The sequence below is a fragment of the Lytechinus pictus genome, chromosome 12 (genome assembly GCF_037042905.1).
Source record: "Lytechinus pictus isolate F3 Inbred chromosome 12, Lp3.0, whole genome shotgun sequence".
Lineage (NCBI taxonomy): Eukaryota > Metazoa > Echinodermata > Echinoidea > Temnopleuroida > Toxopneustidae > Lytechinus > Lytechinus pictus.
Window position 1 is genome coordinate 19,130,584 of NC_087256.1, and position 72,089 is coordinate 19,202,672.

The 72,089-nt window shown below is 37.2% G+C and overlaps 3 protein-coding genes and 1 pseudogene across 5 annotated transcripts; 2 read left to right on the plus strand and 2 right to left on the minus strand.

The window, feature by feature from the left end:
* The first annotated feature begins 9,855 nt into the window (after positions 1 to 9,855).
* LOC129273001 (uncharacterized) lies at positions 9,856 to 24,927 on the plus strand. The gene is made up of 9 exons (XM_064107392.1): positions 9,856 to 9,991; positions 12,791 to 12,900; positions 16,056 to 16,283; positions 16,818 to 17,048; positions 17,933 to 18,068; positions 18,255 to 18,454; positions 19,368 to 19,533; positions 20,125 to 20,243; positions 20,967 to 24,927. The coding sequence occupies exons 1-9, from the start codon at positions 9,856 to 9,858 to the stop codon at positions 21,279 to 21,281; spliced, it is 1,641 nt and encodes a 546-aa protein (XP_063963462.1). The 3' UTR covers positions 21,282 to 24,927.
* LOC129272517 (uncharacterized) lies at positions 24,926 to 29,231 on the plus strand (annotated as a pseudogene).
* A 944-nt stretch (positions 29,232 to 30,175) lies between these two features.
* Positions 30,176 to 41,802, minus strand: LOC129273647 (E3 ubiquitin-protein ligase TM129-like). The gene is made up of 4 exons (XM_054910715.2): positions 41,080 to 41,802; positions 34,948 to 35,413; positions 34,019 to 34,181; positions 30,176 to 33,352 (listed from the first exon to the last, which is right to left on the minus strand). The coding sequence occupies exons 1-4, from the start codon at positions 41,288 to 41,290 to the stop codon at positions 33,101 to 33,103; spliced, it is 1,092 nt and encodes a 363-aa protein (XP_054766690.2). The 5' UTR covers positions 41,291 to 41,802; the 3' UTR covers positions 30,176 to 33,100.
* A 7,924-nt stretch (positions 41,803 to 49,726) lies between these two features.
* Positions 49,727 to 71,289, minus strand: LOC129273648 (RING finger protein 44-like). Of its 3 annotated transcripts, none has more exons than XM_054910717.2 (8): positions 71,169 to 71,289; positions 61,270 to 61,499; positions 58,584 to 58,806; positions 57,574 to 57,993; positions 56,536 to 56,694; positions 55,561 to 55,667; positions 54,736 to 54,939; positions 49,727 to 53,633 (listed from the first exon to the last, which is right to left on the minus strand). In XM_054910717.2, exons 2-8 carry the CDS (start codon positions 61,467 to 61,469, stop codon positions 53,471 to 53,473), a joined length of 1,476 nt encoding a protein of 491 aa, XP_054766692.2. In that variant the 5' UTR covers positions 61,470 to 61,499; positions 71,169 to 71,289; the 3' UTR covers positions 49,727 to 53,470. The 3 variants fall into 3 exon arrangements, with proteins under 3 accessions (XP_054766692.2, XP_063963528.1, XP_063963529.1); XM_064107458.1 differs by lacking the exon at positions 71,169 to 71,289 and adding an exon at positions 63,287 to 64,249 and having other exon boundaries at positions 56,536 to 56,697; XM_064107459.1 differs by lacking the exon at positions 71,169 to 71,289 and adding an exon at positions 63,287 to 64,014.
* Positions 71,290 to 72,089: the final 800 nt, after the last annotated feature.

The following is a 72,089-nucleotide window of genomic DNA, read 5'->3' on the forward strand; positions in this document are numbered from 1 at the left end:
CGAGTTTTAACTGAGGAAAGCAAGAAAGAAAAAAAAAGTATCCAAAAGTTTCAATGCAAACAATAGGTAAATTGATTGAAGCATTTGTGCAAGTTTGATCCAAAGTTCACACACATACACACACACATCATTCAGTGTATGTCAGTTGAAATATACATACTGCCACGTACAAGTTTTCTTCTGAGTGGACGAAGACAGTTGGATCTTTTATAGTAAAAGGAGACAACGTTCATTCATTCCGTTGCACGATATGCAATAGGACGATATCATTTGGACATATGGGTTTGGCCGACGTGCAAAGGCCCTCTGTTTACAAGTCGAGAGTAAGAACTGCTTCACCACAACACTTCCACATTAAGGCAAGATTAAGGTAAAGGGATAGTTGCAATTGAAGGTATTTTTACCTTTTGTCTTTCAAAATAAGTAAAAAATAGTGACTTTAAGTATGCACCAGATCGCACCATTAAGAGCTTAAAATTGAAAAAGCTCCCTACCGTGGGAGGGGGTGTCCCCCCTCCCCCTGCTCGGTCCCTTCGCTCCCTCGCCAAGACACAGAGTCATGAAAATCTCACTCATAAATTTTTTTTTAACTTGGTATCTCTGTACTTGGTAGGAACTCAGCAGATTTATGTTGATTCTTGCCTAGTTTTTGGAGAGCTCCGCATACGTACGTCCTCACTGCATGGGTTAAGTGGCTCAGACATAGTTTCACCAAAAAGAGGAAAGCATCTCTTAATTTCAACTCAAAGGAAAAGCTACTTGGTAAATTAATCAGTTTGTGTTTGGATGTGTGTGGGTGGGTGTGAGCATGGGTGGATGGTTATTTGTGTATACAAGTAGGAGTGGGCTATACATGGGTCAAAAATACTTCTTTTGTTATTTCAATATGGCAACAGTTTTTATATATTCCTTTTAATGTATCTCAACATGAAATAACAATAATTTTTGTCTCGGGTCAGAGAAAAAAGTGTGTCGGGCGAAAATCCAAAATGGCCGCCAAACCCCCTAAAATCGCAATTTTGGCCACAACTTCTCTATTTGGTGGTCTTTTTTTTTCTGGTTTTGGTATCTATTCATATGATTTTGGGGGCAGGCAACTTGTTTTTCCGAAAATTAGTACTTTTAAACCATTATTTCTAGAGTTAAAGGGTGATTTTACTATAATTTATCTATTTTTAGACCCCTTTTTCAACCATAAAGTAGGTTTCATCGTCTTGTGGTTCTTGGATAGTAGACGATGCAAGTCCACAAGAGCAAGCAGTTTCATATAGCTATATTGCTTTTATTCCTCTACTTTGGGTTTTACGGATATTTGCAAAATATATCTTCTTTAAAATATTCTCAAACTAGGTAAATTGATACATAGATTTTAATTGCCATATACTTGAAGCTGGATAGTCCAGCAATGAATTGCTGTACATTGTTTTCTTGCGATTAAATCAATGCTATATTCCTATGTAGCTGACTTTGCATCAAAGGACATGTTCCAGTTCTTCCTAAAGTTGTGCGTGACTTTACAAACTGCTTTACGAACCACACATGTAGAGGAGTTGATGAACCACTGCTTTCTCTAATAGTGGCATTCTATAGCATACTAGTCTATGCTTGAGCAGAGCATATCTTATAAGGAATATACTCTACCACAAAAATATAAAAACATATTATTACTTACTGTTGACTTCTGAGGTCGGCAATGTTTCTGTCCAATGATATCTTATCGCTGACATACTGATTAAAACCATACTCCTGGATCAGTTTATCTACCATTGCTTTCTCCGACGGTTGCACTCTACAATGCATGGAGGGGAGGCGAACCGGCCAATTTGCTAGTTCAAAACTGGAAGGATGCCAAAGAGGGAGTCTCGCTCAGAAAAGAACATAAGGACCAACTAAATGCAATTGACAGGACCCTCTCAGCAAATCTCAACATAGCATAGGTTAGTTGAAAGGGTGTGAAAAACGTTGTGCCCGTCCTCTTTCCAAGAGACACATACAGAGGCCTAGATATCCTATGTGTTCCGCAGAGCCAACGGGATGCACACATCAACACCAGAAACAAATTCCTCTTTGCCAACACTTCCTCATTTGACAATCACAGACCTGTGGCACGCAGTACATGCGATTTGAAACAAGCTTCAGTAAGTAGAAGAACATAACAGCAAGAAACACATAACACAAGAAAACTTACTACTTGGGAAGTACAACTTACCAAAGCAGATTACCAACTAGGAGCATGTTGCAAAATGAAATAAAACATTCGGTGATCATTTATGGAGAGAAGTGGACGGTATCGTAACAGAGTAATTCTTATTGAGAAGCTTCATATAAATTGTAGTTAAATTCATGAACACGATCTAAGAAAACATTTGTTAGATCTAAAGGAATATGATAAGTTATTCCGCATGGCAGAGGATAAAATGGTCACATTAGCTGAGGAGAAACATGCCACTAGATTGGAAATTCTTTGGAAAAAACACGAGCTGAAAGTCAGAGAGCATGAACTCAAGATGGAAATTCCGAACATTGAAACAAAAAACGGTTCAAGCGAAACTTCAGCATTAAGAAATTAATACAGATCAACAGACAATTTAACAATTACTAACTGTAGCTAATAAGGGATAGGAGGTGCGATGAGATAAGTTTAAATACAGTTTCTTAAGCTGTCCAAAACAGGGAATTATCTTGATGATGAGAGTGATTATATGGCAGATTTTCTTGAGAAAAAGGAGCAATTCCTGTTGATAAACAGCAGCCTGCAATCATGGTGCAGAGTAATATGCCACCACTTATTCTTACTAAAGCTGAATCAAACAGTTTCTACTATCTTGCTGGATACATCAGCTCAAAGTTCATAAAACATACACAATTATGTGATTCATGCAAAAGAATCCTTCAAGGCTCCAACCCTGTCAGAGAAGCCATCCGATTCTTCTCTCGTACCCCTCAAAGAGTACAAAACAAACGGCTTATGTTGCCCATCAGATGCTGAGTTTTACCAAGACGGTGGAGAAGATCACGAGAAGCGCGGTCTCCACACTGATGTCAAATACAAATCTTATTCAAGATTTGAAGCAGGTTGCAGAGCATGAAACAAGCCCATATTAACATTCCTTCATGTCATGGAGTCAGAGAAGATATTATTAGTAAGTTCACTTGAGATTAAGAGATAGAATTGAGGTGAAAAAAATTATGTAAGAACATAAAAGTAAAAAGAAGGGAACAGAAAAGGAAAGCCATTTGGAAAGCAAAAGTCAAGCAATGTGGGTGATTGTAAAAACAACAACCGGAAACAGAACCATTCTTGTGGCCATTATATCTGTTCAGATGGTGAGACCTCTAAATAAAAAAAATAAAAGGTAACATGTCTTGGTTCATAGGACTTTGTGTCCGCCATCTTAGCAGTTTATCAACATTCAGTCAAAGAAGGAACCCGTATAAAGATGAACAATTCATCTCCAGTCAGTTGAAGATAAATTCATAATTGCCCATCATACCACAAATAAACTTTGCAAATACGGTCAGAGGCTAGTGAGATCAGGGAAATAGCTGAAGTGTCCTCACCATGGTGAATACACGGCTAAAATCAAAGTTCATGAAAATATCATAGATGAACAAAAAGGAGGTGAACAATGTGCTAAGCAGCTTTTGAAAGAACCACATAGACTGCTAGTCAAAGGGGTAACAACCAAAAGTGATGGACATTTTACCAAAGGTATTCAGAATGTCATGAAAACAGAGGACTCTGTGTCCACCATCTTAGCAGTTTATCTACATTCAGTCAAAGAAGGAACCAGTATAAAGATGAACAATTCATCTCCAGTCAGTTGAAGATAAATTCATAATTGCCCATCATACCACAAATAAACTTTGAAAATACGGTCAGAGGCTAGTGAGATCAGGGAAATAGCTGAAGTGTCCTCACCAAGGTGAATGCACGGCTAAAATCAAAGTTCATGAAAATATCATAGATGAACAAAAAGGAGGTGAACAATGTGCTAAGCAGCTTTTGAAAGAACCACATAGACTGCTAGTCAAAGGGGTAACAACCAAAAGTGATGGACATTTTACCAAAGGTATTCAGAATGTCATGAAAACAGAGGACTCTGTGTCCACCATCTTAGCAGTTTATCTACATTCAGTCAAAGAAGGAACCAGTATAAAGATGAACAATTCATCTCCAGTCAGTTGAAGATAAATTCATAATTGCCCATCATACCACAAATAAACTTTGAAAATACGGTCAGAGGCTAGTGAGATCAGGGAAATAGCTGAAGTGTCCTCACCAAGGTGAATGCACGGCTAAAATCAAAGTTCATGAAAATATCATAGATGAACGAAAAGGAGGTGAACAATGTGCTAAGCAGCTTTTGAAAGAACCACATAGACTGCTAGTCAAAGGGGTAACAACCAAAAGTGATGGACATTTTACCAAAGGTATTCAGAATGTCATGAAAACAGAGGACTCTGTGTCCACCATCTTAGCAGTTTATCTACATTCAGTCAAAGAAGGAACCAGTATAAAGATGAACAATTCATCTCCAGTCAGTTGAAGATAAATTCATAATTGCCCATCATACCACAAATAAACTTTGAAAATACGGTCAGAGGCTAGTGAGATCAGGGAAATAGCTGAAGTGTCCTCACCAAGGTGAATGCACGGCTAACATCAAAGTTCATGAAAATATCATAGATGAACGAAAAGGAGGTGAACAATGTGCTAAGCAGCTTTTGAAAGAACCACATAGACTGCTAGTCAAAGGGGTAACAACCAAAAGTGATGGACATTTTACCAAAGGTATTCAGAATGTCATGAAAACAGAGGACTTTGTGTCCACCATCTTAGCAGTTTATCTACATTCAGTCAAAGAAGGAACCAGTATAAAGATGAACAATTCATCTCCAGTCAGTTGAAGATAAATTCATAATTGCCCATCATACCACAAATAAACTTTGCAAATAGGGTCAGAGGCTAGTGAGATCAGGGAAATAGCTGAAGTGTCCTCACCATGGTGAATGCACGGCTAACATCAAAGTTCATGAAAATATCATAGATGAACGAAAAGGAGGTGAACAATGTGCTAAGCAGCTTTTGAAAGAACCACATTGAATGCTAGTCAAAGGGGTAACAACCAAAAGTGATGGACATTTTACCAAAGCTATTTAGAATGTCATGAAAACAGAGGACTTTGTGTCCACCATCTTAGCAGTTTATCTACATTCAGTCAAAGAAGGAACCAGTATAAAGATGAACAATTCATCTCCAGTCAGTTGAAGATAAATTCATAATTGCCCATCATACCACAAATAAACTTTGCAAATACGGTCAGAGGCTAGTGAGATCAGGGAAATAGCTGAAATGTCCTCGCCGTGATACAATGCATGGTCAACATCAAATTCCTTGAAACTATTGCAGATGAACGGAAAGGAGGTGAACAACAAACTAGCAGCATTTGAAAGAACCGCTTAGACTGCTGGTAAAGGGGTAACAACCAAAAGTGATGGACATTTTGCCGAAGGTATTCAGAATGTCATGAAAACAGAGGGTATCACAACAGAATCATCACTGTGTGTAACTTATTTAAAAATATCTCTCTTTCGCAACCTACATGTATCAAAGGTTAAGCTACAGTGTAACTGAAGGAGCACTACCCGGTAATTCTAAGAGAATTCAACAAAAACAACAAAGGAACCTTGAAAAAGACTTGGCATATCGACGTATAGACATAATAAAGGGAGTCAACCATGTGTCCAGGTTGGTTAGGGGGAGGCAACAAAGTCTTCAAAAGGCCTCCTACATTCTACACAACTTCCTAAGTGCCCCTCCTCCTCCAAAAGATAGTCTTAGCCAGAAAGGTTGACAGCAAAGCGGTGAGGAGTGAATATATACCAAACATAATACATCAAAAACAGCATGGCAGGGGGCTTCATCCTCAGACACACACCCCTCCCTATAAAGGAGACATTGCTCCATGTATGGTATACATCCAAATTAAGTTGCTTCACAAAAAATCCTGGTAAACCAACTTAAAGATCGATGTCGGCATCAAAGATAATAATGATGGCGATGTGGCTATTCTAAAGGTTCACTCAAGCGTGACGCGTGCACAAAAGAATATGGAAGCATTTCTGATCATCGAGCTGTTTGCAGACGTGTGTAGATTGATGCTGCCTGGTCCAGATGGATGTGACCACAACTATCCCACCTCGTACCACGCCTGTGTCAATTACAAGATGCCTTACCACTGGAATAAAGAGGGGATTGTCCAATATCTCGAAACAGGTGCGCAAAACCTTCGTAAACGAATGTCAAAAGGAAAGCTATGGAGCAAAGATGGGATGAATAGTTCTTGCATTCTTTGTTTTGTTCCGAAAAATCAAAAGTTGTTTTTCGAAAAGACATGGTAGCTTTTAACCATGTAGAGAAATAACCGATTGAAGCGAAGATACAAAGAAAAGATCATTGTTCCAACAATCAAAAGTTGTTTTTCGAAAAGACATGGTAGCTTTTAACCATATAAAGAAATAACCAATTGAAGCGAAGATACGAAGAAAAGTTCTTTGTTCCAACAATCAAAAGTTTTTTTTTTTAAAAGACATGGTAACTTTCAACCATGTAGAGAAATACCTCAAAAACAGAGTGCACTGAAAGGTTAATGCGCTATAGTTTATTTGCAGAATTTAAATAAATAAGAAAAAAAAACTATTCGACCAAGGGGGCAAAGAGTTATTAACAAGTGTGCTTTACCAAAAAAACTACATTTGTCAAGAATCATTTGAAACGTTGACATTATAGCCATGGATGCTCTACCAATTCCACTTCTTACTGTAAGCGAAAACACATCACAAGAGAAAGTAGAAGCTTGGTTAATATTGGAATATGTTACTATATTGGAGCTTGTGACCTGGGTCGCAGTTAAAATAAAGAGGAGCGCAAGAGCCTACGAGGAGCTAGATTTGACAGATATAGTCTATGGAGCTAGCAGGTGTATGAATTTTCATCCGATTCAGCATTTATATCAGAGGCTCTCTGAAGCGATGATCCGAAATCCTGATCTCTTACAGGATCCTAACAGTTGGGCTATACTATTAATAATGAAAGGTATGAATTTTGGAATCATAATAGGGAAACTAAATAAAATTGGAGAACATTTCCCAGACATAAGAAATAAAACTGAGGAAATTTACCGGTTTGAAAAACGTAATTTTCAGTTTGATCCAGAAAATTACCAAGATGAGAATGAAGAAGAAGCTATTGATGATTGGCGTGACGAAGCAAGTGATGAAGAAGAACGAGCGAACCTCTACCACTTGAATAAAGAAGAATCAGGGAACAGTTCGGGCTCTGAAAGTACGTGGGGGGATCAGTCGAGCGGGTACGAGGAACTGGACGAGGAAGAGGACGCGCCGGACTCCGGAGCGGAATCTGCGTCAGAGAATGAGTTGGAGGAGGAGGAGGAGGCAATTTAATTTAAAAAGAACAAAAGAACCATATTGTATATATTTTCCATTATACTATAAATAGACATGGGACACATTAATTAACCGTTTTGGATATATAACTTTGTAAATATGGACACCATACCAATCTACATGCGCGAAAGGTCATACTAATTTTGGAGGACAAGGAATCTGTTTAAAAATAACAATGTAAATTTAGACAAGGTTTTATATGTTTGCCGAAATACATACATTCTCAGCTGGAAATATTTAAAGAGTAAGTCGAAATTCGCTTTTATTTATTCATATAAATCCCCCTCTCTTTAAATTTTATTTTATTATTTCTACATTGTTAGTATTCTACCCAAAATATATTCTGTAACAATATATCCTTCCATCCTTCCATTCAACTTTTTGTTTGATTCGTTGCCAAGGAGACTGCGCGTCCCTTGCAACCAATACATAACATTACTACGTCACTGCGCTCATTGATATTCAATGGCCATCTTTCCAGACTACTCTTCCGTTATGCTAATCATCTCCATTCAATGGCCATCCGATCTTTCCGCACTCGCTATTGTTACACTCTTAAAATGTTGGGTAAATTTAGTTGGGTAATTGTTGGTTGGTTAAAAAAATTCGTTATTCTGGGCTATTATTAACCAATTAAGCATTCAAGTGTTTTAACCAATATTGGGCAATTATTTTTACTTAATTATTGGGCGGATATTTACCAACAGTATTGGTAAATGAGGGTTGGGAACTAGTTGCCCCGTAGTTGTGTAATTTTGCCACATTTCCTTTGCGAGTTGGGTAAATTTCGTTGGGCAACTGATGGTTGCGTAGAAATTCGCCTAGAAATTTACCAACATTATTTTGCAAATTAGGATTGAGTAATTTTTGCCTGTAGTTGTGTAATTTTGTCACATTCCAACTGCGAGTTGGGTAAATTTCGTTGGGCAACTGATGGTTGGGTATACACTCTTAGAAGGTTGGTTGAAATTACTTGGGCAATTGATGGTTGGTCGTGAAATCGTTTCCAAAGTTGGGTAATTTTTATCCCAATCTATTTCAGGGCATTTACACAACTTATGTCAAATATATTTACCCAATTATTAGACATTTAGCAACAACATCATTCCAAGGAGTTGAGAGCAATTTACCAAGTAGTTGGGTAATTCTTAGATGCTGAGTAATAATTACTCATCACCACTTACCCAATTTTACTTTGCTCAAATTTTGTTTGCTCATAATTGGGTAATAATTGACCACCGCCTCTTACCCAATTTTACTTTGCCCAAATTTTTGTTTGCTCATATGCTGAGTAATAATTACCCATCACCACTTACCCAATTTTACTTTGCTCAAATTTTTGTTAGCTCATATATTGGGTAATAAATGACCACCGCCTCTTACCCAATTTTACTTTGCCCAATTTTTTGTTTGCTCATATGCTGAGTAATAATTACTCATCACCACTTACCCAATTTTACTTTGCTCAAATTTTGTTTGCTCATAATTGGGTAATAATTACCCATCACCACTTACCCAATTTTACTTTGCTCAAATTTTTGTTTGCTCATATATTGGGTAATAAATGACCACCGCCTCTTACCCAATTTTACTTTGCTCAAATTTTTGTTTGCTCATATGCTGAGTAATAATTACCCATCACCACTTACCCAATTATTTGCTCAATTTTTGTTTGCTCATACATTGGGTACTATTTGACCAACGCCTGTTACCCAATTTCACTTTGCGCCTTTTTTTGTTTGCTTACATAGGGTAGTAATTGACCACCGCCTTTTACCAAATATATTTAGCTCAATTTTCTTTAGCTCATAATCTGCTGTGTAGGCCTAAATATTGCTATGAAAAATTAAAATTATCTCCTGTAATTATAACCATTTACTTATTTTAAAATTATAACAACAGAGTGCTGAAGCGACGATGAATGTGTGCGAGTTTGATCCTGAAAGAGTCCAAGATTTATCTTTTGTGAAAACTGAGCCATCTTAACCATGTAGGCCTATAGAGTTACATAATCTACGTAAGTAATGATCATGGAACGTACAGGTACGTACGCTATCATCGTCAATTACGCGCATGCGTAATGGCAGTGGAAACCTTCGATTGGGGACTAGACTTACGTTTAACCCATTGATCTCTACGTAGAGATCAGTGGTTTAACCAGACTTGGGTAAAGTTTGCCTGGTATTGGTCTTGGGGTAGCGCGCACATGGTCGCTCGCGATCAGCATGGCATGCATGCGCAGTACTTTTTCTATTTACTCAGTATAGCCGGCGCGGCCGTCCCGGGCGCGGCCTGGAGCTCGAGCTAGATGATACACCAACGTAACTAGCAGCCTGTACGTACGTACATGTACGTACGTACACGCATCATAGCGGAGTCTTACATATGCTAGAGCCTGAGGGTCTAAAAATGGAGCTCGACAACTGCTGCGGAGATAGTTCAAGTGAAGATGGGTTCATAGACCCTCTCACCAAAATCGTTCAAAGATGGGGATGTCCGTCAGTGTTAAAGATACTAGAGGGTACGTTCACATCTTATTTAGATTAGAAGTTTATAACATGATCAACAGGTACTTGTTGTTTGTAGACTTGTTCCCATATCCATAACAACACATGGGCAACATGTAGACTAGTTCTATGCCTCAGTGCTCAATGCCTTAATGAATACGCTTCAATTCAATTGGTCTATTAAACTTTGCCTCAAATTTGCTCTTTTAATGCATGTGTCACTAATCCAAACTAATATTTGATTGATATAGATATCAAATTCAAATTGTGTACTGTTTTCATGAATTTTAGATCACAAATGAATATTTAAAAAAATATTTTGTTCAAGATTTTAGTAAAAACCCAAAGCCCAAAACCTGGATTTCTGTGCTGTTTCCTGCTACAATACATACATAACACAATACCCTCCATTTTCTATGGATCATGGGTTGTATGTGGTCCAATACATTTGACCACATACTTGTAGGTGTGTACCCAGATAGTATACAGTACATGGGACTGGTGTCATTTTGAACAATTATCTCTGTTATCTGAAATTGGTATTAGATCTAGACTAGACTACTATTATCTAGTCTAGATCTAGGTCTAGATCTAGGTCTAGGCCTACTTATATTTAATAATCAACACTGAACTGAATGATTCATCAGAAAATTGAAGTTGTCAAATAATGTACAATTTTATGAACATTATTTTGTGGAAGATCATCTTTCATTTTCCTGTAGAACTAGAAGTCTAGATTTCAAAACGTGAGACAAATTGTCTTGCCCATTGCCATGTTAAGGATTTTGCCCTTTCATTTTCTACAGGACTTTGAAATCCAAACACTCTTAAAAATGTTGGGCAAGTGCCCAATTTTTACCCAACATGAAGGCACTTATGTGTCCGACTAACTATTGGGTACATTAAAGATTTTGCATGATTTACCCAGTGTTGGATGAAAAGAAAATACCCAACTTTTAACCAAAATTTTTTACCCCAATCAGAAATTCACCCAATTCTCACCATAATGTGTAGTATATTCGACACTAGTTGGGCAAATTATTTCATCAGTAACTACATGGTTGGTAGAAAATAACCCAATTATTGGACAAAAATGACCAACTTTAATTTGCCCCAAAATATTACCCAATTATTTCATCGGTAACTACATGGTTGGTAGAAAATAACCCAATTGTTGGACCAAATTTGCCCAACATCAGTTTTACCAAGTAACACCTACCCAACTTATTTTTGACCTTTTATTAGGTAACTTCATACAGTAAATGGTTGGGAGAAAATAACCCAATTATTTGACAAAAACGTGCCCAACTTTGATTTGCCCAGTAACATCTGCCTAACTTTTTTTTTTACAGAGCATACATCCTCTTGGTTTTAAATGGGGCTATTAATTATGTGCTATTGAGATATTCCTTGTCACAACTAAAAGACAGTTGACCCACATATTAGCCCATATTAATAGCCTAATTCAAAACCAAGAGGCTGTGGTGGTTTTCGAAATTGCAGTGTCCTCGCTGTAGTACACGAATGGGCACAATTTTTAACATGGGTACATTTTTTCTCATTTTTTAAAATCTTTTTCTGAAAAGAATTTTTAAATATGGAAAAATTACAGATGCTTAAGCCACCAAATTATGCCCACAAAATTGTACACTATTTGACTACATGTCCAGATTTCAATGAAATCATTAGACCCGATGGACGGATTACCATCCAAACTTGGGACATGCACATGTATGTATCTTGCAAGTTGCAAAGCCAACGAACTGATTCGATTTTGGGATGGAGGTGCACGTGGAGGAAGGACATTCGTTAGTACAGGATTAATTGTCCTATTTTGCTTCATATCAGTGAAATGTTCCAGCACATGCATTTTTTAATGTTTCACACCACTGAACAATAGGCTGTACAAAAGAATTATTAAACACCACAAATTATCTTTTCTAGGATAAACAATTGTCAGTTGCCTCTATTCAAGGGAACACACTAGAATTTATATATGGTTGTATGGTACTGTAAGTGGCCTGTGAAAGGCTTGAGTGCTAGACTTTTTGAGAAACCCTGGTCAGATAAAGCTAGGTTATTTGTCATACTAAAGCTGAGAAACATGGCTACTAATGCAGACAATATCATGGCAGCCGCAAAACGTAGAAAAAAACAATTATGGCAGTTTATAGTTGAAGTAATAGGCATGACAGTGCACATGGAGAAGACACATATATGATTATCAATGAATTGGTAATGTTAATTAACCAATCAGCATACATTGACCTATATGCTAACTCTCAAATCATTCTGATTCATTTGGTAAGTTGAATGACTTTCTTTGAAATCAAATTCATTGCTGATGCAACTAATCTTTATACTTAGGCCCCTACATTGTTAAAAATTAGGCACAATTTGACTAAACTTAGGTGATTACTAGTATGACTTTAGAAAAGTTTTCCATTCTTAATTTGATTGTGTGGATGTTAGTAACATAACCTGAAAATAAATAGCAACTGGTTGATACAATTCGCTAGTATGATCTAAAAGTAAGTTTTCTATACGAAGACCAAATTTTCGAGAAAATCGCATATGAAAATTCCGATTTTCATAGACCCTTGTGGAATAATAAAACATTGATTATGCGATTTATTCAAAATGAAAGATATTTTAGCTGGAACATGAGCAAATGTTTACAGCTTATCATTACCTAAAACATATACTTTTTTTTAAATTTGCCCAACCATACGTGTGTTTGTGGTATTATATGAAAACAATCAGTTTATGCTGCACTAAGGCTTATTTATCAATCTCTCCCTCTTCTTCTCCAGAAAATGAAGTTGATGTGGAAACCCTTCCCCTTCTAAGTGAAAGTATAATCACATCCTTCATACCCAAGATTGGACCTCGATTGAAGTTTCTCGCTGGGTGGCGTGCAGAGGTAGGCCCTACATGTGGCACAATATCTCACTATGGATAGTTACAGATGCTTTCAGTGTCTTGATTTAATTAGGGGGGATATTTCTTGCCTATTCCATCATTTAAAATACACACATACAACAACCAGGGGAAAAAATGTAAGTATAACATGCATGCAAGGGGCATGTAGACTAACATTTCGTACATTATCGGGATATAGAAAACATCTCGTTTCAAAGCACGCTGCACGGATCAAGACGTCAAGCACAACTACAAAAGCAGTTCCAGATCACCAAAGTGAAACCTGTTATGAAGGATCTGTTCTAGGAAAGAATAACAACACTGAAGGGAATTTGGAACAACTGCACCAGGAAAAGGCATTGTTTGCTGGAGAAAGCAGTGAGCAGGAAGATGTCTCTTTTGAAACGCAAACAGAGAGACTACCTGATATTGCAGCAAAGTTTGTAGCAGAACTCAGGGCAAGGACTAATGTGCCTGCTTCACACACCAACAAGGTCATTCAAACAGCACAAGATTTGGTTATTTCTGTGTTACAAACTGTGCAACAGGATGTCATGGATATCTTAAGTGAGCCACAATATGCAGCTAACAGTGAGCTGAGATCTGATATACAAGATGTATTCGAGAATTCAAAGAATCCATTTTCAGAGCTCATGTCAGATACTCAACAGAAAAAATATTTCTCTGAGAAAGGTGATTTCATTCAGCCTTGTGAGGTGTTGTTGGGAACTTGCTTAAAACCAAAAATTGATCGAAAGACAGGTGATCCACTGCAAAGCACAGAAAAAGAAACCTTTCAATATATACCACTAGCTGACACTATCAAACAATACTTAGAGCAACCAGGAGTAATGAACGCCATACTGTCTCAAAAAGGATCAGAAGATAATGATGTTCTGTATTCATTCAAAGATGGTCACTATTATAAAAGGCAGGATGCTACTGCTAGACAAGATTGTGAATTCTTAGTGCCTCTGTTGTTGTACAATGATGAATTTGAGACAGCCAATCCGCTTGGGTCAAAACGCGGCAAACACAAGGTAAGTGCCTTTTATACAAGTGTGTTATCCCTTCCCAGGAAATACCAGGCTAGGCTGGAAAATATCATGCTCACAGCTATGATCACATCTCCGCTTTTGAGTAAATATGGCATCTCAGAAGTTTTGAAGGTAATCAAGGATGATCTGCAGCAGATGTGGACTGATGGACTCATTATCAAGTGCAAAGAGTTTGAGGGGAGGGTCAGACCCTACTTATTCCAAGTTGTAGGGGACAATCTTGGCATTCATGCCATGCTGGGATGTACAACCTGTTTCCGTGCCAACTATTACTGTAGATTCTGTAGAGGCCATCGCTCGTTGCTTCAGAAACAGCCAAAAGAGGATGCCCAATATCTCCGTGATGAAATAAACTATGATACAGATCTTCAAAAGCCCTTGTCAGAATCTGGCTTGAAGCATGCAACAGTTTTGAATGATTTGCCTTACTACCATTCCACCCAAAACTTATGTCCAGATGTAATGCATGATTTTACAGAGGGAGTCTTGCCCCTGGAAATGCACCTTGTTTTGAGTAGACTTGTTCAGAAGGGTTTCATAACACTGGATGAGGTGAACAGTAGAATATCCTCATTCAATTTTGGCTTTGTGGACCGCAAAAACAGACCAAGCCCAATCAGGCAGGCATCACTGAAGAATCCATATTCTGCCAGTGGACAGACATCAGCACAGATGACGTGCCTTGCATACAACATCCCTCTCATGTTAGGAGACAAGATTGATGAGATGTGTGATGAGTGGGAACTCTTACTGTCAATCATTGACATCTTCAAAATCATTATGAGTCCCAGTATCAGTAAGTCTGCCATCTATGTCCTGAAGGCAATGATTGATGATCACCACAGGCTCTTCATGCAGCTCTTCCCTGAAGCTAGTCTAACTCCGAAGCAGCACTTTCTTGTGCATTACCCACGTGCACTGAAACACCTTGGGCCACTGACCCAGTATTCAGCATTGCGTTTTGAAGCAATGCACAGACCTTTCAAGCAGATTGCAAGTGTATCTTGCAACTACCAAAACATTGTCAAAACATTGGCTAACAGATACCAAATGGCACGGTGCTACAGGTCAGTATCAAATCAGTCACTGGATAGCCAAGATATCAATGTGTCACAGCAAGCTGCAGCCCTGCTTGGTGATCTACTTGATGATGAGGCACTTTGCAAAAAAATTAACTGTGGAAGGGGAACCGAAGTTACAGTTGCTGGAAAAGTGGACATTCATGGATATGAGTTCCGGGCAGGTGTTGATGTACTTCTATATTGGACTGATGATGATGGACCCATGTTTGGACGTGTTCAGCATATTGTAGTGGTGCAAGAAAAGTTGTATCTGCTCCTTCGGCTGTATCAGACCTTGTACTTCAACAGACATGTTGAAGCATTTGCAGTACAGGTGGGCAGAGAGGAAGCACAAGCTGCTGTTGAATGGTGTGACCTGTTTGATCACAGGCCAGTCAATGCTGTCCAGTCGTATAGTGGAAGAGGGCGCTGCTTGTATATTGTGGTGCACCATTCATTCATCTAGGAACAAGAAGGTACGTGTAGGCAACCCGTTGCAAGCAAGTGATATATTTTTACAACTAGACATTACAGGTGCACTTGCAAATTTTGTCTAAGAGAACAGAACCAAAACAAAGCAAAAGAAAGAAACTGTTATTCCAATTATACCTATGAATCAGTTCTTAGTGTATCATTCTACACATTTTGATTGAAAAAATAGCTAAGAAGTTAACCTTGATTGATCTGTACTGACTTGCTAACAAATTTTGATTATTCCAATGAAAATTTTACAGTAAATATGTGGTTTGAATTTTTTAACTCGTTATTAACTTCATTGTTTCTGTATCTGAAAATGTGTCTGTTATATTTGCATTCATTCATATTATGTTGTAATTTCTTAAATTTATACCATGACTCATGCTAAGTTTTTCTAAAATATGACTTCAGAAACAGTGAGAATGATTTTCCCCTTCAAGGAATATAAACTTAATACTAAAGTCTAACCCGGTGCTTTTTGTGTCATTAATAATGTAAAGAATAATCAGTTATTTACATGTACATTGAAAGTTCAACTATTTTTCATTTATTTATTGTAGTATCATGCTGCAAATCAACAAAGCATGGAACAAGCATCAACGTCGACAAGAAGCCCATCAGTGTTCTCCTTAGATGACTGCTCAGATCTCTCTTGTATAACAGGAAGTGAGTGGAGTCCCAGACAAAGCCCTTCCCAGCCCAGTTTGGATACGCCACTTTACGACTCCCCAGAATCCAAGAGTCCTGATCAACATCCTCCCCTGAAACGGGTCAAGAAAGTGCATTTCGTAAGTTTATGTATATAGTGGGCTTATACAATTGAAGAGTGGGCATGTCGAGTCACCATCATTCATCAGTTTTTATGCCTCCAACACATAAGGGTGCCAGAGGCATTATGTCTTGGAGTTATATCTGTCCGTCAGTATTTCTGACAAGCAGCAGGGCTCAAAGGTGAAAGGTCAGTTCAAAGGTTATTCAAGTTTTTACTCAAAATACCATTTTATTTCTACATCTGCAGAATGGCTAGTGATATGATTTGGTACATGTAGGTACATTTTGGTATGAATGAATAAAGGAATGTTATGGAAAATGTTTGGTTGGGGTTATGGGTTTTAAGCTAGTCTAAGGTCAGTTTCAAGGTTTCATTGAAATTTTTTATCAGAACAAAGTTTGCAAGGAATGCCCAGTGAGTGATTTATGATGGGCTTATTGTAGAAGGTCGGACAGCCAGAGACATACCCACCGACTGCATGCTGTCACATTTCACTTTTTTATTCTGAATTTACTGATCTTTAAAAAAAAAAATCCTTTATCTGTTGCAGAACATTGCTTGTATATTGAGAGAGACCACCATGGGAAGAGCAGCATTAAGGAACATCAATGCTACAAATCTCTGCAGCAAAAGGGACCGGCATACTGTTGTGGATATGTTGACTCAGTACCTGATACGGGAGTATGGTACCAAGCCAAGCTCATTTGTGAAGGCATCAATGGCCCATGCCATTGTGACAAGCTTTCCTTTCTTAAAAGATCCAGAATCTCCACTTGGCTATGTAAGTCCTGTCCATGAATTGCTTTTCTTGATATATGTAACCTCAGGTATGGCTCGGATCACCACTTTTTTCTGGACTGATTTATGGATTGATTCTTACCACAGTGGGCATTTATTACTTGGAGGTGCCAGATACATTATCTTCTTAGGTTGTCCATCCATCCCTCCATCTGTCCCTAACCCACAGACCCCATTTACAAGAAAGTGAAATTTTATGAGAAGTTTGAGCCAGAAGCAATAAGCCACTTTAAGGTCTAAATCAAACAAATTATGTGTTTATGCAATAACTTCTGGAATACTGGATCATATTATTTTGTGTAACTTGTTATGGAGCATCCTCAATTTTGGTATTCTTTTATTTATTATATTAGAGATGCTATATCAACTGCATGTTGTATCACAGTATCACAAGCATAATAAGAGCATCTCTGGCAATAGTAAATTTAACAGTAGACAGGCATGAAAAGCTTACAAATAATGAAAAGCTAATATGGCATCAATCACTAAATCGTGCAATATTTTGGTTTATTTTTACCACTTGTTTATAAGTTATATTATCAAGTAATGACACATCTCTTATTTAGACTTGTGTCTCTGCATGCCATTGAGTATTGGATATTCACAGAATTATCAATCATTCACTTTGTTTTTGCAATGACTTGATGACATTGCAGGAATATAACAGTGTGCGGTTAGAAATAGGTACTTACGAGGACAAACCTTGTTATTGCAAACACTGACATATGAAACAAAATATGTAAATGTACAGCTAACACTGGAATTATATTGTGCTTTTATTTGATTATTATTAATGTTTAACAAATGTTGTTGAGCATTACTGTTTTTGAAGTTGAATTATGAAGGAATTTTAATTTATTTGAGCAGGAGGCCTGGTACTGCATGGGGGCCAAGGGACGGCCAGCAACGGGCTACCTGGAGGAGCATCTGAGGTACGTCAGAAAGAAGGAGAAGTCCCTGAGGGTACCAGTAGCTGAAGACGAGGCACAGTCTCAAAAGCAAGGTATGCTGGCTACTTTTTCATATAGTTAAAGTTATGAGTTATTCAGATCCGTCTGATGAAGTCATACTGTGCCATAACAAACTGACGGGGCCTGAGCAATGCCAACTAAAACCCCCCTTCCAATACAATCATCAAAAACTTGTTGATACATGCTAATTGTTGATTGTTCTGTTGCATTATATCCAGGAGATACTGATCTTGAGTCTGTGAATGATGATAACATCGCGACAATGGAAGAATGGCTGCGTAACAACAAGGAGCCAGAGGACATGGTGAAGGACTACATGAAACAAACGGCAAAAAAAAGACATGACTGGATCAAGAGAAGTGACTGTTGTGTGAAGAACATTCTTACCACATATCCCAGACTTCTCGATGCTGGAATGGTATGTGGACCTTGATTTTTCTTCTGCATGTGACAAGAAAGGACATTAAATTAAACTAGAGTCGCATGTTTTGAGAAGTAACTTTTTTGTTTTTTTGTTGCATGGGCAGGTTTACTTTAGCAGTCTCCTTAAAGGGATAGTTTAGCAATCTGAGATACACGGTCCTACATGTTACCAGTGTCTGTGATACGGTGTAATATTGAAGCCCTAAAAAAATCGCGCTTCAAAATAATCAAGAAGTGCCTCAAAAAAGGAAAAATCTATTATGTCTTGTGACTCTTGTCTTGTAAATAAATACAAAACTATTCGTTTCTGTTTAGATATTGTTTAGAGATTTAAATTTAAAATTTAATTGTTATTTTTGTATGCTTCTGCACCTAAGATAGTAAATTGGATTGAATGTACACCTACAATAGCCACAATTGATGTTAAGATAACGATTTGAATGGTACACACTAACAATTATCGGTTCAATAGGGGTGCACGATTTCTGTACCAAGACTCGACTTGCTCATTCCCTCCCTTACAAGTGCACGGACTGGTTCGCAGTGCAACATAGCTCCTGTATGGGAATTCAAACCCCTATCTGCACCTCAATCTTAGGGTGCACATCTGCACCCTAAGAGGGTAGGGGTTTGAATTATCATGCGGGAGCTATCTTGTACTTTGAACAAAATCCTGCACTAGGTAAGGAACGCGCAAGCACGACGAGTCCTACAGAAATCGTGCACCCCTATTGAACCGATAATTGTTAGTGTGTACCATTCAAATCCTTGCAAGTCCTCATCAATAATCAATAATTCTTAGTGAGTATAGGTAACATCATGAAAAGAAATTTCATGGTAAAGAGAAGATGCAAATGAAAGATATCCTACCTTTCATCTGGCTTCTATAACTATCCTAACAATTACAGATTGAAGGAGATTTTGCAGTATTGTTCCCAGAGAAAGCAAACGCGCTGTACCAGAAGTGGCCCACTTTCTGTAACAAAGTAGTGGACTTCACCGAGAAAACTGGCAACTGGAGAAGTGCAAGAGCCGAATTCGAAAACATTCATGACCCTGGGAAACTCAGTCTTGGTATGTGGTGTCAGAACACACACTTGACAGTATTAGTGAAAATGACTTGAGAGAAAGTCAAAAGAATTTATTTCAACTACACTATATGATGTTTATTTTTGTGGCCAGGACCAAACATTGAGTCTAATATTCCCCCTGTAAGGAATTGAACTGAAATAAATAAAAGTGCTCTGAAACATATAATACATGTACAACATATATGATAAAAACATGATTCCATGACAAAGGTTTAGCATACTTTTACTTGCTTCTTTTGTTTAATCTCACAAAATGTACAGTTAAATTGTTTGCTTTTTGGGGTGCGGGATGGTGGTTTAAAGCTCATTGGGAAGCCCATGCTGATGTTTGTGCAATTTTGATTTTCTCAGTTTACTCAGAAAGCTGAGCTTCAAATTACTGACTGACATTTACGTTGAGTGATTTTACCCATATTTGTAGAAAATAATTGTTGTATTCGACCGTTATTTTTAATTTGCTGTAACTGTACATTTTGTGAGATGTTCCATAATTGACCTGTTTGCTCTTGCACCTTTTCTTCATATGTAATTGGGACTTAATTACTTAACTCTTTCATTGTTTCCCTCTTTTTAGAGGAAAAGAGCAATCTTGGATTCTACATGCTCCCAGTCTTGTTCCGAGGAAGGAAAGATTCCAAGAGAGGAACGTACACCACTGCAGAAACATTGTCGTCCTTCATTGACATTCAACCAGTAAGTATACATGTGGTTTTTGTGCTGGGGAGGTGGTAAAGAAGACATGTAAGATATATATTTTGTTTTGTGTTTAAAATCTTGCCATAGTAATCATATTTCATTACAAACAAATTCAATAGTTAATTTGTTAAGAGTTTAAAACCTAGGACAACTGATGAAATTGAGGTTGAAATGCAATACCTATGTTCTTACCAGATAAGGCATTGCCATAACATTTTATTTGTGCAAACTTGAAAAGCAACCATTTTCAAGTTCCTAGTAATGAGCACGCAGGTCCCCAAGGAGGCCCTGCAGGGGCAACACTAGGCACTTTAATCTTAATAAGTCAGTTCGTCATTAGCTGTGGTACAACTACAGATGGCCTCAGATTTGTCATCACATCGCATTTCACTCATGAATGCAAGCAAGTCCTTTAACCTGCAAATGACATGTGAAAAATGCATGCTTATTAACAGGCTGTATGCCTTCCAGCTTAGTTGATGTAATGCTCTGAACATGACCAGTTTGGGTACAGGTGACCTTTGCCGCGGGATATATTAGAATACCCAGTATTGTTTTGATGGGACAGGGATGAACATGCATGAACAAATTTGGGTGTACTGTAGGTGATTGTGAATTCATAAGCAGAAGCATTCCACAAGCATCAAATATATATATATATATATATATCAATCCATATTATTACAAATGATTTCTTCATAATTTCTCTTTGGACTACAGGAGGTTCTCGACATCCAAACATATGTTGATAACATTGATGAAGCAGTCCGGCCACAGCCATTTGTTGTTGTGCGTGGGAACATTCTCACACCAATACAGGCGTACGTCGTCGTAGAGAGGAGGGTACTTCCTGCCACAACACTGCTTAAAGCAGTCGACTTGTGCTTTAAGGCACTTTATGTGATGGATATCGAATATCAGCCGCAAAGCTGTTCTGTTTGGAAATTTCTCCAGATTGTGGTGTTCCAGTTTACCGATGGGGAGCATCTTACACCAAAGCTGCGGGAGGTCCGAGCCTTCATGAACATGCCATAAGCCATCATGCTGTGTTCACACCAAGGATGATTACTGGTGATATATTTCTTACAGATGAAACTGACAAATCATCGGCCACTTGAACCACTTTATTTTTGGAGAAAAAAAACTGGAAAAAAGGATTATTTTGGACAAAATAACCTAAAAGGCAAACTGTTATGAGTTGGATTCGACACATTATTTTACATAATTTAGACATGTTTGTGTAAGACTGAAGATCTGAGGGTGGGGTGAGGATCGCTGAACAACATTAAAAAAAAAGTGAATTTGTACACAGCAGAAGTCTTTGTGTAAATTTTAAAATGATGAAAGGCCTAATTTTTTTTATACCAATCATTGCTTAACATCCCCACCTTGAAAGTTTAAGAAAACAAATGAATATGTGCCAAGTATAAATACAATACATATTGGCTATAAATCTTTTGCACTGGCGTATAACTTCTCAAATCAATAGAAGGCTAAATCTTACAAATGCTTATCGTGTTCGGTCTTAATCCCAAGAGTACTGTTTCATAACCCATACATCAAAATTATATATTTCTTCATAAAACATGATTTATGATATTTTCTGCATTTAAAACAGCAAGTGGGGTATACGATTGTAAATTACATGTACCATTAATTTTTATGTAATGTGTATCGTCCATTGACCCTACGCTGAACTCTCTGCTGAATGGACTGCACGCATTAATTTACATCGCGCAAAGCAGAAGTAGAGAAGTCAACATTTTCATCTACATTTTGCAAAATTTTATTGATATTATTGATAATATCAATAAAATCTTTCAAACTGAGTATAGCATAGGGTCAATTGATTTTTGTTGTCTTTAATCTAATCAAAAAGTTATAGTAGGCAATGTGTATCCTTGTTATTTGATCAGTACCTGTTCACCATCACAGATAACCAAACTTTCATGTTGTACTTCTGCACATGTCAAATAATCTAGATGGATTTGCATTTATTTCCTCTTTTTTTCACTTCACAAAAATGTGTGCATGGGTAACACTCTAAGGCAGAGTATTGGTGTGTCAGGATAAATGAACACTATGCCACACCCACAAAATATATATGATGCACATATTCATGTATGAAATCAGAGTGTGTGGGATACATACAGAGTACATCAAAGTTAAACATTATCATGCTGCACCAAACAGGGGCTATATTTCCATTTACTTTTCTTAAAAGGTTGTATTTTTTTTCACCAAAAATTGGAATGTTGTAGTCGATGTTAACAAGTTTTGTTTTTACGTTTCTGATGAAAACAGCAACATGTGTTTACTTTGTATGTTATTTGTGTTTCAGTTAAGCAATTATTACCCATTAGATGAGAAAAAGATTTGAGCAAATAGATGTTATGGAGAAAGTGTTGAGCAATGATTATCCAACAGACGAATTAAAGAGTTGGGCAAATAGATGTTGTGGAGATAAAGTTGAGCAATTATTACCCAATAGATGGGTATTTTGAGAGTTGGGCAAATGAATATTGCAGAGAAATTGTTAAGCAATTATTACCCAATAGATGGGTGTTTTGAGAGTTGGGCAAATGGATATTGTGGAGAAATTGTTGAGCAATTATTACCCAATAGATGAGTGTTTTGAGAGTTGGGCAAATGGAGATTGTGGAGAAATTGTTGAGCAATTATTACCCAGTAGATGGGTGTTTTGAGAGTTGGGCAAATGGATATTGTGGAGAAATTGTTGAGCAATTATTACCCAATAGATGGGTGTTTTGAGAGTTGGGCAAATGGATATTGCGGAGAAATTGTTGAGCAATTATTACCCAATAGATGGGTGTTTTGAGAGGTGGGCAAATGGATATTGTGGAGAAATTGTTGAGCAAATATTACCCAATAGATGGGTGTTTTGAAAGTTGGGCAAATGGATATTGCGGAGAAATTGTTGAGCAATTGTTATACAACAGATGGGAGTTTGGCAAGTTGGGCAGACTGGGAGTTGGGTAAAAACTGGTTGGGCATTTAATTAACCAACATTAAACTTACTCAAAAGTTGGGCAAATAGAAGGTTGGGCAATATCTAACTGGGTAAAATTGGTTGGGCAAGAAATTACCCAACTGAAAATATAACCAACTGTTAGGCAATTGTAGAGTTGGGTAAAATCTGATGGGTCACCAACTGATGGGCAATTTAATTTGCCCAACCACATAGCAAACTGATTACCCAACATCAGTTGGGCAGATTTTAACCAATAGTTGTGTGGACCGTATGTTGCTCAGTGTTGGTTAAAAGTTGGGCATTTTTTTGCCCAACTATTTTAAGTGTGTATGCTAATCACCCCCTATTCAATGACCATCCTATCTCTCCGTACTCGCCATTGTTATGCTAATCACCCCCTATTCAATGGCCATCTTTCAAGACTACTCGTCCATTGTTATGCTAATTACCCCTATTCAACTCTTCATTGTTATGCTAATGAGATTACGTCATATTCTTTTGTGCGCGCGTCACGCTTGAGTGAACCTTTAGAATGGCCATATCGCCGTCATTATTCTCTCATCAAGATTATCACAAGTAAGAAAGAAGTAAATGACCTGGGGCCCGTTGCATAAAACCCCAACCGCAGTTTTTTCAGGTTGTAATCATGAAATTACGGTTGGAAGCTCCCAACCGGAATTTTTTGGTTGCATAAACATTCAACCGGACTTTTCTACGGTTCGCCTGACAAAACTCTGGTTGGAATCTGAAAAAATCCGGTTCATGTGACCCTTGCTCTCTGGGTCAGGGTTGCAACCGTAAAATTTCCGGTTGGAAGTATTGGTTACAAAATGGCTGCAATCTTGCATGTGGTACAAGCTGGGGCAGCTCTCAGAAGAGAGAGAATTTTCCGAGATAAGCTGCATCCCTTGGATGCATATGATGACCAGCAATTCCGGAAGCTATATAGATTTGCCAGACACGGATGCATTGCTATTATCAACAAGCTGGCCCCGCGGATTGAGCACCTTACTCAACGGAATATGGCACTACCACCAAGCCTACAAGTTTTTGTAGCCTTAAGATATTTTGCGAGTGGAAGTCTGCTTGACGACACAAGTTTCGTGCACGGAATTCACACTTCGACCGCGTCAAGAACTATCCAGAGAGTGGCACAAGCACTTTTTGAGATGAGGGATGACGTAATTATATATTTTATTCATATTATCATTTAATGTAAACAATAAAAAAAAATTGACCTGTTTCAATAGTTAGAAAGACTTTTGTTGATAGTAAAAGTTGTTTATGCTAGCACAATCAATATAACAAAAGACATACAAAATAACTAATCTAGGTCTAGAACGAGGCTGGCAGTAGGAGCCCCATGTCATAAACTAACTAAATAATAATTGATTCCTCGATAAAAGCTCAAACCGTTACCCGTAAAAAAAATCAAACACGGCCAGCAGTATATCAGTCCAATTCATGCAAAGTTTTGTTGGGTACCGTGCAGACTCCTTGCCCTCGCTGCCTCGGCCAAAGAAGCACCGTAGTCTGGCCTTTGACGCAGCTAGACTCAGCATCGTAATTAGGTTAGCACAACAACTTTTAAGAAATGAATTAAAACGAGGATAAAGTAATTGTAAAACACATTCTCACAATTGTCAATCACAGTGTATTATATTTTATTTTAAAATTCATTCACTTATTTCTTTTAAAAAAAAAGAAAAAAAAAAAGAGAGAAGTGCCATCACTATCAGCCAAAGATTTGAGAGAAGGGATCTGAGCGGTATCTTGTTAGGAGACTCTGGATACAAACTGGAGCCATGGCTTCTCACCCTTTTAGAGTGCCACAACATGAAGCAGATCGAGCACACAACAGGTTAGATATTGATATCATTTACTTAAATTCATTTTTAATTGAAGGTATGTAATATCCATGTCCAAAGTAAGACAAGTATCTATAATTAAAATTTAAAAGCAAATTTAGGTGTCTAAATGGACAGGGGATTTCAATGGTTTGGGAGAGAGCCAGCAAGATCATCATTGCCTGTTGTGTTTTACACAACCTGTCCAAACACATGAATGAGCCAGGAGAGAACTACTAAATTGATGTAGAGGAAGAGGAAGACTGGTAACTTTAAAGACATAGGAACACTTCACTCTTGCAGTGAAACATGCACATGTAAATCTATTGAGATGAAAACCCATTTCAGGAATATGACTGCCAATTGTAGTTTGTGATGCTCTCAAGGAAACCGAATAAGCACACCTGTTTTGCCTCCTACCTTTGACTCTTTGAGAAACTTCTAATGTGGAAACATACATTTCTCTGTTTTAAAGTACCTCCTCAATTTGTCATCCAAAGCTAATTTTTCTCCAAGTTCTTCATCCTATATCATCATTATGGAGGCCCAAAAAATGAGGTACGGTATTGGACAAGACAAAAGTCTTCACCAAGTGCTTCGCCTAGAACATCACCAAGATCCTCACCAAGAGTAGATGGCAAGAAAAAGTCAACACCACAAAAACCAGGCCCATTAAGAATGCTTGACTCAAAACAAGAATTGATTCTCACCTTGATGAAATTAAGGCTTGCTCTTAGAATGTCTTTCCTTGGGTGCTTGTTTGGCATATCAGTGAGAACCACCTCTCGGATATTCAACACATGGATAAAACTCCTTGCCCAAGAGTTGAGATCACTGATAGTATGGCCGATTCAGTTCCAGTGTAGGTCGTTGATACCATCATCTTTGAAGTCAACATAAAAACCTTTAATGTACAATTGATTGTACCAAATTGTTTATTGCAAGACTGCGAGATCTGTACAACCAAGCAGCAACATGGCCTGACTACAAGCATCATAATTCCTTGTTGCTATTGCTCCAAATGGATCAATTTGATTTTCATCAAAAGCATGGGGAGGGAGAGCCTCTGATATTTTCATCACTTGAGAATCTGGATTTCTAAATTGGACAGATGTTGGTGATGTGATATCAGCAGATATAGGCTTCATTGTTAAAGAATATCTTCTTTTGCGTCATGCTAGTCTCGAGATTCCTCCCGTGCAAGGGAAAAGAGCAACTTACACTAGAGCAAGTGGCTAAAACTAAAGTGATTGCCAATGCACGCATTCATGTTGGAAGAGCAATCAGGAGAATGAAGACATTCCTCATCCAACAATTGCCTGTCTCAATGATTCCTTAGATTGACGATATAAACGTGGTAATTGCAGTTCTTGTTAACTTACGACCACCACTTGTGAAATAGTTTGAGAAGTTCTTATTATCTATATTGTGAAAGTGATCTGTCTGTATCTGTTGATCACCATTTTAAAGGGAAGTTGGTACTCTTCTGGTGGGGAATAGAAAGTGCCTTCATGTGATGAGAAGCCAACAACATGGGATAGCCAGCCATGGATCAGCCCCTATTCTGCTGACAATCTCCAACTTTCAGCGGCGATCCTGTTGCAGGTGAAAGCCCAAGTGAAACCCTACGAGGGCTAAAGCACTTCAATGTTGCAACACACACACACACACGTAGGACTTTTTTTCAGGCATCAGAAGAAAGATCTCCACCTAGCCATCATGTACCAATGGCGGAAACAACAAGACCATCTCCTCACTGAACTTGGCAATGGGGTCTGCCTCTCACTACTGGAGTAAATGAGAGAGCAGATAGCCCTACACATGGATAAATAAATGAAAGAGCTCCAACAAGAATTCTTTTTAGAAATGTGTCAGCACTTAGAAAGTTGTAAAAATGGAGATGAAATAAAGGGCCGTAACCGCAATGGGGCAGGCATAAGGTCCCAAGGGCCGTAATCCAGCCCACACACCGAACCTCAAATTACTTGATAAGCTGGTAGGGTCCATGAACGAGAGTCATGTTTAGATAGAGTGTAAGCATTGTCAATGTTTGCTTGATACTGGTTTGCAGATAATGATGTTGTCAGATAGATTTAATTGTAATAAATTGTCACATGTAGAGTTGCATGATACTGGAGATTTAAGGTAGATGCTGCTAATGGCACAAATGTCCCTTATGATAAATCAAAATTGATTTGGTTCTCAAATGAGCCCTCCCTTCTTTTGTTAAACACTTGCTGTATCATCCCAGATACCCCCTATTACCAGAAAATCCTGGTCCGGTTGTGTTGGTAAGAAAGAAATAAGGTGTGCTGCGTTTCTGCATAGATTTCCAGAAGTTAACCAGACCACTAGAGATGCTTAAGCCCCTCCAAGAGTAGACGAGTTGTTACAAATCATGAAGGGGCTTGCTGGTTAAGCTCTCTGGATTTAAAAGCTGGGTACTGGCAGATTGAGGTGGCAGAAGAAGATAAACAGAAAACTGTGTTTATATTGCCACCCCCATTTGGTTTGTGGGAGTGTAATCAAATGCCATTTGGCCTATACACCCCCTCGACCATCCAACGAGCCATGGAAGAATGTCTAGGAGTGCTCAACCATTCTGTTTGGTACCATTGTTGATGAGCATATGGAGCGGTTAGAGAAGGTAATAGCATGACTAGCTGAGTATGAAATCAAATTGAAGCCTTCAAGGTGTAGGCTCTTACAATCACGAGTTCACTATCTAGGGCACGTTCTCTTCCAAGAAGGTATTTCTACTGACCTAAGGATCAAAGGACTAGTGACATCCAGGGCTGGGCCACCCCAAAGTTGGTGAGAGAATTAAGGGCATTTAAAAGGGCTAGCAGGTTACAATAGGAAATTTGCCCCCAGTTTCTCCTCAGGAGAAAAAAAGGGTTCTGCCATTAACCCATTGGGATGGGTCTTGGCCCTAGTGTTATGTACTATGTATTTAACTTCCTGTTATCCTTTCAGTCATTCACCTTCACTGTTCTATTTTAATAAACAAATTTGATTTTATCACTTATATTAATTACCCTATAACATTTTAACAACAATAATCATGACTTCAACCAACACCTCCCGACAAACCCTACAACAGATTGACTTTCTCCCATCTCGTTTCTCGGGTGATAAACTTAATAGGGAGAACTCGACTGCGCACTTCTTGACTTTCGACGACTATCTAGATGCGCATGACATTGACACTGCCGACCCTGAGCAATTCCAGACAATACTGCGAATGTTTAGAAGGACTTTACAAGGGCAGGCGCGACTTTGGATTGACGGACTTCAATTTAATACCTATAGCGACCTTAAGGATGGGTTCATAAGACGGTTTAGTCCCGCCAAATCGTCATATAGCCATATGACGGACTTCAAAAATATGACCATGACAAATGACGAGAGCGCAGAGGCGTACCTGCAAAGGTTGCGAACAACAGCAGTCTACATCGAATATGGCAAACCCAGATTAGGCATAAGTTGTTGGATTCTTTACCGTCAGACTGCCGCGTGACCATACTAATGACTGCCCCCGACCTGACCTCAGAAGAAATAGCGGCGAAAGCCCAACTATTTTTAGACCTCAATCATAGACAGACTAAGCAGACCAAAGAGTTATCATTTTCTGCTCAAGAGGAAATAGATCAATTAAAGGAGCAGATACACTATTTAAACCTCAAAACAGACAGGGACAATGACAATAGGCCAAAATCCCCCACCCAACGACCCCCAACTCCACGACAACGTAGTGCCAGTCGCAGCGTAAGCCCCGAAAGACGATGTGACATCAGTCACAATAGACGAGACAAACGGCGCAATGACGTGCAAAACAGACGCGGTAGAAGCCCCTATCGATCGGACAGACGGACAAACCAACCATCAACACGTCCCAGACTTACATGCAACTACTGTGGCATCCCTGGCCATATATGGTGAGAATGTCGAAAAAGACTTAGGGACATGACAACTCCACCACCCCCCTTCCCTGACTACAATGACTACTATGCCCCTGTCACGGTAGCTATGCCAACCACCAATACTACCCACAACAACAGCCCCAATATAAAAAACCCCACTACCAATAACAACCCCAAACTCAACCACGCCCACAGGATTTTTAAAACGGGAGAGAGCCAATAGCGCTCATTGTTCTTTCTCCCCGACTAAGAATAGGCCTGACAATGACATGACATCTAGTTATTTAGGGATTGACGAAGTAGAGTTACAACTAACGGAACGCAACTTTACTAAGTGACGACTGCCAGATTGGACAACTGCACTAATTCTTTTTGACAGTGGTGCATCCAAATCCATCATATCCGGACGACTTTTGAAATCCTCCCCCTATCTCTCTAAATTGACACCAACCAAAGTATCCCCAGTTAGATTTAAATTAGGCAACGGACAATTTCTGACATCAGACAAGGCAGTAATATTTCGACTAGAAATTCAGAGACACAAATTTGAAATCACAGCACTAATCGCCATCAATCTTGTAGGCGTAGACCTAATATTAGGCACTAACACGCTCTCTGATTCAGAAATAACAGGTTCAGAATCAAGTCAAAACATCCAGAGAGACTGACTTCAAGACTTAGACGTCCATCAAATATTAATTTAACTTCACTCCGAATCTCAATCTGATACTTCTAAATTATTTTATATTCATCGTCTCCTATGATATCTGAATCTTCATGTAATTCGAACTGTAGCTGAATATTGCTGATTAAATACTTTGTGATTTTGAACTGTATAACTTTCTCCAGTTTCCTCATTACGCTTCCATTCTTATAATTACCGATCCCAACATACATGTAACAATAGGTTCTGACATGACTTGATAATTGATGGCAGAATTGGGCAGCGAAACTTTTGCTTTGATTAGTATGGCCTGCTTGGTGTCACAACCTTGTTTCTGAATCAATTCTTGCATTATTACCCTTTATTCTGACTTTACACCGATGCTAGCTGCTAAGTGGATGTGGAACGCTCGTTGCTCAAAACCAAGGAGGCAAGTTGTTATATTCCAGGTTGTATATTCGAAGAACTTCAGAATGCACAGAGAAGAGGTACGACTTCACTAGTTGATGTGTAAGCTAGAAGTGTTTATTCCACAAAATCGGAGTACTTTCTCTATTACAAGCTACTATACAATGTACATATAACAATGATGAGTCAGAGAGGTTGGAGCAGAAACTCAGAAGAATATAGAAGAATGAATTATAGTAATGGAATGTCCACTATTTGGACTTTCTTGGGAATGGATTAGTGCTGTCGACCCCTTTACATGCCAGTGAAATGCGGGTGTTTGAGGATATTATGTGACTTGAAGTATTTCAGGGAAAGTTTTTGAGGAATAGCTTAGCTGTTCATAAATCTGTTACCAGTTGTATGATCTATGGAGAAACAGGAATATGTAAACTCAAGTATAGTGAATATGAAAATATTTAACTCATGGTGAGGTTTACTAACTGAAAAACTAAACAAATTTGTCTTGTACCCTTTACAGATTAGTTATGATGATTTTCATAATTTTTTTTGGTGTCATTTTCTTAACATTATTTCATGTCATAAACAGGTTGATTATCAGAACTGAATTCAGAGCTGCTCATGTCTGTAATAACATCACTTGCACGAGAAGTAGATGTCAGAATACATGTGTGGCTGCTAACAACTTTACTCTATGGAGATTTCCCAATTCATCTCAAATTGCTTCAGGAAACCAGATGTGACTATTCAGGTAGTTGTTTGTGGCTATCGTGACTGGACTTCTATGGATCCTTCATACCAACACTACAGATTGCAGTACTTCTGCAAGAGACTCCATCAATATCATACAAGACATCCAGTGGTTAAACACCTGTGCTTTATGAAATTGGTGTCATTGATAAATGGTGTGAAAGCTTTGAAAACATCAGTAAAAGTGGAACCAATTGATGCCCTGCACTGTGTCTCTTTCTAATTCACTACATGATATCTCCACTGTTGCCATTTTGGGAACAATTATTTAACCACTTTCTCAATAAGCTCCCATATGGTATGGTCTAATAACTATTTCCCAAGCCGTACATATATGCTTTAACAAAACAAACATTTAAAGGTAGATCCCTCTTCTACTTTCTAGTATTCAAATATGTTCCTTCACTTCTTTTAATACTGCTTGGAAATTAAAGACCAAGATAAAATACCATCCAATAAGGAGCCCCAGAGTACAAAGAACATTGAGGTCGACACAGGAGTGACCCGCCACAGTCTCAATACATTTGCAAATCTTGGAAACTTGGAATCTGAATGCCAAGAAAACACAATTCTTCAGTTTGGAAAAAGGCGACCAACTTGAAATAAGTTTCATTCTTCTTGGATTGGCTCTGCAAGCTTTCAATATTGAAAATGTGAAACTTATGTAAGGTACCAACAAGGTATTATGGATGTGATAAGACTGGTCGATTCAGGAGAGCATGTCCAAAGATGGCAGATCCTGAAAAGGACGAGTCAAAGATTCAAACAAGTGAATGGCATATTTAAGTCCTTACTGTCATTCACTCATCAAGAACTCTCTGTCAAATAAAGGCAGAACTTATTGCCAAATAGATTTAAAACATTTGATAAAAAAAGACAATCACAAATCAATAGATTTGTGGCAGGAAGTCCTTAAAAAAAAAATCAAGATAGCTGGGATTGAAGTTGAGTGTATCTTGGACACAGGTTGTGAATTGATCCTTGTCCCATTAAGTTTGAACATCGGAAGGGTATAATAGGGAATCTTGAGAACCACAATAAGAGTAATTGGTATCACTGTTGCCATTGCTATTATAGGGTATTTTAGAGCCTCAGTAATAGCTGGAGAGAAGTTAAAATTGGGTTCCTAGTAATTAGGGATATGACTAGAAAGTGAAAAAGCATTTACCCTATTATTTTAGGTTATAGCGTTTTCTGGCCGTTCGTAAATTGGAACGAGAAGCCTGATGAATGGAGATTGGTCAATTCGGTCATGTAATCAGCCAATATCTAGGCAGAGTTATCCAAACCTAAAAAAAAAATATATATCTGATCAACCCTAAAGACTTTAATTATTCTCAAAGGATAACACTTATAAGCATTGTTCCACTTAACAAGTGAAGTACAACAGAAATAGTATCACAGCATAGATATCACTGTCTTAGAAATGGAATATATGATGGGGAATGTTCAGAAGAGACGAGCATCTGTATATAGCTGTCACAAATGCCACATCTCAACCAAGAAATATCAATAGGACATTACTTACTGAAACTAAGTGGTTCCTGTATAAGTCAATGGGTTATCCCATTGCCTACTGGAACTAGTTTAACAGAATTAAGTAGTCAATGCATTAACCAGCAAGAGCCCTTTCTCCTTTTAAAATAATTCTTCGAACATTACGCAGAACACATATTGTACTTACAAAAAAATAATAAAAAACAAGGGAATGAATGAAAGAAAATGATGTTTTAAACCATATCAAATAATATGTGGCACTTTAAATGAAAGAAAATAACATACTACAACTGCATCAGGTATTTTAACTTGCACTTCACCATTGTCTTGTGAAATAGGGATACAATCAGTTCTACAATTTGATATCAATCAATGGTCTATCACAAAATAAAATTGATTGTACAATTGATTGTATCTCTTAATGCTACATGGCATGGATCTTTTCTTTTCTGGACAAATAATCCACTCCTAGCTGTACTTCAAACAGCTAAGAGACATATCGCAACTTGTCAGCAAGGGCAGATTCAAAGTGGGCACTTTAACTGACAAATAATACCATGTCTAGGGTAGAGACTAGATTTCTTATGCCATGTGTGTGTCAAATGGCAGTGACCGTACATGAATGAATCTAGTCTCCTACTTCAGACACTGCATGATGCATAATGCACTATGCGAAAACCAAGGGTCTGTACCGGCAGACTACATTGCACCCATGTTTTCACAAACCTAACTTCACCAAGATATGTATCTCTCATCCTGACAAACCCTGACTGTCATGATGCTATGTTGCAGACATCTAGGAGACAGAACTTTGAGCGGCACGTCGGGCACGGTGACCTTGAGCCGAGCCACGTCTCTGGTTTATCCTGCTGCTGTCTGCTCACCCACCACTTACACAGGCATTCTAGGCACCACATAGGACGGCAGTAGCACTGGACGCACTCCCCTTGGGTTGGGTTGTCACACAGCTTCACCAGCTTGACATTGGATTGGGTCTGCAGGCAGCCAATACAGGTCTCAGGAGACTAGCAAAGGAAGGAAAGGCCATTATAAGAACAGGAGGGTTATGCAAGGGCTGGGTGATGATTTTGAGCAAATTTCTATTGGTTTGGGTGACGGGAAAAATATATCATTCTACAGAAAGAAAAGATAGTGCAAACAGTCGGGTTGCCAAGGAAATTTTAGTTTGTCTCATTGTCTGAAATCAAATGGAGATTATTTTCTTTATGTGCCACATGGGAAAGAATGGTGTACATGTATACATTTGTCCTTGAAAAGGACACCTCATATAGACTCAGTAAAGACGTGAAATTTCATCCCTCCAGAAGTGTATCAGCACAATTTTGCTTAAATGTATGGATAATGTATGTTTATAGTGCCTATTCAATGTGCCTTTAGTTAAGGTTATACACAGAGCACACTCTGGAAATTGATTACTTTGTCATCACTCCAAGGATGGATAGATTGACCAACCACCTGCCTGTTCAGCCAATAGATCTATTTCTGATAAACTCCCTTCAAAATTAGTTTATCTAACCATATAAATTGGTGCTAGACCAAAATGGTGTCTTAGCTAAATGGCGTTAAGACCAAATGGTTAGTAGATGAACTACTTGTTGTCAAAATAGGATTAAGCTTTGGGACATGAGACAAAATTGAAAGACCACTTAGCAGTTTATCATTCCACTTACTGGTGCACCATCTGGCAAGGCATATCTTTGGTTGGTGTCCACCTGTTGTCTGAATGCCTCAAGGAACCTATCGGTCAAGGTCTGCTGGATGACGACATTCCTAGCGTTGACGATGGGCATGCTAACCTTGTCCTTCAGGTCTCGGAAATCAAGTGCGTTTAACCTAGAACCATAGAGTGGAACAATTAATATAGGCCTATCTGTAAAGGATGTAGAGAAGCGGTTCTGGGGCCTAAAACACAAGGCTCAGCGATCCTCGTAGAGCATTTTTCTACTTATTTTCTATGATTAATTGCACTGACTACAATGTATAATTAATCATGAAAATAGCGTACGATTAATCACTTCCCTTAAGTTATGGGACCCTGATGTATGAAGTGCTAGAAATGCAAAACATTATTATTTCATTGACAAAGATATTGCCTCACCCAGGATATAAATTTGAAATAATTTTAGCTTTTAAAGTGGATTAATGAATTATTAAATATATGCTATTTATAATTCTACTGTATTTTACAGTTTCTCTGAATAAATTGCATTTATCATTATAATCATTATGCGTATAATGCAGAGTGATATATGCAAGACAACCATAAGTACTTTATAGGAAATTCCAATTTTTATTGTTATTATTTACATGTAGTAAAGATGGATTATTAACTGCGAGTGGTTAACACTTATGATTATAGATTTCTGTGGCACTGTTTTGTTCTTTGGATTTTGCTTTGGTATTAATGCATTTTGTATACCTAGGTATTAACATTTTCATTTTTAGCCCAGGATTGTAAATTTCAGGAAAGTCCCCGTACTTTCAGAATCCTGCAACATATCATTTTTCAGATTCGCAGAAAACAGGAGACTCGAAACATACATCATTTCAACACAAATTAAGTTTCCCTAAAATAATGCAATTTATGAGATGCCAATACCTGATTTTAAATGGCTTGATATTCCTATTGATGCTAACGACTTCAATGGTAAGAATTTGTACACCAGTGTTGCTTTCATGGGACAGAGCATGATCGACACTCTGCAGAATATTCAAATGACAGTCCTGCTTATGAGCGAAGTACACTGAGTACGCAGAAGTCCTGATGATCCACGAATCTGTGACGTAAACTCTACAACTTGGTGGGCCGGTGGAGAACTTGTTGATCCGCCGAAACTCGATGCTGACGTTGGACGATACTGCCCGCCACGAGTTGCTGTGATGTCCGAGGGTGGTCGCAACGGGGTGCTTTGACCAGTGCTCCCTTGACCAGTAGTATGCTATGGCCAGAGTGATGGCAATGGCTAGTACTGAGGCGATGAGGTAAGCAAGCCATATGGAAGATACTGTCCATGGTTGAAAAAGGTTGTATTCTGGGCAGACTAGACCAAAGCCTATATAGTAACCTATTGGGGAAAATAAAAGGACAAGATGCAGTCAGCACCACCTAGTCAAAAGTTCAAATCCCAAAACATTACTTCAGTGCAGTGTTGAGCTTTTGAAAATAACTGGCTTGTTTTTGTATCCTTTTGCAAAGCAAGTGTCCAATATCAGCCACATGCCTCTACTGTAGTACAATACTAGACTTTCAGGAGAGACTTCCAAATGTACCCTCCACCAAAAAAAAAAAAAAAAAAAAAAAAAAGATGTTGAGTCTACAGACTACTCACCTTCGGTTTCACCCTCGAAACCTTTTTTTTCTGTTACTTTTTTTTTTTGGGGGGGGGGAAGGGACTGGGACTCATCTTGATGGAACTGTTGTCAAGACCTCTGCCCACTATGCAAGAAAATGCCGATAGTGAAAGTGCTCTTTAGCCATTATGAGCTGATGAGCTGATAGATGGAGGACATTGAACACACCCTTAATTTCTCATTATACCTGTGTTTTGTAATGTTTTTAATCATAATTCATGTTGCCATTTAAATTTGGAAACACAACATTCTACACACCCTAAATGGCCCAATGGCTATAGATGAACAATCACACATGCTCAACCCTGCACGAAAATTTGATTGAATAAAGCCATATTTTGGTACAATGTATGTATTCCACTTTCCCATTATATATGTTCTAGATTAGGGCTAGATATATTATTCTAAACCTCCAATTTTTTCCCAGTTTAACAGGTACATATTGAACTCTTGCCGACTTTCATAGCCAGCTAAAGTGCCCATTAGGAAACTTGATATTTAGCTCACTTTGGGGGCCAATTTTATAATAATAATATTCCGCATTTATATAGCGCTTAATACATCGGAACGACGTCTCTAAGCGCTTTTACAGACATATTATTACCCCGGTCATCAGATCCTTGCATGCCCGCATACAATGTATGCACCTTCTCCACTCCCTGGGGAGCATTCCAACAAGAGTTCCAAGACTCAATTGCTAGGCATACTACATATAGGCTTTCACATCCTACTGGGTACCCATTTTACACCTGGGTGGAGAGTGGCAAAGTGTGGATTAACGCCTTGCCAAAGGACGCTAGGCCATGGTGGGATTCGAACACACGACCCTCTGATTACAAGGCGAGAGTCGGAACCGCTACACCACGACGCTTCCACGTCCATACAAGTTTCAGCTCAATTCTTGCCATTATTATGATGGGATATCCAAACTAAAAGGACTTTCTGATGATTTTGATAAGTTTAAGAAGAGATCTATGAAGAGATATATGTAGAAAAATCATATCTCTAATGAATCAGAATACAGGTACTGGTACACTGTAACTCTGCCCAAGTCAAATCTCTTGGGACCAGAGAAATCAGTTCGACTTCGGTAAAATTTGAATTTTAGAAGAGGTAGATCTATAGAACAAGTTTACAATAATCTGGTAATAAAAATTGCTTTGACTTTACTAGGCGATTACTATTCGTCTTATGGAAGGTCGACCTAGGCAGAGATACATGTATCCTATATATCCAACACTTTCTAACTCAAAAGTTTTCAGTCTCTCATTTAAAGTATCATTTTACAGCCAAATCGAATTCTTACCATCTGCTCTCGCTCAGCATGAGTGTGTCTGTATACTTTGCTGATGCTTGCGCTGCCCTCTTATGACAATCTTTGTGCATAATAATTGTGATGAATTACATTTTTGGACTGAGAATTTGAATAAAATTAGCAATTATGTTTCAAAATAGTAGCTCAATCTCCTGATAATTATTGGATTGGTGTAGATAAACTGGAGACCTGGTGGGTGTTTCATAAAGCTGTTCGTAAGTTAAGAGTGACTTTAAGAATGACTGGTAATCTGTTCTTGTGGTAAATGGTATATCCATTGGCGATGGTGTAGCGCGTAAAGAAGGAACACCAGTCGTTCTTAACTAACGAACAGCTTTATGAAATGGCCCCATTTCTTTTTCTTTTCAAATTCAAATAAATGACTTTTAATGAATAAGCTTGCGATTACAATGTCCACTGGTGGGCGTTCCATAAAGCTGCTCGTAAGTTAAGAGCGACTTTAAGAACGACTGGTGATCCCTTCTTGCGGTAAGTGGTATATTGAATTGGCGATGGTGTAGCGCGTAAGAAAGGATCACCAGTCGTTCTTAAAGTCGCTCTTAACTTACGAACAGCTTTATGAAACAACCCCCTGGTCACATATAGGCCTATATCATGTTGAGTGGAGCTTTGTTTATTGCATTTCCTTTTCAGTGTCATTTTTTGCTGTCATCTAAGGCTAAGACATGATATTTTATCTGTTGATAGCCATTTTAGTATAGATTTTTAATTTATCATTCCTTTTCCAACTTCTTCACTTTCATTTCATATGAAAATGAAAATTTAGCAATTGCACTCTCTTTCTCTTCCCTCCCTAAATAATTTCTCTGATTTTGTTTTTCTTTCTCTAAAATCCAACAATATTCCTTTCAGTTAACTATAGCCCTAGATATTTACATTCTATAAATTCCAATAAAATTGAACAGAAGCAGAATAAATACTGTGAAGCTCATGAAAGCAAAGCCTGACTTTAAAAGTTTAACTTTGAACAGGACATCAACTTCAGATGGGTGCTAGAAGAGCTGGCTCTGATGCCCAATTTGAATTAACATGATAAACAATGATAAGTGTTGTAAAGTTCCATCATAGATCGTGTAGCCATGACAATGTAACATAAGAACAGTTGGATCTACAAAAAGTAGGATGGGGGGTCAGGTGCCCGGACACTTTATACTTTTGAAGCCTTCTTTTTTTGTCTTTGGATTACACTAAAAATATGAATTCAATAGTTGTAATCCTCTTCTATTTTGTTCTTTATATTTCCTATCATTTTGTACTAAAAATTGATGAAACCTCGCTTGTAAATTTTTCCAAATGACTTTCTATAATTGATCGTCCGGACACACAACCTGTCCGGTCACACAACTGGGTATACCATACTACAATACCATACTACAAGCTGAAGCAAGACAAGAGTTTTAATCGGGGGGGGGGGGGGGGGGGGGGGGGCACTCGACCATAAAAGTGGTAGGTATGTGCCGCGGGCGAGACAAAAACAGGGACTTTGGAACGGGCTTATTGTAAAAAGGAGGGTCTTCGAACTGGGCTTCGGAACTATACAAACGTTTGTGAAAACAAGGGTCTTTGAAACGGTTCACCTGCGTGTGAGTGCGTAAGCAGCGTATGCATCCCTATGGGATGGGCATTCGTGCATGTAGACAGGACTAACCATTGTTTCTGGGGATTTATTTAACAATTTCTGACATTTTACTATAATCCCCATTCACCGACGGTAGTGTGTTAGTGCGAGCCTGCATGTGTAATCAGGTCACCAATTCGGGCGACCAGGTTTTGTCCAGATTTTTATTATTTTTTAAAATTCTAAATGACGTTATATTATCTTGAACGAAGGCCCACTATTTTCTTTAGAGTCTAATCTTTCTTTTGATACTATATAAGTTCTAAGAAAATATACGTTACCGATGATTTATTCCTTATTTTTTGAATTTTCTGCCGAAGAGGAAAAAATGGCAGCCGTGTGTTGCTGCCCTCTACATTCAACGAGTTGTGTTTTTATCAAGGCTTTCCGATTAAATTTTCGATATCCTGACCAATCAATGCGAGCGACAAGTTCCAAAATGCACGCACATCTACAAGCGCAAAGCAGCAACACAAATCGCGATATATAGCGACTGGTAAATACGTCTGTAAGGATGATGACGTAATCCAAGATGGCAACTTACGTTGACCAACAAAAGGATTGAAGATGACTATGTTTCGATCATTATTTGAAAGGAATTAGCGGTAACTGCGGTCTGAGGTACGATATCTCTGAATTTTATATATTTTTTCGTAAGTTTGGATGTACTTTCTTTTTTATAATGTGACATTTTATGCACAAAAAAACGATCCGAAACTCGGATGTTAGATCTAACGTTACTGCTAATACATTGGCTGTACGTACGGGCCAACAACTCTTCAGTCCACTAGCTCACTGCAACCATCCTGCCTGTGGGGAATCTACAGGTAGGACTATGGTATGCCAATGCTGTACATAGCACACACTTTAAAAAATCATTAAAATATCACTTTCGTTACCAAAATTACTAATTTCCATACAGTTGCAATTTATTTTTCATTAGTAACTTGGGAATAATTTTTGTATTCACCAGAGTACTCATAAACTTGAATTTTTTGCATATTTTTGTGTACGCCCTCTATTGGTGGAAAGTAATATGGCAAGAAAATTTTCATTTTTCAATCTCTATTTTTAATTAAGAAAAAAATAATTTAAAATTCAAATTTACTTAAGAGCCAAGTTGTATGATGAATAGGTGTATTGGAAACTGTCAGTGTAAGAAAATCAAGCATTTGTCCCAAAGAAAAAGAGAAAATAGGCCAAACATTGCCACCCTTATTTGCCACACATGGAGATATAACAGAGAACAAGGTTATATCATATTAACTTTGTTCATTGAATGAGTTCTTCAGTCTATGTATTGATAAGTGGAGCCAACGCAGTTCAGCGGAACCAAAATACAGAGACTGAAGCTTGTTTTGGTCTAACGTGCATGCAGAGGTGATGGTCGGACAGCACTCTGCTCTAGAGCTATGGGCTGCTTTTCACCAAAAATCACCGCAGCTCATTGCAGCGGATCAATGCGGCCCGAACGCCGTAACGAAAAATATGCGAAGCATTGGAACGCATTTCTTCCTTTTTTTTCTTGATAAAAAGAAGATATGCTTTGGAACGGAAATTTTAGTGTAAAAATGGGCACTGATGGGAGTCCTCTCCCCGGCACATATACCCCGGGGGGGCCACTTCCATTGACGAGTGGATACCATGCGCGCGACCATGGGGTCTCGAAAAGCACCCTAAACACGCATTTTCCGTATTCTGAAAATGCACCCCTTAACAAGTATTGGCGTGTAAAACCCTACCCTTAACAAGTATTGGAAACAAAACGATATACTAGTACTCTTGGCAAGTATTCCCTGAATTGGACCCCTAAACAAGTATAGCGATATTTCAATCAATCGTCTGTTTTACCTTTACTTACATACCGTAATTGGGTTTAGTATATATACAGCCCCACCTCCCCACATCTCGCGCAAATCGTACTCTAAACACGTAGTGTTGTCTCTTGCCTTGGGGCAAAAAGTACATCCTTTATTATAAAACATTTTAGTCTAAGTTTTTGTACCCTCGCGAATTTGACCCTAAACACGTAGCTTTCCCAGCGAAAATAGATACCCTTTTTTCATTATTTCAGTGTTTTTGACACCCTTATTACGTTACGTAACGTGCCCTATCTTGAAAAAGACATCCTTTTTAGTTATTTTACGTGTTTTTTTGGTCGTGCATGGTATCCACTCGCCAATGTAAGTGGCCCCCCCGGAACATATACATGTACCCACCATGCATTATGTACTGAGTACCCCCCCCCCCCCGGTTTTAATCTGGCCAAACTTTGTGAGTGATATTTTCTTTCAAATGCCAATGCCTTTTCTTTGTATGAATGACCTTCCAAAAAATTTGCAATTTTTGTTTTGTTCTCCTCTCTTTGCCTGGTGGGTTGGCAGATTTAATCATGGCTGGGCATGATCTAAATGAGGTCTACTAACCTATGGGTAGAAGGGCATGGAAAATAATAGTTGCTGTCGTCCTTTTGATGTGATAGTGAACAAAATGCAGCTCTTCACTCCCAAGCCAAGATGAAAGCACATTCTGGACGGTAAGACCAGCAGAACGAAATTCGCTGGGTGGGACAACCAAACAGGCCGACAAAAGCATGTAAACCAGGGTGAAAACAAAATCTGCTGAAGCTTGGTACATTTTTACTTTTTAAGAATTGTATTTAAAGAAATATTGGCTGCTGTCCACGGCAAGAAACGTCTCAAAAGAACGTGATTAGCCTTCTTCTCAACAGCACGAACCCATCCCTCATGTCCCCGGCGCGGCAGAAATTGTGCGAATGTTTCAGTTTGGCTCTGCGGCTCTGCCGCGCCGGTGTACCGGCGGATCCTGCGCCTGGCAGATACCGTTCTAGGCACCAAATCCGCCGGCGGATATGGTTCTCCTCCGGCGGATTCAGTACCAAAAAAGGCCACTCCCTTCGGAAGATTCGGAAGATATCGTTCTTGCGCTATCGCGATATCCTTCATTCATCACGTTCACACGTCATGCATGCACGCGCACCGCGCGTGAATAACGTTGCGAAATGAAGTTCGAAGAAGAGGTGGGTTAGCCTTAGTCTAATTGAGAGCCAGCTACCTTTCGGATTCTAGTTACATTAGGCCTTGAAGAGGAAAGCCTCAACATTTTGCCTTTATTCTGATGATTAGGGACAGACTCAGACTGACGTTAATCAGAGATTAAGTTTGCATTAGGTTGGAACTAAGTTCTAGTGGAGACGCCAGCTTATCACAACGTTGGCCCCGTAAGGTGGTCTTCAGGGACGTCACGTGGTATGAGACCGCGCGATATAATTACGTTATCATGAAGTTCGAAGAAGAGGTAGCTCTCATTGAGAGCTACCTTTTGGACTCTAATTACATAATTTCCAAGGCATTGAAGAGGAAGGCAGCCTACCCTTTTCTTTGTTTTCCAAAAATTAGCTTTTGACTAATTGCATTTTACCTTCGTTTCGCGCTATTGTTTGCCATTTTGTCATCTTTTAATTTATTTCCCACCGTGCTATTACATTACATATGCCTGTTTTGGAATGATTTGTTCTTTCTCAAATGTTCTTCTTTCGTTCATTTTCCCGATTTCCTTCCTTTTCCATTAAAAAGGGTTTTTTTCTTCGTTTTCTTTTCACTTTTTCCTTTCCTTTTCCCCTCATTCCCCTTTCCCTTTCTTTCTCCCTCCTTTTTTTTTCCTTTCCCGTTTTTCTTTTATTCCTGGTTAAATCCGCCAGGGGGCAACTCCCCCCCCCGCCTGTTACGTCATGAATATCCATTAGGTGGACTGATGATGTCACATCTCCACTTGTTCTTTTGTAATTTATTATATGAAATTAGGTTTATTCAAATTTTTTCCTCCAAGAACTAGAAAATTTGGATTGACAACTGATTTAGTGCATTAGATATTTATTGCTGCAACTTATTTCATTATAAGGGAGACATATTATTCACACAAGTATGAAATAAATGAAAAAAATATGGTTTTGTGTGATAACATAAGAAAACGGAAAATGGGGATGTGACATCATCAGCCCAACTAATGAATATTCATTATGACTGTTTTCACAAAATATTGCTTAACTTTAAACTTCAATAACTTTATTATCCGATTTTGATGAAATTTTCTGCATTTTGCTCAGTGAATTCTACTCTATTTATTAAGATATAAATATTTTCAGCCCGGACCATCCCTTTAATTCAGATTCCTTAAGAAAAATATTGAAAAAAAAGGAATTAAAAAAAAAAAAAAAAAAAATACATGACAAATTAAAAATAGGCCTACAATAAACTACATAAGATATTAATCATGTTTTGAAATTCTTTCTTTAAATGTTTGTTTGAAAAATGTTTTCACAAAAAATTAGCACTCTACAAGCAATAATATGAGTTAACAGCAATATATATTCATAAACTAATTTGCCTCATTTATTTTGAAATTATGAAGTTTTAACTCGTTGAAAATCTGTAGTTTTATAAAAACCATAGGCCTATATGGGGGTACAAATTTTCGCCAGTCTGGCAAACTTACACTAATCATGGTGTGAAAAAGCACAGTTAAAGATATCGATGCATACTGCGGACTGAAAATTTCATCAAAATCTGATAATAATAAATAGCAAAGTTTTGGCGCATGTGCCAGGTCTATGTATACATGATATATCGAGTCATTGTTTCTCCTATTCCCTCACCCCCATCGAGCCCTTCGTCAAAAGCTGTATGGATCCGCCCCTGAATAAAAATTCACTAAAAGTCTAAAGGCGGACGAAAATCCCCTCCCCCCATTGGTAACGACATTGCCAGAGCCGCGCATGCGCGCGCTGCCGAGGTTGGACGTCTGTCCAAATAAATATTACACGTATCGTCAATAGAACCAAATCCGCCGAGGAACCAAATCTGCAAACATCAAGCCGCGTCAAACCCGGCGGATATGGTTCCGATTAAAAACGATATCGGCCATTAAGAACGATATCTGCCGGCGGATACGGTATCCGCCGGTGGAACCGAATCCGCCGCTACACCGGCCGTTCCTAGCGGGCCAGCAATTTTCAGCTACTGCACTGGTACTACTACTAGTCGAAGATTTATCGTACGGCAGGTGCTAGTCCACGTCCTACAATTAGTCTGCACGCAACAGACCCTGATTGAAATTTGTACAAGAATTGTATTCAATTGTATAGTCTCGGTTTTAATCAAAGTCTGTACTATAGACTGGAATTTTCTGTTCCGATGGTTTGACAGGTATCATCATCATCATCCATCATCATCATCAATCAATCGATCATCCTCCTCCTCCACTTACTCATCAACATCCTCCTCCTCGTCAGTCAGCATGCAGCAGCATCAAAACAACATATATATATATATTTTGTATATTTGTTTGCTTTTCATTCCTCATTATTACAGAACAGTATTCATCATTGCCATCAACTGTTTAATTAGGCCTCCATCATCCTCCTCCTATCATCATTATGGTAATCATGTATGTCATCAAAATCATATCTCACATCATCATCAATATTACGAGCAGGCAGCATCATCATCAATAAGCATTCAAACTCAGAACTTCATAATAATTTTGTTGGCATCATTATTATCATAATGCAGATATTGAACATTATCATCATCATTGTAGCTGCGTCAGCTACACTAGGCTTGAAAATTTGTAAACGCACACATCAAGCAACTTCAAACAAGAACATGTATAGCAGAAACCAGTTATGATGCCTTTAATCGTATGAGCCCTATGCTCGACCATTGAAATATAGCAGTATAGAGATGGTGGTTTAACTTCGGTAACAAAATAAATAAGGTTCATCTAGATCTACACGTTTATGACAATTATTATATCCAAATGTGTATTGCACGTATAAGGAATGTTTTATATACTTCAAAATTCATCTTCTTCAGCATCATTCCTTTCAGGAGTTAACATAATACAGTCTTACTATAACTAGTTATTCACATACCGGTATTTATATAAGTAAATGACAATAAAAAAATCAAGTATCGTACTCACCAACTGTTTCCTCCAGGCATGGAGCTACTAAGACGGAGTCTTAGCTCAACAACTATAATAACTGTGATATATACATGGGAGTGTATTCGAGTTTCCAAGTGAAAGTGAACCACACCCCACCTGGCAAGTGGTTTCGTTCATCTCATGTTCCCTTCGGTCAAATAATGTCCTTGCAGGGGTCAGCAAAGGTTATGAATGGAATGTGTATGGGACTGTTATTAGACTGGACATAGTGGGAGATATGGAGTTAAAAGGAAACAGGAGTTATATTCGCTAATATTGACGTGCTTATTTCATGCCACTATGGCGCGCTACATCATCATCTTCATCATTACCATCATCATCATCATAATCATCATTACCATCTACATCATATCATCAACACTACCATCGTCATCACCGTCATCATTATCACCACTATCATCATAATCATCATCATCAACACTATCATCATCATCAGTACCATCATCATCATCATCATCATCACCACCACCATCCTCATCATCATCGCCACCAACACCACTACCATCAATGGCACCATCACAAACTCCAAAGTCAAACACAAATGATGTATGAGATCGCATCTTTGGAGCTATCATAACACATCAACATTTAGACCAATAAAGAGGCAAAGAATGACACAATAAAATCCAATGCAGCTTTGGTGTATTGCCAAAATCCTACAATTTCCCATTATTAAACATAGAGAAGCCAGTCAAAATTCACACAAAGAAGCCAAGACTCAAGTACCTTTATCACATAATAAAACTCACTGAAACAATCAAAATAATCCAGTCATTACTATGACTATAAAAAAATAAAAGGAAAATAATCAAAATAGAAAAATCACTTCAAATACTGACAAATTTCATGCTTGTTTCATTTAAGACATGGTGAAAGGAAAACCCTGAAAACTATACTGACAAGTACATCTATACCAGTGTATGTAAAATGCGACATTATCTCGTTTAACTTATTTCACAAACAAATCATTAACCAATTCATTTCTCATAAGGATCAATTACTTGCAGACATCTTTTGTTCACATTCATATCTGTCAAGAACGAGTAAACAGTAATTCATTTCTCAGATTTATATCTAACCTATTTTGCAAATGAGTGTTATCAAACTCACACGGTGATACTACTATGAAATACACCAATCAATTTCCAGTTGACGATTGATGGCAGTGCACCATAATTTGAGCCTTTAGAGAATTCTTTATAAAATTACACAATTCTTCTCTATTTGAGTAATTATATCATTATTTTATATGATAAAAAGCAAATGACTATATAGTTTCTTCAGAGAATTTTTTGTTAGAAATGTCATACATTGTATTAAGGGAAAAATTGTTAAATCTTGCCAAAATAGAAAATAACACAATTCCTCTACGGTGGGGATAATAATAGAACTGAAGTCAACTGATTTTGGAAGCAGGAGAAAACCACTAATTTGTAAAATTTAGCACAGAATTTAGTGCCTCCTGATTTTGCCAATACAACATGATCAAAGGCAGATATCTCGTTTAATTCTTATAATCATTGGAAATTGAAAATTCATTGTACAAGTGAAGATTGAATATTCTGAATTACATATTATATAAATTGGGAAAGAATATAATTTGGCTGCATGACATACTAAATATTAAAAATAATCAAATTAATTATTAATTATCACACAAATAATCTGATGGAAATCTAATGCTCTATGTATTGGAATGAAAAAGTTGACATTCAATTGAAATTCAAAATAATATATTCAATCTTAATTTGCAAATAAAGGCGCATAAATATATATCAAACTCCCAAATACCACTAACGTTGGAATTTACAGCAAATTCAATTAGTCCTAATAGGAAATAAATGTCAATATATATATTAATGGTAATAGCAGCGCTGTAGCATTGGGATTATCGATATAACAACGAGCTGGGGTTAAGTCTTCTACTACCACTGCCCCCAGTATACCAAAACTTAGGCACACACATGAAGATAAACAAAAGGTGAAAAAACAACAAGTTTTTCTCACGAGCATGGAAGAGCAAATACGTAACAATATTAAGTACAGTACAATGCGTATAATATTCAACAGCCAAATACTAATCCTTACGAAATCCACCTCCTCCTGCAATGTCATAATGAGGTGGAAATCCATAAAATAATCCTAAGAATGACTATGTCGATACAATATACGGTATAGAAACAAACATGGCTGCTCATTTCTGCATCAAAAGGTGAACCAAAAAAGAAGACAATCTCGATATAATTTCAACATTGTCCGAGGCACGTAACTACTAGAGACATCACTCATGTACCAGAAGTAATCGTTGTGATAAAAAAAGGCAAAATACATCCAAAACATCTAGATTTCTCCTCTCCAACAAGTGCCCCAACAAATCCAGCACTGATAAAAATGCATATAACACTGACATGGTTTAGAAGAGAGAAAAAATCAGCTATCGACTGTGTAATACTTGTTATCTAGTCATCATGCCATGCATATTGAAGTCAAACTTTGAAACTTTCCAAAATAGTTCGGTCGAGAGGAGCGTCTCCGCCCTTCCCAGCCAAATACTAGCACTAAATCCAGCAAATCCACTCACATCCAAATATTACAAAACATCACATCACAATGTGAAGAATATTAATGCTAATTGATTGATAATTGCCTACTATTAAAGATATTCCAAAAAATGGTACCAAATAACAGGATATTACATACGCGCAAAAATCCCCGCAAATTTACAAAAGCATTCTATACCACTATTCAAATCCAATAGTTGAGTAATTCTGTATATATAGATATATATATAAAAACAGGCAACAAACATTAAATACTCTTTTGATAACACCACTGTTAATACTAAATAGTTCATATATTTGTATCAAACTCATATGATCTGTTTCATTTTGTTTTTGTTGTTTTTTGCATTTTTTTCTTAATTTACAGAAGGGTTTTCACCACAAACTAGTTTCAAAATTTATAGGTGTATAATGTTGAAATAAAAGTGAGATATTCATGCCCCATTTAATACTCAATTCACAATGCAACAGTTTGTTTTTATAAAACCAAAAAATACAGTAAATCAATTACAATTCAATGATTTTCTCAAACATTATAAATTCACAAAATTCATGATTTGAATGTTACAGCCTTACTATCTCCAACATTTCTAAAACTCCAGATGAAGAATATTCTCTATTCTAAACAAAGTTTACATCAATACATTCGAAGACACAAGTTCCATATACAATTCTTAATATTCCAAACAGCATTTGCCTTTAGTATCCATCATAATGATCTTTTCTTATAAACAAGAAATGTTTAATAAATTCTGGGATAATGAAGATATGGATGCATCTCGCTACAATGTTTCAATTTGGTTTATATGCCTCTATTGATTCAAAATGAAATTATTTGTCAACATAGTTTTGATACTCTAAATGACCACACTTCTACACTGTGTGAGATAAACAATAAAACTTAAGTACCGGTACAGCTTATCAATCGTGTTATAAGCAAAAGCAGTTCGGGACATCAAAACATGGTATATATTCATGTTCTTTCCCCAACATACTAAAAACACAATATAACTTCCGACTTTCCATGGTAAACATGTTTTTTTTTAAGAACATTGTTTCACGAGTACTGGATCTTGATTAATTCAATTACTTTTTTATCTTCTGTAAATTTGGTCCATTTCTGTCTTTTTTTTCGGTTTGTATTATAATATAACCCACAATCATCTGCTACTACATGACATAAAAACAGATATCAATAGGCCTACATACGGTTTTGATAACAAATTAAATGGGGAATAGGAGGGAAATTGAGTCGAAATTCATAATTTTGATGCTTTAGAAGGAACGATTTTTAAATTGTTTGTCATATAAGCACCTATAGGGACAATCACACACTCACATTGACAGACAAAAAAAAAAGAATGAACAAAGACATGGCTGTGAAACAAACAATCCTAATCAGATCAATATCATCACCATATTCATCATCATCAATCATCATTACTATTGTCAATATTAAGGCTACACAATAGTTGCAAAAGAAGCTGAAATGAGGTAGATAGGTGACTATCATATCTTATAGACAAAACACCAGCATATCAGCATTGGCCCTATCAGAGCAGAATATTAATAGAGGTATAAAAACCTGTGCCTTATTTGTTTTATTTTAATTTTTTCCGTGAAGAATTACGATTGAAGCACATGTACCAGGTATACAAGTACTATTCAATATCAAATGAAAACATCTCCTGCCATAAGTGTAATGATTAAATTGATTTAATAAAAATTTAATTATTTTACACAAAGGATGCATCTCACGTCTTCTGTTAGAGGTGTCATTCAATTAAAAAAAAATATTCTCTCAATTTCATGCTCCACCATTATAGAGCAACATCTTTTCTGCAAAATCAAACATGCCTTAATGCAGAATAAAATCTTTAACATCCCTCTTTTAACGGTGCTATGGAAAATAAGAAATTTGAAAAACTTCTTTTTTATCCAAAACATGAACAAACGCACGACATATCACAATTTTTTTTTCTCAAAAATTCTGCTTTTCTTTCCCAATCTACTACTTGCTGATTTCACACTATCGGAAGTATTCCATTAATTATATATATATAATCAAACAGGTTCTACAAACGCGTGGTGCAGAACATTGTATAACTGCCATTAAAAATCCACTTGAACGACAACCCATAGGCACTAGACTTTGACACGAAACAGAGGAGGAATTTCAACCTCCGCTAGATCTCTGATACCTGACAATACTGGAGAAAAAATGCAAAATGTATCCCTAACAAAATGCCAAATCACAATCCATGAGTAGAAAAAACCTATATTTTTTTAATAACATTTTTTGATAATATGCGCCAGTACATGCCCAAAAAGAGGAAAATGCTATCACAAAGAAAAGGATATTTTCCACTATTTGTTTGAATTTTACCATACCACTTTCATGCTTGATACAAAGACAACTTTAAAAATTAACACACAGTGAGGAAATACAATCACTCCATGAACAAGGCATTGTCGACTCTCTCTCTCTTTTTTTTAAACTACCATTTTTATTATTTTTTTCCAACCACAATTTTCCAGAGCACAAATCCACCTATCCTATTGTTAACGATGTATACTAAATATCCAATAAGACAGAATTCCACTGTAAAAAATTTGAAGATGATTATTCATAATGTTTGTTGTTAAAGAACACGGCAAATTAATATGCCATCAAATGGAAATGGTAAGACTTTCTTATCCACCATAAAAAGATTATGCAGTTAACAAATCCACGGCTAACAATAAATAGACCATCAGTAACAATAGTTTCTTACATTTTCTGATGATATCGCAAGAAATATGATTTAACATACTATCCTAAAGAGGTACGATGATATAAAATACTGTGTATGAGTCTTTACACTGAACGCTGCAGCTATAAAAGCGAATAACCATTTGGTGAGGTCTAACGTAAGCAAGTATACACAACAAAGCCTGATTATACAAAACCCAGAAATCGTTACATTCACGCCCAAATGAGTCTTACAAACTCATCTAACTAAATCTATCGACTAACTCTTCAAAAAGACTAGGCACACGCTTTCATGAGATAAATTTAACAACGACAAAACAATATGGGTAACACAAGAGAATTTGATTTGCATTTTGGTACATTTTTTTTTTACAAATTAATTGAAATCCATTCTTGCTATCAAAATTGCATTCACGAGGTTGACACTGATTCGAATCAGGACTTTAGGAAGCATATAACAGTGCGACTTACTACATACACACCTCAAAACTACACCAGACCTGAACTGGGAGCATTGCATCTGATATTTATAGGAGGTAATCATGCAAGTTAATGTAAAGAGTATAGAACTTTACTTCAAGGGGGGGGGGGGCAGGGTAGGGTGGAGTGGGGGTTAATTCATGCAGATGGATTGCCAGCAGATGAATTCTTTGAAGTTCAATACTGTAACAGGTATTTTACCAAAAAAAAAAGAAAAAGATATTAAATGTTTTCAAGGCTGGTGAACTGTGTCAGAATATGCATCGCAACTTTTATAAGGATGGACAAGTACTTTGAGCTATTCCAATCATTCCAACAGAAAAACAGGGTGATTATACATTTTTTCTGGTGCAAAATGCTGTTTAATGTGGATCTAGTGGACGATACTGTACATATTTGGGGTTTTTTTTAGAACAAAGTAGTAACATATCAAGATTTGTATCTCAAGACAATGAATGGATCAATAATCGCCGTGACAACTACTGCTAAATGTGTAGTTTTCCAGTAAAGCAGATTGCAGATTCAGATACAAATATAAATCTCAGAATGATGCGTTTTTTTTATAAGCCAATGATCTCCTTTTCAATCTGGCCCTAACCACAAAAAAATCACTTACTCACTAAGGTTTGCTGAGAATGAGAACACTTTGACATGTAAAATATTTGCATGAAAATGTGGAAATCTGTTCTACGCAGCTTTCCTATATCCCAGTTTCTTTTTCCTAAGAAAGCACCACATAGCAGAATACACTATTGCATATTGCCAACTATTAAAAAAGCTCCTTGGTCACATGACTTCAAAGATTTCACAATCAATAATAATAACTGAACATGTGTAAGAAAATAAAATTTTGAAATGAGATACATGAAAAGGAAATGGTCTTTCTTTTCGCATTCAATAGAAGTAGTATTAGTTGCAAAATGACAAAAAAATAAACCAAGGAACAAACCAAAAATGATTTCTTTGAGGAATAAATATTGCAAACTGGGTAAATAAAAAGTGAATTAAGCAAGCTAAGTTTGGTAATACAATAATGGCAACATTAAAGAAATTAAGACGGGTTACACAACATGACCTAATTATAAAAAACATTATCAAAATAAGACTAATATGACAATCAAACGTGATCTATGAAAGTGTAACGTGAATATAAAAAGTAAGTACACCATAGCTGCAACTACTTGCCATATCGAATGAAGACACTCTAATTATACCTCACAACAATAGGAAAAGGAGGAACGACAGTGGACGTATAAAGGAAAGGAACAAAATAAAAACCTATAAGGCACTGTTAAAGAGAATGGAGGGAAAATATCAAGAAAAAAAAGAATTAATTCTATTAATAAATGCACATATGATAAACAATTGTTGCCACGGGAACTGTAGATTGTGGATCGAATAGGGGCAACACTAATCGAAGTAAGCACTGTAAACAATTTGTAATTCTGTTTATCCCTGAGCGAAAAAAAGCTGTTAAGAGTGACATCGTTAGGGGAGTTGGAGCGACAAATCCTGAGCAAATTTAATCAAATTGGCAACATCCTGTACTGCCAGCCTACATAATGACAGAGAGAGAGAGAGAATAGCAAGATCGTGGAAGAATGAATAAGCATTGTGTTTAAAAGCCAGAGTGGGCAGCTATGGAATTTGCTACCATATCTTCAAAAAATTTCTTGAATTTGTGGAAGTTTGTCTCCTAAATACCGTCTGATTTTAAAAGTTGTTATTATTTTGTACCATCAGTGAATATCACTGTGCAGAGGAGTTTACCAATTTGAAAATATTTCAGCACTTCTTCCATATTATCAATGTCAGTTGAATTTTGAAGAATTAAAGGAACAGTATAAATAATATTACATATATCATGTTATAATGGCTCAGAAAACTGGATTAAAAAATGAAATGGCAGCAGTAGTACACGGAAATATAACAAAACATCAACATAAATCAACTAATAATATATGAATACACCAGGATTAAGTAAATGCCACATGATTTGCAGTCTTTGCTGATAAATAAAATAGGAAATATCTTTCTAGAAAGCATACAAATAGCAAGGTTTCAATCATAAATCTTTGATGAAAGTATGAACGTCATACTCAAATTAGAATGTACAGAGAAGCTAAAATTCAATTAAAACAAAAGCATGAGTATAGATTGCACGATTAATCTAGATGAGAAAGTTACAAATAGAAAGAACAGAAGGAGAGAAAAAAATAATGCATGGACCAAAGGGTATTTTTTCATTAATGCGAAATATAGCCATAACGATGACATTTTTGAAGGAACAAATTTATTGCAGTTTAAAAATAAATCGAACCTCACAACAGAGGATTGAAAAAGCTGTACTGATAAGAAACTGATCACGACAAAGGAGAAAGCTTTGACGAGACCACAGTGCTGTTTGAAATACCATGCTATATTTCATCCAATACACTAGCTACAACTAAGTTTATTGCTACGCTCGAGTTGCTTGGGTGTACCATGCTTTTTGCTCTACAAATGATTGTTAAATATTAGGTATAGAGTACTAGCATGATATAGGAGAGTGAAGGTAAACTCTACATACAAGGTTACATACTTTCTGAGGTACATGTAAAACCGCAAGCAAGATTACTTTGTAAGATTTTCTTTTCTTCAAAACAACAACTCTAATAATAATCTGCATAAAAGTGCATATTCAAACCGCATACATCACAAATAAAATAATTCTAATCTCAAAAGCGAGTGAGTATTAAAGAGAAGAAAAGAATTAGTAAATATCCCTGAAATATATAGAAATAAACAAGACTTTGATCTTTTAGTAGTGACTCTGGATGATGCTTCCAGGAAGCCTCGAAGACTACACCTTCGACAGGCTGCACCGACAAGGTCTTGACTCTTCCTTCATGCAAAGGAAGCCAATGATTGGTAGACGACGTATCACATGATGGGTCATCTCACAATCTTGCAGTTCATCCATGTCTACCGGTGTGTTGGATTGTTTGGCATGATCCTCTAACTCGATTGGCTGTTGATCTCGGAGGCATCGGCGCGGCAGATGGGGCAGGTCCTGTTGCTCTTGAGCCACTTATCAACACAGCGGGCATGGAACTCGTGACTGCATGGCAGAACGCGTAGGGTCTGTCTGGTCTCAAAATCACTCATGCATACCACACAGCTGTAAGAAAGATAAAGCAATGGAAGTCAATATCTCTGCCAACTAATCAAGCGCAAATGCTGAATTTGTTGATCACTAGGACCACCACTCACCAAAAATATTGTATTTTAGTTATCAAAACTTGTCTGCAACTAGAGCTGGTAGACACATTTTGTAAAAAAACCAGATGAAATTCATTGTCATCACCCCCCCCCCCAATTTTTTTTTCTTCTGCATTTGTAGTTAAATTATATGGAGCCTTCAAAGGGAAACTACATATTTAGAAAAAAAAATAACATTTAAACAAAATTTCATTCCAAATTTATCTCTTTCTTTGAACACTATTTTATGTCACAGTTTTTCTTTACAATCACATTAAAAAAAAATTTAATTATTCTTTTCTCAATTCTCATTCAAAATTCGTCTCTCTCTTCGAACACCATTTTTAGTCACAACTTTTTTTTCTACAATTTTTGCAAATTTTTGGAGGTGGAAAAATGGAGGGAAAAATGTATATATTTTCTTGTATGTCCTTCTATACAAGAATGACTTAGCAACGCATAGAGTTTTGAAATTGGGGGGAAGTTCCAAAATCGTAATCAAATATTCAATATTTCAATTTCATGAGTTTAAAATTGAACAAATTGATACAATGACACAGGGTACTATTGTACAGGAACAGGCAATGATTTGAGGAAAACAAATGAAGAGAAATCAAATCACGAAAGAGGCCTATTTGGGAAATCTCACTATTGTTGGCTAAATTCCAAAAACTATGTTATTGATACAGGGAATTGAACTTGATGAATCCCTAACATGGACAACTCAAGGAAGAGCTAAAATGTGACCGCCAAGGCACCAACCTCAAACACCAAATTAAGTTAGCAAAAAATAGTTTTAACAATTCCTAATTGATGTGGCAACTAAATGAAAATGTTCAGTCAATGATATCTAATGAATCAAACTTAAAATTCTAGTGTATATTAAATCAATGAAATTCATTAAATACATTAGATAACATGTGTGCAATGGTACTTAGGCATGACGTTTCAACTCTTTGTTAAAACATCCCCCCCCTCAAATTCTCAAATGATAAGAAAAAAATGAAACAACCAAATCTCACCATGTTTGGTCATTAATGGTTCGGGGTGTCTCCGGGTTGTAGCGATACGAAGGTAGCTGATCGATATTCGCTTTGCTCAACCCCCTTGGCTTGGCCTCCCCGAGTCTTTCGGCTAGGTTCAGAAGGGCTTCGTAATTCTCTACTTCGGCATCATCGGGCTCCAGCTCAACAGGGAAACCCTGAGTCACCTGGGGACTGGGCAGTCTGTGTAAGGTATCAAGGTCAAAGGATATCGGTCACTAGACATCCAATTACAGACTAACAGGATGGCAAAATATATGTCATTAATATAGCAATAACTATATTTAAGCCCAATGAAAATGGAATTATAAGGCAAAAAAAAGGTTAATTATACTTCAATTACAGAATCAAATGATGACCAAATAGGTCATCTATATAGCAATAATACATATATTTAAAACTGATAAAAAATGAAAGTCAGAGAGCATTCCATTTTAACAGAAGGCATGTTGAACTTGTTGATGAGCAGCTGTTTTATACTTCAAACAGCTGTTTTTGTACATTTATCCGCAATTTTGACCATTTGTTTGTACTTGTTTTGTCTTATTTTGATAAGCTCATTCAATTTGTTGACTGTTGATTAAGAGTAACATAAGATGATCAAATTATTATTTCATTCCCATAGCAACTGGAGATAATGCTGGGGTAATATATAGTGTGCAATTGAATAAGAAACTGAACAATCACTGCATTGTTATTACTAATTTTATTAAGGTTATTACAGGAGCTTATTACTCTTTACCATAATAAAAAATCAAAAGCCTGGTTACGAAATGGTGAGACTGTTATCTGAAATGAACTTACAGATATCTGAACAGAAGTGGCTGGAGGGCTGCGGGTGGGGGCCTGAGTGGGCGTGGCATTGGTCTCCGTTGGTGACGTCCCATGCTGTTGAATCGAGGGTAGGTGAACTGCGGCAACACAACAACATAGTGAAATCAAGAGTTAGTTGGTTCAGAAGTATAGGTATACAAGTTTTTTTTCAACATTTTTTTTTTCGGTGGGAAATGTCAACAATACTTTTCCAACCATTATCAACTTGAATTCTAATCAGTAAAGATAGAAACAAAATCGAAACAAAGCTAGTTACGAATATTGTCTTGAAACAGAATATGCAGTGAATTTGTACATGATATCATATTATCATATCACAGAGTAATAATGCAATGTTTATGTACACTATGCACTCACATAATGTTGCATAATTTCAAAACCTCTTAGAATACAGATTGATTGTGAAAATGTCCAGGAGGGCCATATTAAATGCCATAACTTAAATCAAATCATGTTCCACCAGTTAATTCTGAAGCAGATTATAACCATATACTAAATCTGCATCGCCACAGAGGGAGCCCTACCCTCCAATTTACTGATGCCACTGAGAAGTGGAGATTAACCTATCAGTCAAGTTGGCCATAAAATGGCATGAATTCATTGGTTCAATGTTTGCCTGACATTTGTAATCAACTCAAAACAGTTACCTAGTGATTAATCATAAAACCCATTTTTACAATTAATCACATTGATCGCTATATACAATCAATCGCAAAAGTCATTTTGGGTGTTTCACAAAGATTTACATGACTCAGATTTGCACTTAAATTCCCAGTTGCATGGGGTATAAAAGGCATCACCGCATTGGTCGAATTGTGCTCTGAGGACACGCCACTGTGCACCAATTGATAAGATTGCATGTTACATATCAAGTGGACGTCGGCATTTAGCCACACTTCACTCTTTGTGAAACACCCCCTGGTTTTTTGTAGATTTGATACTGACCAGTTGATGGACATCTGCTGAGGTTCTCAGGTAGGGATCGGGGATGATGTGGAGGGAACTAGATGAGAATGGAGGATTAGGATGGGTGGATGAAGGCACATGGAATGCTGCTGGACTCTCGTTCATCAGGTGATCCACTTCACCAGTACGCTGGTGGTGCTGCTGTGAAACAAATACAATCATAATCATTATTCTCATTCTTCATGATCATTATTATATCATCAATTTGGTTTGGTTTGGTTTACCGTATAAAAATCACAACAAAATACATTGCACAAGATATAAGATTAAATATAAATATATAAACACTTAAAAAGATATAAGGATAGATCACTCTATTCAGAGCCATTGATATAATGGCTCTGTTCTTCCTAGAGGTCCAGTCAAAGTAACATGAGAAATAAAATGACACATACATATAATGATACATTAATGATAACAAATATTTGAATTATTATTAATAATGATGACGTTCCTTACCCTTATTCTTACAAATTATCATTATTTTATCATTACATAATTAAATAGGATGATGGAGATAATGATGATGAGTTTGATGAGGATGATGATGATAATGATGAAAATCAACATCATGATAATCATTATCTTCATATGTGGGACAGAGCGGTCATTGTCGCTGAGGGGTGTTTATGACTGCGTTGGGCAGCATTCTTTCAAAATAGAAAAGGCAAGTCCAAATATTTATGCTTACTAACAAATCTCATATTTAATGAGATGATAATTCATAAAGAAATCTATGCAATATGGCAACTTTTCAATGGAGGGTAACTTTGTCCTTTTCTTCTTAACTTGCCTCCTTCACTTTTAAACTATTCTTGCAAATGAAAGGGGGGGGGGTATGTGAGTCACAATAGTTCCCAAATGCACAGTGTTTTAACTACATGTACCATGGTAACTAACAGGGCAAAGCAGTCACTCAAAATCAAGGTTTCCATGGTAGTGACCATAATGGCAAACAAACTTAGTAAGATTATATATGATTATATATGATTTGATCTAGACAAGTTTTGAAATTACCTGATGATGTGGTGCTGAGGGAATGTACTGCACCTGTGCCGTGGGCATGTGATGATGATGGTGGTGGTGGTGTGCCGCAGGGTGCTGTTGTGCTGCCGCTGCTACTTGGAGGTGCCCCAGGAGTGCTTCCTGTTGCTGTTGCAAGAGGGTGGTCTGGGTCCCCTGCGAGACTGGCATATGGTGACCGTGGCAGGTGGGTATGTGGATACCACACACTGGCAGGTGGCCCACGTTGCACATGGGGATGTGGGAGGGTACTGTCTGATGGTGGGGCGGCACTCCACCGGCGAAGAGGGGCGATGGGTAGTGGATTGACTGGCTGCTGCATGTCGGCATGGTGGTATGGCCGGTGCATACAGGCACCGCAAAGGTTGGGACTGACATTGGAATGGACAGGGGTACACTGCTTGGTACAGAGACCTGAAGAGAAAAGAGAAAGACATTTCTGTTAAGATTTTCTGCATCAAATTTTACCATCACTTTCATCCAGCAGAACACGAAAGTCACACAAAATCTACTGGATCTAGACAGTATTATACGAGGTAAAAGGTCATTATTTTACTTGAGTTTAAAGAAAGCATGGTTGCTTGTTAGTAAGCAACCAGATGACAAACAGCTAAAGGTTCTATCTGAGGTACCTTATAATGAAGATGTGAAGTATTAATTTTGTTTTTCTTCATTATATCTTCATTCTAATGTGAAACAAGGTTATATTCCTCCCTAATCATGTGGAATTACCATAATTGCAACCTACTCTTAACCATGAACATGCTTCCTTATGTCAATTCTGCAAAAACACAAAAGAAACAGTGATTGAGTGACATTGTCAACTCTCTCATTTACATATCACTGTTTTGTGAAAAATAAAGGAAACTCTAACTTTTCATTTTACATCTGCTTTCTATAAAATTATCAATATTATGCTTCTTTGATTTTTATTTTATTCAAAACACATTCTTGTTGGGGAGGACTTGTCCTTTAAGCTGTAACACTAAAAACTGCATCCTTACCTCATTACTGAGATCAATGATGAGCTGAGGTTGAAACGGAACACCTTGATGATGCGCCCCATGGTTCCCGTGAGACAGCACCCCAGGGTGGGGAGGGGGGTTAGGAGGATGAAAGGCCCGTTGGTCAGCGGCGTTCATCACACCAATGGACGACGACTGGTTCCGACTCCTCAGTAACCTCTCCCTCTGACGCTGGCTCTGCCGTCTCATCGTGGTGGGTGGACTGAAGGATCAAAGAGAAAAAGAAATTATTAATAATATTCTGGGTTCTGTTTCACAAAGACTTACGATCATGGTATCTTTGTCATTATGGCCATGGAAACCTTGATTTTGATTGGCTGCTGAGCCCTGTTACCATGGTAGTTTCCATAATAGTTACCATTTCTGAAACTCCTTTATTAAAATGTGCCCTGGCCTTGTACAGCACATATCACCATCTAACTTCTCTAGATGTGATTGCAAAAGGACTTTGGATATTATCGCCCTAGTTTCAGCCTGATCAACCTTTACACTGCACACAAGCATGGCAGACAACAAAAGTTAATGTACTGAATTTGTGTAAATTGAAATCTCAGTTAACTTGCTAATGGTACTCAGCACAATATTATAATTTCCTCTCCAATCTATTATCGATTATCTTTTTTTTTACAGATTAGTAATTGGATATTAGAAATCTGTCACAGGTCCTAAAATTTTTACCATTCCATGTTTGAGAAGGGGTTTTATATATAAAAAAAGACATAAATAAGCAGCTGTTTTGTTCTGATCAGACACCAATCAAATCATTTTTTTAATGAAATATCTGTCAATTAAGAAATTAAACATATTTTTAGTTTATCCTTCACAAGTTAACACCATAACCATTTTAGGGCACATGCTTTTGTAATATGATGTAGTAATGAACTGCACTTTTGGGGAATTAAAGAATTTCAACATGATTTTCAGTCACAAAAAAAAAAAATCCCTCTTAAAATGCCTCGTTGGGTCCACAATTCAATTCTTTCTTATTTTTATATCACACCAAGGATTCATATTGCATCTCTGTTTACTAGGCGAAGGTCAAAATTGCTTGAACATGATAATATTGTTGCCATATTTGTTTCTACTTTCTTTCCTGCCAGAATCCTATCAAATCCACTTCCATTGTGTTTTTCAATACTGGAACAACCCACTCAGTTGTGACACAGATTGACAGTGCTTTACCATGAGAACAAATTAAAACAACCTTCATGCTTAACGAGTTTAACATACATAGTAATCAAGTCAATCATACCATAACTATGGTATCTGACTAATCTTTTGTACCAGTTCTACAAAACAAGAATTAAAAAGAAATCTCCATTACTAATGTACTTGATGTTCTATGGCTTAGAAATTAGGTTTTGGTGATTTTTATCGAGTTGGAACATCGCCATTTGGGTTTTCATTCCATTTTTCACACAAGTTCCATGCAATCTACAGTGTAAAGTTTTGTAATATATGAAGTATATAAGGCAAAGTAGGGAGTAGAAAATTTTGCTGCAAGCAGACATTTTTTTCACAATTGCAGATAAGAGGTTCTACTATATGAGCTTGCAAACCATGCAAAAAACTTTTTAAATTGCATTTTACAAATTGGGATGCAGAAGAATTCAACATACAAAAGGATGTGGATATGTACATGTGGTTGTGGAAATGGATGGAAATTATGATTTAAGATAAAACTCAAATTATTACACATCCTTATTTTTATGAAATCCTGTGAAATTAAAAAAAAAAATCTTTTTACTTTTTCCTTTAAATCATTTATTCTTTAAATATATTTCAGATAAATTCTAATTAATACTTTGTTTTCATTTCTCCTCCTTTAAGCCTGCTTTAAGTTTTGGCACCCCCTCCCCCCGAAAAAAGGTGCATGTCACTATTCCAATTCATCCCTAGATTATATCAATGCATTTGCTGTGAAAGTAGGAGGGCAGGGTTAAAGGGATGGTCCAGGCTGGAGATATTTATATCTCAAAGAAATAGAGTAAAATTAACAGAGCAAAATGCTGAAAATTTGATCAAAATTGGGTAACAAATAACAAAGTTATTGAATTTTAAAGATTTGCAGTATTCTGGTGAAACAGTTCTAGGCATGTCTTTATAAATATTCATTAGGTGGGCTGATGATGTTATATCCCCACTTGTTCTTTTGTATTTTCTTATATGAAATTAGGTTCATTCAAAAAAAAATTCTACCAAGAACTAAACCAATTGGATTGACAACTGATTAGCACTAGTTATTTATTGCTGCAACTTATTTTATCATAATGGAGACACATCATTTACACATGTATGAAAAAATGAAACATTTATGATTTCATGTAATAACATAAGAAAAAGGAAAGTGGGGATGTGACATCATCAGCTTACCTAATGAATATTCATGACCATGTGCATATAACTGTTTTCACAAAATATTGATAAACTTTTAAGTTCAATAACTTTGTTATTTGTTATCCGATTTGGATGAAATTTTCAGCATTTTGCTCTGTGAATTTTACTCTATTTATTGAGATATAATATCTCTGTGCATTTTACTATATTTATTTAGATATAAATATTTTCAGTGAAAACTTTGGATTGATGAGTTATGATGATGGGTGCCCAACATACTTTTTGTATAGGCCTATATCATGCAAATTGCAATGTGAAAGACGTTTACCTTATTCTTCCAGCTGGCCTCTGGGTGGTTGGATTATTGCACCAATCAAGGGGCCCTACGGTGTGGTTGGTAGGGGGTGATCGATGCGCCCCTGCCCCGGTGAAGGGGTGGTGCGGGTGGTGGTGATGGCTAGAGGTGCCTGATAGCCAGGGCCTGGCCAGGGGAGGACTGGGTGAAGTCTCTACCAGGCCTTGGGACATCCTTCTTCGCTTTCGACTCGGACTCTCACTCTGGATTGAGGGGGGGAAAAAAAGATGGACACAAGAGGTAAATCAAGGGGGTAAATTGGCAATTCGTCTACTATCAACTTGTCCACTCACCACATGGTCTACCTTCATTTAGTCTAATGCCATTCCGTCCATCAACATTTCGTCTCACAACCATTTGGTCCAATAACCATTTCATCCAATCATCACTTCGTCTAATCACCACTTCGTCTATGACTATTACGTCTCATAGTCGGTTAGACTAACATCCATTATTTTCATTTATTTTGCCCAAATAACACTTACACGTAGTCCAATTAGACCAAATGGTATATGGACTAAACGGCTATTGGACCAACTAGTAAGATGAAATGGTGAGTGGATGACATGGCAATTAGACCATGTGGATAGTGGACGAACTGATGGTAGACCAAATGATAATAGACGAGTTGGTAATTGGACAATTGGCATTAGACCAATTGAAAATAAACCAATCAAAGGTTTGATGTGTAATTGAACATCATTATTTAAAGAAAAATAAGGACTATTCCACACTAAAACTTGAAAAAATGCAACATGAAATCATGCCTTCAATTAATTAGTCATATTAAAGTAGTTTTATATTTTACTCTGATACATAAACTTTATGCAAATTATGTGTTATAATATAATAATGTACTGTATGTATAACCAAAGTAAAAATCAGCTTTCAACTAGGTTTCCACTCAGAATTGAGGAAAGATGAGCACAAGAGGTTTGCTGATCATTATTTAAAAAAAATAAAACTTTGTTTTTAACCAGTTGCTTCACAATAATATACCAAACAGTTTGAGTACATGTACAATATCATATGCTCAATGTTTTTTATGGTCAGAATAGTGATCTGAATCATTGAATAGTTTAGTTAAAAACAAGTGTGCATCCGTTCCTATTTTCATTATAAGACATTAATCAAGAATGCCAATTGTTGTAAACTAACTAAAGTAATACATTGAGATTTACAACTAAATCTTAATCTCAATCTAATTTTGGATTGGTACCCAGCACAATCTCATAGATTTTCAATCTAAAGTGTTTGAGAGTATGACTATTACAAAAGGTACAAAATGACTGATAAACCTATTTCTTCAGTAGCAAGAGGTAAAAAAATACATAATAATCAAGAAGCAAGAAAGAAGCCTAGTTCCATGAGTACAGTCATGCTGACTCTGAGTGCCTATCGTCGGCGAAGTAAAGAAACCGTATTGAGAGACAGGGGTTAGTATCATGTGACTAATAATTACATAACAGTATACAGTCATCTTCTCATCTTATTATACACTCAATCTACATATGAAAATTACTTGATTATGTAGGTGTAAAATATGACCAACAGCTTGGGTATATTATTTTATGCTATATGTAGTATAGTGAATTTTCTAATTATATGTCACATGTATTGTATTGTGAATTTTCCCAATGTGCTAAATGTATAATAACTTTTTTTTAAATATAGAGCCTATTTTCTTTATGTAGACCTATATTCTATACCACTGTCAATGAATGAATTTGAGCTTATATGTGGCATACATGTGTGTGCCCAACTGTATCATTTGAAACAAAATATAAAGTTTGAAATAAAATTACAGACAGGTATATGAATCTACAATATAATATGTTGTGGTCTTCCATATAATATGCAGAAACTGTGTTAAGGTCAAAGATTGCGATGTATTTTGCATGTGAGTTTAATAAGATATGCCTTTTATTTGAGTTTTGTAGTAACTTCTAGTACAAGTTAAATTTACATCAATAACTTTTTGATGATATACCTTTTCTCTTTTGCGATCACTAAGACAGCCCATGGATGGTATCCTCAAATTAAAGACACATATATGTCTTTCTAGCTTCACTGAAAATAATATCGTTTCTTTATAAACTATGGTAACTCATTGATCCTGCCTTGCAAACTTCCGCAACCTGATTCATTCAGTCTTTAAAAAACTCTTTAATGTTAACTGCGTGTTTTTCCCTGGAGACTTAGTTTATTCCTGCAGTTTGTAATGCGGTAATGAAACTCAGAGCGCCTTTTCTGTTCTCTTCTTTGGCTTATTCCAAAAGTGAAACTCTGCTCTAATCCAATTGTAAAACAATCCTCTTGCGATTCTTTTTATCATACAAACAGATTTACATAGCTTAATGTATTCCAATCGGCCTGGATATAAAGTTATATATGTAAATATCCACAGTAAACTTCTTCCTGTAGTGTAGAATGCAAGCAAATCCGTATACGCATTCCCTCTGCAGACCAAACTGCGATCCACTTAGTTCTACAGGCAGCGGCCCAACGTAGCTGGCTGTACAAAATATATCCACATATCCAGCACACACAGAGAGTCTGCACAGAGTCACACAACAAGCCTTTCACACAGAGAAGCGATTGCTGCGTTGCAACGGGGAAGAGAGCATATAACCTGAATGATTGCTGAGAGCTCACTTGTATGTATGCATGCAGTGAGCCAAGCCGAACTCGCCCCCTAATGAATGCCCGCGCCTGTATGGCGGGCCTGCCAGCAAAGCTTGCCTCCACACAGTAGAAGCAAGGCCCAACAACACTGTGTTTGCAGTGAAAGAGGATTTAGTTTATCTCGGGGTTGAATCAGCATGGGGCATTGACCCGTGTTTGTCATGGGTATTAGTGTGTGAGTGAGAAAGAGAGGGTAGTAGAACCAATGGAAGGAGGCGTAGGCACCCAGCATAGTATGGCCAGTCTTTGCGATATATGTATGCAGGCCAGGAGACAATGGCCAAAGCTGTATGGAAGGGGTCACTCGCTCAATATCATGCGTGGGTGGAAAATGGCCAATTGGGGGGCTTTGGAAAGCGGGAATGAATGGACATTGTGAATGCGATGTGATGATTTTAGGTTAGCAGTGGCAGTGGTGTGGGTGGTTGTATGTAGAATGACTGGATGCATTCTTGGAAAATGGTTTAACTCATGATTCAATGTTAACTTTTCTGAGAACTTTGAGAAGGGCAAGGGTGTGGGCAACTTTAAGGAACAAAGATTATAAATTTTATTGAAATGAATATTGAAACATGGTGCAGAAAATGTATGCCTGAATACATCTGAACTTTAATTCTAGAATAGAGCACTCATAAATAACATCAATAAATGAAGACTTATTCATTTCATTTAGATGTAAATAATTAAAATCAATATGTGTATAATGTATAACAAAGGAGGTTAAAACCTGCTTTTTGATTACAACTCAAAAAGGGCATTGAACTCATCAAAGTACTTCAGTTTAAAATCATCTTAATAATGTTAGTTCTAAGCATTCCCATTCCATTGCTTTTAATTTCAAATAACATTGCTTGGTATAATTAACCGGCAAGTAAAATTATTGACTATTTTTTGTCTATTTACAGATACCTCTAATGGAACCCAATCACCAACCTAACCACAGCGAGTTAATAAATTCTTCAAGAACATCTATTGATCTATTCCCAAACTAATTCCTATAGATTCTCACCAATCCTTCCCCCTCTCCAAAGCCCCATCTGTGTCCCTCTATCCCCAACCTTCCAACTAAAACCCCCTATTCACCACCTCCTCGCCCCATTCATTCCGAAACGAGGCTAAAACCACAGTGCCCCTCTTCTATGGCTCGCTCTGTGTGCCAAGTAATCTTTGTGTTGGGCTTAGGCTCAGGACTGAATAGGCCTGACTAACAAGGCGGCCCCTCTTTTCAGTTACTCCTCTTTTATTATATGATCTCCCAGAATCTTTCTCAAGCAGTGGCCTTTTTTCTTCTAAAGTTGGCATTTATCTAGGAGGTATTTGAGGTTGGCAGGAAGACTCTTGGCTCCTGTAGCCTATTTTATGTGACAGTATGAATGCATCGAGTGAAGGGTTGTAAAGGAGACCGGGCCAAGAAGAGGCATAGCTCTGCCTTTCAACGTTTTATTCCTGTAGAGATTCTCTCATTTTGGGGGAAGCACAATGGGAAAGTAGTAATATCACACATCAAGTAGGTATTAAAAACAACAGAGAAAGGGAAAGAATGATTCAAAGTAAGAAATTATTTAACCCAAAGAGAATTCATTTTCATTTCATTTTCATACGCACAAATATCAAATCACAAAACATATTCAATTGCTACACAGGATCAATCAGTTCAGCCAATAAAATCAATTTCAAATCAAATGATCAGGAAAGGATGGAAGACATACAATAGCCAATTAATCTAAAGAAAGATATTTGAAATGATAATTGAATCAACATCCGGATGATCGAATTCCTCTTATTTTCCCTTCCCTCATACAGACAACCATATTAAAATCCTCTTTAAAATGCACATACATGTACAAGCAAATTGAACTTAAAATTGGGCGGGTGGGGGTGGTGCAAGACCAGCAATACAGAATGAAGTATCCATGGCAACACAATTTTCCTTTAATTATGTAATATACATCATTATTTAATGAAGGCTCGATATTTATCCCATAGCGATGGAGGGGGTTATGGAAGCTTGTGCCTTCGAGGTCCCGTGGCACGTTCACGTCTCACTGAGCCCACCAGAGGTCCACCAAAGAAAGGGACAAGTTTCACACATGTGCACGCATATCAAGCCCCATCATTCTGCCAAGGAAAACTAGTCTTCATTTGCAAACTGTACCTATTCCAGTTGAGACGAGTTGACGAGAACAAACATGGATCAGGGGCCGAATTTCAAATAGACTAACAACTATAGTAACTTTGCCATTATTTTTTTTTTTTTTTTTTTTTTTTTTTTTTTTTTTTTTTTTTTTTTTTTTTTTTTTAAACAAACAAGTGCACACCTATTTACCAATAATGCATATAGCATTTCCATTTATTTGAAAGCAGGATAAAAGAGCATTGTAGATTAAATGCCTTGCTCACGGGCGTAGGTGCCGCGGCCGGGGATCGAACCCCGGACTTTCCATGTATAGCCAGGCGCCTTAGACCACTCGGCCACGGCACCTCCATTATTGAGTGACTACCATGGATACCTTGATTGTGATTGGCTGCTGAGCTCCGTTACCATAGTAGCTGTCGTAACGGCAAGTTACCATTCAGTTGTAACGCTTTATGGAACAGAGCCCCTCTTCCTGATTGACCTCTCGTGACCTCTTTCACTTATTTCTTCTACTCTTCACTAATTTCTCCCATGCAGGAATACATTATCAGTGCATTCCTTCAAAAGTGTAGTTAAACGCAATACCTGTCGTAAAGATGTAATTCTCTTGCAATACAAATATTTGTTGTACTGTATATTTCAAACTTAAAGATTAATATAATTTCAAGTACCATTACGCCTCACACACTCTTTGTAAATATTTGTATTTATAATTGTGGAACATAATGATTGTTAATTGTTTGTTTTTTCTCTATGTAGTTGGTTTCGTTTGACTTTCTTAATATTTTTTCTTATATCCATGTATGTATTTCATATTTCCAAAGGTGTGACAACGGCTCAAGCATCTGCTTATATTGTCATACCGCTGCATGTCTGCCACTTTCGTATAATCAATTATGAAAATGATCATAATTATACATCTAATTAATACATGCACTGCTTCAATTCCTAATTTTGATATTTTACATTACAAAACCATGGCTGAACAAGTAGACTACAGTATCACTCCGTAGGGTGAGGGAGGGTTCATTTCAGCGCTTGACTCACGCTTGGTCAGTTCCTGGTATAGCACGCAACTCTGGTCGGTCCGCACAGATGTGTGTGCCCACCGTCAGAACAAAGAACCACTCTCTGCAGCAAGTGATATCAGCAAGGAATAGAGGAGAGTCATAAGACTTGACCAACCATGCTGGTTGATCATCACAAGAACGAAAGAACAAAAACGAAGGCACCCGCTCCCCTCATTAACTTGCAATTTAAAGATAACAGGGCTGCAATTCGAGCCTCTGTGGCTGCAACATGCAAGCTGTTCAGATAACCTGAAACCTTTGTCTGAACTCGGAACTCGGAACCACAGTAGGAAGTAGACCAACACCTCCTGCTACATCTACTACTACTACTACTACTACTACTACTACTACTACTACTACTACTACTACTACTACTACTTCTACTACTATGACACCAACTGCATTACTCGTACTAATAAGGCTGCAAAAGACCTGTAAATGTATAACTTGTGTAAAGGCTCAATACTCAAATCAACAACAACAACAACAGCAACAAAACCAGTAAAATTTGCCCCCTCTAACTTCAGTCATCACTACTTTTGATACCACTATTCCTCTTCCTACTCGTACCAGTGGCATAATTAATGAACCCAAAATTTTCAGGGGGCTAGATATAGCGGATGGAGCAAAAGTTCTAAAAAGATGCAAGCAAGCGAAGCAAGAGAGTGAAAAATTTGACCATTTTAGTTTTAAACATCTTATTTCTGGATATGTTTTTACATAATATTTAGAAAATAACGTATATCACTCTTTTCCTCTCCTTTTCTCCTTTTTTCTTGGTCACAAAACTTGTTGGCCCCCATGCTGCCATCTGTATTCAAGTGATTACTATTACTAGATTATGGCTACCACTACTATGAGAAAGAGAGTCTGAATTTAATATTCTCCCCCAAAATGTCATGCATATGTTCTTGAAACTTTGCAAATGAGAATAAATCCCTACCACCCCTGCCACCTTCCTCCAAAATATAGAAACACCTGCCTGCAGGCAAAGGTACCAAATCAGAGTCTGGATTAAGTAAGACTATTTCCTTTCTTGAATACGGTAGGACAGCTAACAGTACAGGTATGCAACATTGGGTGACAATAAGCTTGGGGGTGAAGAGAATAATGCGCTCACTTGCCCGCTGTCCTGTGTGTGGTGGAACAAAAGCCTGCGACAAAGGCCTGTGACGTCACTTCCATGCTCCAGAGTACTTCACAAACACAAACAGAAGTGATCACTGGCGGAACTCCAGTGAGGTGGCGGAAGCATAGGGAATAAGATTGAAGTGAAACAAAGCGAGCTTCCGGGAAGGCATTCCACCAGACTGAGTAAAGGGGCACGCTGATTATTACACTGATAATAATACTGACTTATCCATTAAAATATTGTTAAGTATGTGTTCATATGCACAAGAATGAAACAGCCATTCTACAAAGTTCAAAGAAGACTGACTCCAGATAATAACAGATAATAACACTTATAATGTAAAGCAGACATATATGGGCCTGTATGTACATTTATTGCATTAAAATGAAACAAACTTCTACAAAACTGAAAAAGAAACTGGCCAGGGCAGATGTGTGCACTACTGCACTGATCATGGTGATGATAATGTGTTACTGATTTATAATTGGTTTATCATCTTAAATTATATGTTCATGCTTTAACATTAACAAACTTTCCAAATAATTGAAATGTTTCAAGCAGCTTTCCTTATGATAGTTGGCCCCTGCATGTTAGTCTGCAGACACAGACCCTGATTGAAACTTTGATGAACAAGTGTGTCTCCATGCAAAGACTAGCACATACAAAACTTGCTGTTTCAGTACACAAGGCATGAGTAGGCTGCAATTCAGACCCTTTACTCGAGTAAAGGGTTTGAACAGCAGACTACAGTACCTGCATGTAGGCCTAGCCTAGGCCTCCATGATTGGTTTTATTTTGTCACTTTAAGATGGCAAATTTAAATTCATTATAATTTGATGAAAATAACTCTCACATTTTATGTTTTCTATTACCTTATAAAATTGGATGAAGAATGCACGGTTGATTCATTGATAAATTCAGAAAAATCACACGACCATCCCTCCCCCTCCAAAGAAGAAAGACAAACAATTGATCACAGATTTTTAGGAAGCTCTTCAGTAAAAAATCTTAATACATACATATTCACAATTGGTATTTGTTTAATGGCAATGAATAATTCTGAAAACGAGGCCTATATGGAAAAAAAAATCCTAACTCACCACAGCCAATATTAACACAAAAAAATGTTACTATTTTGAGCTCTGTTGTTTCAAATGGTTGCCACTTGCCAAAAACTCCCTCTTCCTTAAAGGTCAAGTCCACCCCAGAAAAGTGTTGATTTGAATACATAGAGAAAAATAAAACTAGCATAATGCTGAAAATTTCATCAAAATTGGATATAAAATAAGTAAGTTATGGCAGTTTAAAGTTTAGCTTACTTTTCACAAAACGGTGATATGTACAACTCAGTGTCATGCAAATGAGTCAGTCGATTATTGTTTGAATTATACAATATTTCATTTTTTACAGATTTGACAAGGACCAACTTGACTCAACCATCTAGTATTAAACAATGCTAATTCCACATGTTCAGGGAGGAACTAATCGTTGTTTCACTTAATAATGAGGAGAAAATTAGAATATTTCATATAATAAAATACAAAAGAAATAGTGAGTGGATAACGTCATCAGTCTCCTCATTTGCATAGCGACCAAGATGTGCATATAACTGTTTTGTGAAATTAAGCAAAACTTTAAAATGTCATGACTTTCTTATTCTACATCCGATTTTGATGAAATTTTCAGTGTTATGCTAGTTGGATTTTTCTCTTTTTATTTAAATCAACTTTTTGTTGGGGTGGACTTGTCCTTTAATCATTACCACAACAAACATAATTTGTCAATGAAAGACAAAACAATTTGGCCTTTGCTGTTCCTGAAAGGGTGTCCAGAGAATACAAAGGCATCCGTTTTCATCATCAACTCCCTTATTAAAGTACAACGATACAGGAGAGTCAATGTTTCTATGAAACTGATTTGGAGGGAAATTATTTGAGTTTTTATAGATCGTCTTCCTTCCTTTCGCATTTCCTCTTACGAGCATAAAGATACATGTATCATGCAAAAACAGCCCCCATAACAGGATATAAGAGTGGATAATGACAAATAGACAAAGAAAATGTATGTGAGGGAAAAGATATTTCCTTCTAAATTAATTAATTTGTATGACTTGCAGGGATACAGATGGTTGTTTCCTGTACTTCCTTTAAAAAGTTAGAAACTATTCTACATGTACTCCCCCAAATCATATAGTTTACATAATGTTCACAAATGATACTGATAACTCAAGCAATTCTACTTTAGCACATATGAAATCACTTTCTTCCAATATTATTTTCAGCCCCCAACGGAAGACCTTTGAGTAGGGCAAGGCAGATTTTTGAAAGCATGATTTTTCTACAGAAAAAATATATCTATGTTATTTTATTAGTTTTTAGTCCTGGGAACAGTACTTACATTGTAAGATTTGCCTTGATTTGAATGAACAAATTAAAGTGTAAAGACTATAATTGAAATAATCTAATATATTTAATGATAGCTTCTTTTTCCGGGGGGGGGGGGGGGGGGGAGAGGTGGCTTTCACATGAAGAAAAAAACATTGCATGGGATATATCACTATATACAAATTCAGAGGCATCAGATGAATATGTCAGTACACTAAATCAAATTCAATCAATCAAATTCTATCACTTATTATTTGAAGCCGATTCCCATACTTCAAATAAAGCTTCGCAAAGATATTAACATCGAAAACACCACCATCCAGCACCAGCTCACTCAATATATTTTGTGTGCAACTAAAGAGAGAACTGAGAAATGGCATGTATGCTACAAGTGCCTACTAATTAGTGGATTTTATGATATTTGAGTACGGACAAGGACTTATTGGTACGAAACAGAAACTTACTTCACAAAGGCGAGCCAAACACACAATCCTGATAGCGACGACGACGGTGAATGCATATACCAGCAACCGCAAGAAACCAGGTATTTTGCACTGGTAGAGTAGGATATTGGGTATTTATGGTGGTAGGAGGATCAAGGAAGATCATTAAATTGCTGGCTTATCAGCTGTTATCTTCCCTGGCATCTTATCCAGGTTTCCAAATGAGTGGTATTAAGCTGCTCTTTGTACCCCCCAAAAAAAGCAGCTCAAAGAATTTAAAGATTAACTCAAAGATTAATTCAAGTTTTGGCAATAAGTCTGAATAAAACGACCACCAATTTCTAAATGAGAAAATGTGCCAACTTATTTTTTTGTAGAAAATGGGTAATTGCTGAGAAATTGATCATATAAGCATGGCATATCCAGCCAGATTTGGGGCCTTTTTCCAAGCAACAAAAGTACACTGTCCTACAGGCAACTTGGTGATCATTTTCAGCTTAAATTTGAGGTTTTCAGAGAGACATATCACATGCTCAGGAACCACATCTTGATGTACGATTATATGGTGGCAATCATTCTTGATTTTAAAGATTTTTGCATGAAATCATTATTCATTACAACTACATGTCCTTAGCTTTAACTGTGGTTTGGGGATAACTTAAGCTAGGGGTTTCGGGTCTTGTTGTGAGCCCGAGATAAGATGGAGGTTAGGTGTTTGCTTCCATCTTGGGGGCAGTAAACATGAGGGTTCAATTCTTGTTTGCTGAATAAAACAACACTACATCTCTCTGATCTTTCCACGAATGTGTTAATTACCAGCAGCCTTACTATGCATAAATGGTAAGTGGGGTGGGTCCCTTTAGAGCTAAAAAGTGCTTGTCTCATTACATAAATTCCATAAATTAAAATACTTGGTGTTGATACTTCATTTTGCAAATTCAT

Bases quoted from the DNA above. Each gene is read 5' to 3' on its own strand.
- LOC129273001 (XM_064107392.1), top strand. From the start codon at position 9,856: ATGCTAGAGCCTGAGGGTCTAAAAATGGAGCTCGACAACTGCTGCGGA. The intron at 9,992-12,790 runs GTACGTTCACAT...CTTCTTCTCCAG, and splicing joins AGTGTTAAAGATACTAGAGG to AAAATGAAGTTGATGTGGAA. The intron at 17,049-17,932 runs GTAAGTCCTGTC...TTATTTGAGCAG, and splicing joins CAGAATCTCCACTTGGCTAT to GAGGCCTGGTACTGCATGGG.
- LOC129273647 (XM_054910715.2), bottom strand. From the start codon at position 41,290: ATGTACCAAGCTTCAGCAGATTTTGTTTTCACCCTGGTTTACATGCTT. The intron at 35,414-41,079 runs GTTAGTAGACCT...TTTCCCCAATAG, and splicing joins CCATGCCCTTCTACCCATAG to GTTACTATATAGGCTTTGGT. The intron at 33,353-34,018 runs GTAAGTGGAATG...TTCCTTTGCTAG, and splicing joins CCTTGCCAGATGGTGCACCA to TCTCCTGAGACCTGTATTGG.
- LOC129273648 (XM_064107458.1), bottom strand. From the start codon at position 63,319: ATGGGCTGTCTTAGTGATCGCAAAAGAGAAAAG. The intron at 58,807-61,269 runs GTAAACGTCTTT...TTGATCCTTCAG, and splicing joins AGGCCAGCTGGAAGAATAAG to TCCACCCACCACGATGAGAC. The intron at 55,668-56,535 runs GTCAGTATCAAA...GTGTTGCCGCAG, and splicing joins CAGCAGATGTCCATCAACTG to TTCACCTACCCTCGATTCAA.